Source organism: Astyanax mexicanus, chromosome 9 (genome assembly GCF_023375975.1).
Source record: "Astyanax mexicanus isolate ESR-SI-001 chromosome 9, AstMex3_surface, whole genome shotgun sequence".
NCBI classification, from domain to species: Eukaryota; Metazoa; Chordata; class Actinopteri; order Characiformes; family Acestrorhamphidae; genus Astyanax; species Astyanax mexicanus.
This window is the reverse complement of record NC_064416.1, coordinates 44,224,676-44,296,764: the sequence shown is the minus strand read 5'-3', so window position 1 is coordinate 44,296,764 and position 72,089 is coordinate 44,224,676. Positions and strand designations below refer to the sequence as shown.

The 72,089-nt window shown below is 39.5% G+C and overlaps 1 protein-coding gene across 2 annotated transcripts; it reads right to left on the bottom strand.

The window, feature by feature from the left end:
- Nucleotides 1-28,930: 28,930 nt before the first annotated feature.
- Nucleotides 28,931-65,382, bottom strand: fgf7 (fibroblast growth factor 7). 2 transcript variants are annotated; one of them, XM_022687004.2, is made up of 5 exons: nucleotides 65,090-65,382; nucleotides 64,252-64,421; nucleotides 61,718-62,211; nucleotides 35,510-35,616; nucleotides 28,931-33,549 (listed from the first exon to the last, which is right to left on the bottom strand). In XM_022687004.2, the coding sequence occupies exons 3-5, from the start codon at nucleotides 61,992-61,994 to the stop codon at nucleotides 33,334-33,336; spliced, it is 600 nt and encodes a 199-aa protein (XP_022542725.1). In that variant the 5' UTR covers nucleotides 61,995-62,211; nucleotides 64,252-64,421; nucleotides 65,090-65,382; the 3' UTR covers nucleotides 28,931-33,333. The 2 variants fall into 2 exon arrangements, with proteins under 2 accessions (XP_022542725.1, XP_022542726.1); XM_022687005.2 differs by lacking the exon at nucleotides 64,252-64,421.
- Between the last annotated feature and the right edge of the window lie 6,707 nt (nucleotides 65,383-72,089).

The window sequence follows — 72,089 nt, the reverse complement described above, 5'->3', positions numbered from 1 at the left end:
AGCTCTATATTCTGCTATTAGAAGTTTTAAAATCACCATGTAAAATTATAAACTGCTCCCTAGATATGATAGAGATCTGAACCTGGGATGGTCCTTTCTTTCTGAAAAGGACTGGAAACTTTAGAAGAATAAAAACAAAGCAATAAAGAAGGTCTCTCAGCCTGTTCTCTCCCTATAGAATAGACCTGCTGGAGCAGATTTTCCAGAGGGAGGGGGGAGCGCTCTCAGAGTGTCCGGTTTCAGAGCGGGCTTCACCTCTGTCCCACATAACTCGCCACCTGATTGGCTGACAGAATGTAGGGGGGCAGAGGGGGGCTCTCAGTCTGCCCAACTACCATGGTAACACGCATGCGCAGTTTGATCGCTCCAGAACAAAGGGAAAGTCTCAGAACACAGCGCTGGAGTTTCCAATAGTTTTAATCTGCGTCGGATTTATAAGAGCGCTTCTCAGACATAAATGGGGATTATTGGGGACTGGATTGATGGATTTTCTGATGGTTGGGTGGATTCTGAAGCCAGTGCTCTCAGGTAGGTGCTGATTCGCTCTGTTTGTGGGGGGTGTTCTGCAGGTACCCCGGGCGGATCAAAAAGCGTGTTTTTATCACAAACCGGACCGTCTAGCGCACGCTTTCAGCTCTAAAACGAAATACAGCTAAATGTGACTGAAAATTAGAGATTCTTAGCTTTAAAATGGCATATTGGGTGTCTATATGAGCCTATACTTACTCAAACACAGCCAGATATGAATTATGATATTTTTCTGGCCCGCCGGCGGGACAGGGCGTGTTAATACTAGAGACCTGCGCATTTCCAGTCCTGCTCCCGCAAAAAAATATAATTTTCAGTCCCACTCCCGCCCGCAATTCCCGCATGATTCCGACGTTCGCGTTACTGCTCAAGGCAGTTCTTGTCATTGGCTTGAGGAATTAAAAGTGATGTACTTAGCTGAACACATCACTAAGCTAGCTGCAATGACAAAATATTCAAATAAACAGAAATATTTAACCAAAATAACAAATAAATTCTTACACAAAACAAACTAAAAAGTTAACAATTAGAACTAAAAAAAAGAAGTAACTAAACAAAACCCACCTACAGACCCAAACAAATAAACGCCACAATAAAGCAAACACAACTGAAAGCAAACACAACTGAAAGCAAACAGGGCCTGCAGGCCAAGACACAAGACACAGGCCAAGGCCCTCTCTTTAAGGAAAATAAATGAATAATAAATCGCAAAAACAAATAAAATTAGAAAACAAACAAACTAAACTAAACCCAAAATACTAACGAAACTATAATCTAACGAATTGCAAAAGATGAAAAATAAAAACGTCACACAAAAGTAGGAAAACAATAAATAAGTAAATAATAAAGTAAATAAACTGCGTCTGGACGACGACACCAAATACAATAAATCACCCAGAAACAAAGAAATAAACAAACAACAATGTAACGACTGGCAAAGCACCAGCTTAACCAGAACCAGCACAACGAAAGGAAGAGCAGCTAAGGTTAGCTTTCCGAGACTTTCCGTCTGCCTCACCCGCCCGCAATGAGCTTTCAAAATTTGCCCTGCGCTGCACTACTATGCATTGGGTCCAGCGGGTGCAGGTCTCTACTTTATACACAACGCACTCTGAGTTTAGTTAATCAGTTGTTTTTACTTACATTATGTATATGTATAAATATATAAATAACAGCCTTAAAATACCATGCAGTTTATTAATTTTTGGCGATTAAAAAAAAAACAAAAAAAAACTCGATATTACAAAATTACACATCGTCAAATCAACATTCACGATAATTTCGCAAACGATACATATCGCCCACGACTATACTGAACTCGTTTATTTTTTTTTTTGTTTGGTGGTTAAGGATAGAAAAACACTTCCTTTACATATGGGATCTAAAATGAAAATGCTGGGGTTAAAATATATGGTGTGCAGACTTGAACCTTGAACTTAAAGCAACAAAACCAGTGTCTGCCAGCATTGGGTTGCACTGCTGTGACCTCAGTTTAGAGAAATGCACTAAATCAGGGCTGTAAGAGCAGATCTGCCGTGCCTCTGGCTGGCAGGGCTTTATGCACATCAGATACAGGAAATGATTTGATGCTTTTCTGCATTTGTGTTAAAGCCCCGTGTCCCAGCAGTAGTAAAAGGTACTCACGCAAGGCTGGTCTCCACCTCTCACAAAATAACTTGGAATTTGAATACGTAATGATTTCTGTGTGTACCTGAAAACTAAATGCTGATTAAAACAAGGCATCTGAGTGCTGTGTAGAGCCAATTTTCAGACTTTTTTCAGACAATTTTCATCACCTTTTCAATTTGATAAATTAGTACCTGTTTCTACATTAGCCGTATCTCTCCATTATCCATTATGTGCCCATCACCTTTTTACATTCCTAAATTAAAATAATGTTACATTAGCTATAGCTCCACATTATCTCTCTGTACTGTTAATTTGTTCTATTATTTTTTGTTGTTTTTTTGTTTTGTTTGTACAGAGTGGGTCGACCCGAGTAGGATGGGTTCCTCCTAAGAGTCCTGGGGCCTCATGTACTAAAGGTACATACACACAAAAACATGAAAAAGTGAAAATGAACGTGAGAAAGTGTGTTCCCCTACGGCACTTTCGTTTCGGCCGTACGCATGTTTTTTTGTGCGTATGTTTTGTGTTTGTGTCATTTGGCGACACTTAAGAGGCGATTCATTGAAATTACAACTATTAAGATATCCTTTATGCACACATTGTAGTTAAGCATTATTGGGTAAAATAAAGTAAATTAATCAGACAATTTCATTGGCTTACAGAAATAATCGTTCAACGTGTTTCCACTTAGATTAGCCTAGATTATATAAACATGCATAAATTATTGCACTGGAGTTGTTGGAGATGCAGCGTTGGCATTATTAGAAAATATTGCTAATGACCGAATTCATTGAGAGCGCATTTTCCGTGACCATTATGTTTTTTTGGCTCATGATGATGACTGACTTATAAACCGTTTTAGATTTCCAAGAGCATAAGAGGATAAGAAAACAAGCTGAGTGTGTGACGGGTGGCTTCTTGGTAAGCAACTCATTTAAAGCATTTAAATGAAAGCATTTATTATCCATCTTAGAATAATACAATTTAAACATGGGTAATTATTAGTTATTGCTCTATGCGTATATAATATTAATAATAATAATTATTATTATTATAACATTATACTCTGTGAAATTGAGGGAGGAGACATGGCAGGTGTGCTTACAGAACTTTTCAGGTCTGAGCGTACAAAACATTTTAGTAGGAAGTCCACGCAATCTTAGTACATGAGGCCCCTGATTCCTCCCAATATTTCTTTCTCTTGTATATATAACATTTTATTAAATTGAATTGAAATTAATTTTCGTTCTTTTAAACATAAGCATAAAGTTGGTTCATTAAGTTGACATATTTCTACAAAATTGTTCCGACCAAAAGAGGTTGTCTCATTCTAGAATTACTGAACCACAGTGTGAAAAGACTTTTATAGAAGGTTTCTAACTTTCAGACCTCAGCCTCAAAGGGGCACTAAGCCCCATGATTTTTTGCTGACTCCACCCTTAGCTCAAATTTGAAAAATGCTAAAAATATATAGAAGGGGTAGTTTGGGATGGGCACTGGGTGATGTATGGGTTTAGAGGCGGGGCAGAAGGGAGAGCTAATTGAGCTGAGCAGTGTGCTTCTGAGAGTGTTGAGATGCAGATGGTTGGACGTCTGCAGGGGGGGCGGTATTTTTGATTGACTGATTTACATATTGTGATGTTTCTATGTACCAAAGTACACTGACACATCATCCTCAACTATAGCACAGTTTAACCTGAGAGGTGCTGTAGAGGTGGAAATTACCACAATAAAAGCGTTTTTTAAAGGTTGGAAAAGGTTTATACAATTTAAGCAGCACTGGTATGTTTCATTACTTCTATAACACATTTCAGATATTAATGAAAAAAATATGCTTTAGGGTTTAGTGCATTTTTTTAAAAATCAGAGGAAAAATTCATTGGTGTTGTGCTTACGCTGGAGATTCATGTATCTACTGTAACTCTAGTTTAACCTTTATTTATACACAGTTATAAAGGAAACTGAAAGGAATCGGTTACACTGTGTGATACACTTGTCCATGGTAGGGACTCGGGAGCATGGTGACAGCATTTCACAAACCAGGCCAGATATAGCACTGGCTCTGGTACAGATCTGTGCAACCGAAATATCCTGGTATCTTTAGGCACAATGGCTTAATATCAGAACTAATCTGCACCACAACTGATTCAAAACTGTTCCATATTTGCAAAATTCATTACATTTGGGCCTGCTCAGGATCAGTGCTAAATCTGCCCCAATCCAGTGCAGTGTACACTGTAAAATTTAATAAATTATTTTTTCTTAATAGAATTTGGAAAAACAATTGAAATAGTACTACATACTAATTATTTTTAATACAGAGTATGATTATAGGCCTGCATACTTTCTGACATTCTCCCATTTTTGGGAGAGAATGACAGTTTGGGCAAGTTTGGGCACCCCTGATCATTTTCATGATTTTCTTTATAAACCATTGGTTGTTCAGATCAATAATTTCAGTTAAATATATCATACAGCAGAAAAACACAGTGATATTTGAGAAGTGAAATAAAGTTTATAGGATTTACAGAAAGTGTGCAATAATTCTTTAAAGTAAAACCCTAACAAAACAATTACATTAATATTTAATAAACTCTTCCTATAGGTTCCAATGAGAGTCTGGCTTCTGGTTGAAGCTTCTGGTTGAAGGTATTTTGGTTAATTCTTCTTTAAAAATAATCTTCAGTTCAGTCAGGTTTGATGGTTTCTGATCATGAACAGCCCGCTTTATTATTATTATATTATTATTTTTATTAATTTTGATTAAAAAAAAAACACAAATACATACACACAGACAAGTGGACAGACATTCCTAATTCCCTAAACCCTCCGTAGAACTATCCCAGCATGTAATGCATTTTCCCATTAACGAAAGCAGAGAAGAGAGAGAAATGTGCTTTAGCTTTAGCATACCTCAAATGACTCTGTTTGTGGCGTGTGCTCAGAAAAGTCTTCTTCTGTATTTCTCTCCCATACAGACTCTCCTTGTGTAAAGTGAGCTGAATAGTGAATAGTGAATGATGCACAGTGACTCCATCTGCAGTAAGATGATGATGTAGGTGTTTGGAGCTGGTCTGGAGGTCTGTGGGTTCACTATGACTGTTCTCATCATCCTTCTCCTCTGATTATCTGAGATTTTTCTTGTTCTGTCACTTCAGGTCTTAACTAGAACTGTATCTGTGGTTCTTTTATTTCCTCACTCTGTTCCTCACAGTGGAAACTGCAGCTGAAATCTCTGAGATTATTGAGATTTTTATATCCTTCCTCTAAACCATGATGTTGAACAATCTTTGTTTTCGGGTCATTTGAGAGTTTTGTTTCAGAGATGATGAAAAGAGAAGAAAAACTTGCAGTTGGCTCCTGTGTTACAGTGTGCATTTACTGTCTGTGGAGGGGTCTTACAAACTCTGAACATGCCTCATCTTCTTAGAGCTCTGTTGGCCATTCTATTTGCAGTGTCTCTGTAGACGTGTTTAATGGCTCTTTCTTGTTTTTTCTGCCCTGATTTAAGGTAGCGTGGATCAGACAGTGCTGTAACTGATATAAAGGAGAGAAGCAGTATTATGTGCTTTAAAACAACAGCTGTTCTGAGTTACAGTAAGAAGTCCTAATATAACTCATTTTATTTCTCTTTTAGTCTGAAAGTTCTTAGCCAGGTCATCTAGATGATATGCCAAAAAAATGATGAAGGCAAAAATAATGTTCAAAAATATGTTACATTTCAGATAATCTGCCAAAAATCAGCACAACACAGTGCCGAGTGGTCCAGCGGTCTAAAGCGCTGCCACTATGAGTGGGAGGTCGCAGGTTTGAACCTCCACTCATGCAGCTTTGCCATCAAGCTGTTGGCGCTCAGAGGGAGCACAATTGGTCCTGCTCCCTCCGGGTGGGTAGATGGCGCTCTTTCCCCACATCACTCCTAGGGTGATGTCTGCAGCACAGGGCGTCTGTGAGCTGATGTATCAGAACTGAGTCGCTGCGCTGCCAGGTTCACACTACACGATTTTGGGCCAGTTTTTGAATGGCTGACAATTTATCTTTGATCGCCGACAAAAACTCTGCTCGGTGGGAAATCTAGGATCACTTGGCGCTCACTCCTTTGTGTAGTGTAAACTACTGAAAGACTCTTGCCGAGCCTTCATGGACTGATCACAAACTAGTCGCAGACGCCCGTTAAATATTCATCATGCTTAATATCTGACTCAGTCAGCGACTAGAAGTCAGCAGCGGCTACATACAGCCAATGAGATCACAGAAAGAGAGAAACATCCAAAACACATCTCCTGCTTTACCAGAGCTGTTTATAGAGAGTCTAACCACTTTCTGTCCCTCTGTTTTATGTTGCTTTATATTAACTCATTCATTTTGGACTCACTTTAAGTGCGTATTTTCTTCTATAGAGAATTTCTGGCATGATATCACTAGTTCTCATGTCTCGTGTTCTCGTGATAAACATGAGGTCAGTCGCCGATTTGCCATAATGAGAAATATTGTAATTTGTGACCCCGTGTCACTGATCAGTCGTGTGGTATAAAAGTCTCAACAACTGAAGGACTCAGAATTACAGCACAACCAAGTTTGTAGTGTGAACAACTGACCACTCAAAAAGTTGTGTAGTTTGAACCTGGCATAAGCTGCATGAGGGACTGGCACTGGAACTGGAAGTTGCCCAAAGGTACTTGGAACTGCATGAGCCACTATGTGTCATATACAGCTACAGACTTGTAGGCCACTTTGTAACTGTCACCAAATAAAACAACTTCTTTTTATCCTTGCTTTTGATTAACTGCCCTTTTTACTGTGTCACGTTATTTGCAGCAAAGACGGATGATTTACAGAACTGCTGCTTTATTTAATAACCTAACATGCAAGTTCCAGCTTGATCTTATCAGCTAGTTGGCGCTCAGCACTACATCCGCTGTGGTTTTAGCCATAAACAGCTCTTTCCTTTCTGTTTCACATTGCATTGTAAGTCAGTAGCGTCCATCCACATCATTATTCAAATATACGTGGCAGATTCACCTCGTGCATGATTTCAGTTTTATGAGCAGTCTCATCTTTGGCACTGGTGAATATGCTAACATACAGTACATGCTATAATAATCAGACCCAATTAAAATAGGTGTTTGGAGTGCAAAAGAACACAGCATCAGTTTCAATCATTCAGTATTGTAAGGGTAAAGCAATTGACACATGTGAAATGACTTTGCAGTTTTTGCAGAGTGTCTGGTGCTGGTGGTGTTTGCAGTGTTCTGGGAATGTTTTGTGTGATGGGTTTAAAAAAAAGCACTGGAGGAAAGATCAGTGGTGTCAATGTTAACATGTTAGAAAATTATATTTATTTGGAAACTTTGATCATTTCATGTATTTTGTGATGTGGTGTGGTGCAGTGGATAACACCACTACCTGCCAGTGAGATAACACATCATATGGGAAACTGGGGTTCAATTCCTGCTCTGGGTGACTATGATGGGCTGCACCAATTAGAGTCCTTGGGCAAGACTCCTAACATTACATTTACCCACTTCTATTATAGGGATAATAACCAATCTGAAAATGGTCCATTCTGATGAATTCTGAAATGTACATATATGAGATTGTCATCAATGAAATATATGGCCATATAAAGTTAACACATACTGTATATTTGTACAATATATATAAAATCTGAAGTATTCTGAAGTATTGGGACTGTGAGACAAATCCCTTTATTTCTGCTGTAGACTGAAAACCTTTGGGTTTGTCATTAAAATATGAATATCATCACAGTGCAGAAGATTCAGCACCTTCTGTCTGAACCCACCCATTTTTCTAATGAGAAAAAATATCGGAGCATATACTTTAAAATAAAAATACGACTTAATATTTAGTTGCAGATCCTTTGCAACAGCTGCATCCTTATCTGCCATATATCTTTCCTAGAAAACCTGCCATCATTTTTAGTTATATTTTATATAATGGTTGACTACCTGACCACAGTGAAAAAAAGTTAGAAACTATTGTTGTAGAAAAGAAATGAAAGGTGGGTTTACACCCACCCCTCATCCGGGGTACAACTCCCCTACGTGTTCGTTTGATAGAGAGTCGCAGACAGGTGGAGTGAAGTTGAAAGCAAACCAAGTATTTATTACAAAGTACTGAATATTCAGGAGAACCCACACATGAAAGACCGTCTAACAGCCGTCCCAGTATAAGTTCTGACCCCCTCTGATCTGACTCCATGTTTTATACCCCAAATGACGTGAAACCTGCTGATGAGGCGTTGCTAACGATTAGCTCATGTTAATATGCATAATTTCATGTGTTAGTACTCAAGTTTCACGTGTCTGACCGGACCACTAGTGTCTGACCTTGACTGTGTTCTTCCAGAATGGAACAACGTGGCACTATCTGTGTGAGTGTGCATCACCCCCCGCTTTGAAGCAGCGTTTTTTAGGGAGGCACTCACTCACCAAAAGGCCGCTTTGATCTAAGAGCCTCTTCTGTAGCAATTTAGCCCCGTACCGAGCGTACCAGTCGAAATCACACAGAGTGTACCAGCCGATGATTGATGGCCGTTAGTTAGGGTCATGCAGTGAACGAAATGCTTCAAGCATGAGCTACGCAAGTCACACAAAAGATTTCATATGTTATATGTTAATGTGTTAGTAACGCGTGGTTAGTCCGCCATACAATAAATCCTATGTGTTAGTAAATGCCTTCAAATGTATCATGTGGCTTAATTTGTCATAATAAAGTCTGTGTTAGTCACATGCCTGATCAAACAATGTTTTACTATATATGTAAAGAATATATTGTGATTATTGGTTAATCTTTTATATAAATGCGTGTAAAATACTCTGTGAGTAATAAAAATGATCAAATACAATGTGAGTATTGGTTAATGCATATAAAATACAAGGTTTCACACAATGATTATGTAATTATAGATACTAAGTTAAGTAATCATAACTGAAAGATATTTGTCAATACACCCAAGGTATAATAAACAGTTACTCTTCACTATGTAGAGCCCCTTCAGTAAAAGTAAAATATCATTTTACCTGAAAAAGCAACAGTTAGTCATATACAGTACTGGAAAAAACTCTTACTCTTACTTCTGTGTGGCCCTTATTGACAGGAATACACACTGATTGAGAGTTAGTAGTGTGGAGACACACCCAATATGCAAATAAATGGTTTTTATATTAACTATATTTTTATATTAAATGCTATGCTATTTAAAGTACATTTAAAGAAGATTAAATTGGGGGATCCTCTCTGGGTGGGTAGATGGTGCTTCTTCCCCCCTCATCACTTCTAGGGTGATGTTGATCAGCAAAGGGCATCTGTGAGCTGATGTATTAGAACCGAGTCACTGTGTTTTCCTCTGAGAAAGAGGCGCAGTCTGACTTCACATGTATCGGACACCCTCCTGGTGTTGGGGCTTCACCAGTGAGGAGGGAGTTCTAATAAGATAAGATACTTGTTTTTTACTTTTTTTTATTGTCATTGCACAGTGTACAACGAAATTTAGCAGCAAAATAAAATAATAACACCTCTATGTACAAATACACAAATTTACACACATTTACAGTGGATGTATGAAAATATAAACAATATAGTAACAAATTTACCCAATAATAAATAAAGTGCACAGTGCGTTGTAAGTCCGGTTATTAAGGTTGTTAGTTTTTCTTTTTTTAGTTCCTTGGTAGTGGTCTGAGAGTGTGTGTGCGTTTTGCAGTGTTAAGTTCTCGTACAGTACTGGGGTAAAAACTGTTTTTCAGTCTGTTTGTCCTGGAAGTAATTGACCTGAAGCATTTTCCAGAGGGAAGCTGTTGGAAAAGATGATGTCCAGGGTGGGAGGAGTCTTTCAGGATGTTGATCAGCGAGAGCTGAACAGGTCCTCCAGACTGGGTAGCGGGCAGCCGGTGATCTTCTGGGCCATGTTGATCACTCTCTGTAGTGCTCTCCTTTCTACCACTGTGCAGCTACTGTACCAGGTTGAGATGCAGTAGGTTAGCACACTCTCAATGGCACAAGCTTCCCTTGAATGTTGTTTTTCTTGAGAATTCTCAGGAAATAGACTCTCTGCTGTGCCTTCTTGACTGCAGCTGTGGTGTTTGTGGTCCAGGAGAGATCTTCAGAGTGTAGGTACCCAGGAATCTGAAGAAGGGGACTCTTTCCACACAGTTCCCGTTAATGAAGAGTGGTGTGGGGTCTGTGGGTTTCCTCCGGAAATCTATAATTAGTTCTTTTGTTTTGGAAGAGTTCAGAGAGAGATTGTTCTCTACACACCACTTGGCCAGTCCCTGAACTTCATCCCTATATGCAGTCTCGTCTCCACCAGATATGAGTCCCACCACGGTTGTGTCATCCGCGAACTTGATGATGGTGTTGATGGAGTAGGTAGGGGTACAGTCGTGTGTGCAGAGCGCATAGAGGAGAGGACTCAGCACGCAACCCCATGGAGCTCCAGTGTTGACTGTAACGCTGGAGGAATGGTGGCAGCCTAACTTAACAGACTGGGTGCGGTTTGTTGAGAAGTCCCTAATCCAGATGCAGGTGGATTGGGAAAGTCCAAGGTCTGCGAGTTTGGTCACCAGTCTGCTGGGGATGACCGTGTTAAATGCAGAGCTAAAGTCTATAAACAGCATCCTCACATAGTTCCCCTGGTGTTCCAGGTGTGTGAGTGCTGTGTGAAGGGCAGTTGTGATGGCATCTTCAGTGGACCTGTTTGCTTTGTAGGCAAACTGAAGTGGATCGAAGCTGGGTGGGAGAATGGCTCTGATGTGCTGTAGAACCAGTCTCTCAAAGCACTTCATTATGACCGGTGTGAGTGCAACTGGGCGGTAGTCGTTGAGGTCGCTGATGGTGTTCTTTTTTGGCAGCGGAATGATGGTGACTTCAGACTTGGTGGTATGATGGATTTTGACAGGGACAGGTTGAAGATTTTGGTGAAAATGCAACTGAGTTGGTCTGCGCATATTTTCAGCACTTTTCCTGTCACACCATCCGGACCCACAGCTTTCCTGGGGTTTACTGCCTTGAGTATGCGTCTCACATCATGTTCTTGCACTGTGAGAATGTGGTTATTGGAGACTGTTGGATGGCTTTTGTTTGTCTCCACTGCACCCACTTCGTAGCAAGCAAAGAAAAAGTTCAGTTCCTCTGCCAGTGAGGCATCAACCTCAACGGTGTTCAATGCTCTGCCACACCTGACGTAGGTCGTTCTTGGTGAAGTGGTCCTCAATTTTCCTCTTGTAGGCAGTCTTGGCCTCCTTGATGCCTCTCCTCAGATTTGCTCTTGCCATGCTGTATAAAGCTTTGTCCCCGGACCTGAAGGCAGTATTACGTTTTTTGAGGAGAATTCGTACCTCTCTTGTCATCCAGAGTTTTTGGTTTGGGTAAACCCTGATTTTTTTTTCCACTGTAACATTGTCCACACAGTTCTTAATGTAGCAGAGTACAGTTGATGTGTACTCTTCCAAGGTCCTGATCCTCAAAGATGTCCCAGTTGGTCCTTTCAAAGCAGTCCTGCAGCTGTGAGGAAGCTCCTTTAGGCCATGTCTGGACAGTCTTTGTGATAGGTTGAGATCTTCTTTTGAGGGGGGTGTAGGCTGGGGTTAGAAATATAGAACAGTGGTCTGATTGACCCACGTAGCAGAGTAGTTTTAAAACTGTTCTTTACATTTGAGTACACCTTTGATGTGCTGATGAAATTTGGGGAGGACTGATTTTAAATCAGCATGATTAAAATCCCCAGCTATTATGTGGGCCGCTTCAGGGTAGCTGTTTTGCTGAGAGTCGATAGCTTTGAGCAGACAACTTAGCGCTGTGTTAGCATTAGCATCTGGGGGAATGTAAACAGCAGTTACTATGGCAACGGTAAACTCGCGGGGAAGATAGAATGGCCTGCATTTCACAGTCATGTACTCCAAATCAGAAGAGCAGTGTCTATCAGTGATTTTGGCATTAGTACACCAGGTGTTGTGTGTGTAGATGCATAGCCCCCCTCCTTTTGTTTTACCGGAGTCCTTGTTTCTGTCCCAGCGGAATGCGGTGCGGCCTGCTAGCTCGATGGCTACATCCGGGACGAGCGGGTGCAGCCACGTCTCCGTGATTACCATAATGCAGCAGTCCTCGATTTGTCTGTTTGTGGAAATTAGCACCCTCAGATTATCCTTCTTGTTGGTGATTGCTCTGGCGTTGGTGAGAAAGACGCTGGGTAGCGCTGGCTTGTGTGGATGTTTCTTTAGCCTAGCCGCTAGGCCGGACCGGTAGCCCCGCTTTTGCTTCCTGTGTCTTCTCCGCCGGAGCCGATTACCATCCACGGAGCGCGCGGTGATCTGGCTAACTCCTCCGGTATACTTTGTGAGTGCAGAAATTCCATCATAACGGCCTGATTTTGCTGTAATCCGATACTCAGGAGATCCTGCCGGCTGTATGTAGGATTCACGGTGCTAAACGTAACTTTTACGAGCAGATATACAAACAAAAACACAAAAAAAAAAAAACGGGTCGGAGAGCGTTGAGCCGCTGCGTCTATGCGCGCCGCCATCTTGCCTCATTTAATAAATGGGTTGGGTAATTGGCCTTGTAAAAAATTTGAAATACTTTAACTTTATTAAAGTACACAGCATTTTTAAGGTATTTTTTTTTTATAGAATGGAAAAACAGTAACAAGGCAGTCAAGCATTACAGGATACACAGATTAACACCAAAGGGAAGGTAGCCCTGGTGGGCCAGACTCCACACTGAAGGTGTTTGAGGGTTACAGGTATGGCGTCACATCAATGTCAAAAGTAGAGGGCTCAAAAATACCAGGTGAAAAAACTTAACCAGCGTGTTTTAACATTTTACGTGTGTAAATTAACTTCTCGTAAGCACAAATGTGAAACTAGCAAGCAAACAAAAAGTGAATCGTGTGCTTTTTTTTCTCGCGCTCTGTGTGAATTACCTGCAACAGCAGTTTGTGCTCGAGTTTTTTGCACTCGAGTTTTGAAGGGGGTGGTTTTGACAGTTTCGGGGCAGGGTCAGGGTCGCCTCCCTCAGCGAACGCTATTGGCTAAAATCTCCAGGGTTCGTGACGGACCGCCTACCTCCACCAGCCGGAGGAGGGTGGGAAAAGGGAGACGGCAGGAGAGTTAGCTAGCTGGCTATGCTAACATCCAAACAACCCGCTCTCCGGCGCAGGAGCGACTCGTCTGCCCGGGTTCAGTGCCCGGAGCGGGTTGTTTGGATGTTAGCATAGTCAGCTAGCTAACTCTCCTGCCGTCCTTCTGTCCCCGCCCTCCTCCGGCTCATGGAGGTAGGCGTTCCAATACGAACCCTGGAGATATCAGCAAATAGCATTCGCTAAGGAAGGCGACCCCGGCCTCATCCCCAGACTGTCAAAACCACCCCTTTCAAAACTTAAGCGCCAAAAACTCAGTCGAGCACAAACTGCTGTTGCAGGTAATTCACACAGCGCACGAGGGGAAAAAAGCAACCGAGAGGAGAAAAATTAAGCTTGAGAGCAGCATTTTCTTCAGCGGGCACACAATTCAGTTTTTTATGCTCTCTAGTTTCACATTTGTGCTCACGAGAAGTTTATTTATACAGGCAAAATGCTAAAACACCTGGTATTTTTGCGCCCTCGACTTTTCAACATTGCTGTGATGCCATATAGAGGGACATGCCCATTATGCAACTATTAACTATTGTTAATACTTAATAAAATTGGAGATATTGTTTACAGTTAGTTAAACACAATTAGACATTACACACCATCACATCTTATATGCGTCTATTACACTTTACTCAACTTTTGATTTTGCCTATAAATTCTAAAGGCTCGTGATATAACGTAAAAAACTGAAGTATTAATAAAAGCTTTGTAAGTACACAGGTACAAAGCAATAGTATGCCAGGTCAAACATGAAACTTTCTAAGTACAGTTTTGTTCTTTAAAGTACAGAATTTGTTCCATCCTGCACCTTTATTTCTGAGAGTGTAGATACTCCTCTCTTCTCTGTGATAGACTGGTGGAAAAGTGAAAGTGTTCACTGTTAAAAACACTCGTAAACCCATCTGAGGAACTGAGTTATTGCTCACCTCTGCCGATAAGCGCTCTACATTTCTACCCAGCGAACTTTATCGGAAAATAGCGGAAAATAGGCAGAAGTTTGGCATTCCAGGAGAGCAAAACACAACACAAATCAGCTCTCTGGCCTCAGAGTCTCACGCTGGAATGTCTTTTGTTTAGTTCTGAATTCTCAGAGCATTTTTTTGGGTTTCATGTTTGTCTTAAATATTTGTTTGGGTTTTTTTTTTTAATCCAGATTCATTCAAATCAAACCCAAACACCAGTTCCCTGAAACATGACGCTCGCTGGTACCAGGTAACTCTGCCAGTGTACCCCGTGGCCTCCACTTTGTACTTTGGGCTGAAATGTACCCTCCGCATGCTATGTGGTGGAGCCTCTCGACCACAGGCCACGCAAACAAATAAACAACATGAGCTCAGAGAGAGAAAGAGAGAGTGGGGAAATGGTAGAAGATAGCAAAAGAGACAGAGAGAGAGAGAGACAGGGAAAGAGAGACAGAGAGAGGGAGACATTGAATTGAGTTTAGACACAATGATAATGGCCAGAGTTTTGATACACATGACAAACTGTAGGCTGACTAAGACGAAGATTAAAGGGACTATATCATTGCTTTTCCTGAAAAACCCTCATCTCCATTTTTGTCGATTTTTAGTTTACTACATAATTTGAATTGACAAATTCTTGATGAACGGACCAATAGAAACTTTTCAAAATGACTTGAAATAAACTCTTTTTACATTAACTTGCTGTGGGAGAAATAGGCAGGACCAATCAGCTGTAGGCAGATAATAATGTTCACTAACATCTAGGTGGGTGGGGCTAAACTGCCAATCTTCCTATAAGCTTGGTTAAACTGTTGATGGCTAAATGAATTGGGCTGAACTGCTGTAAACTGAAACTTTAATGGTTTAAACGATGGTAGGCTTCATCCCTTTCTTTTCTGTTTTAAATGACGGTAGAGTATTAATTTCTCCACTGGTTTAAAAGATAAGGAAAGGAAACCTACCTAATCTTTTAAACCAGTGGAGAAATTAATACTCTATCGTCGTTTAAAACAGAAAAGAAAGGGATGAAGCCTACCATCGTTTAAAACATTAAAGAAACAGATACAGAAATGCATAGAGTCTATCCTTCTTTAAAACAAAAAAAGGTGATGCTTTACAATAAAGGTGCATTAATTAACAGTACTTGCAACAGAAATAAACATTTGTTAAATGGCTATGTAATATCTCAACTGAGACATTATTAAACAGTGTAACATTTTAATGTGTAGGAATATTGTAAATAATAATGAATTAGGACAATAGTTAAGACATTTGTCTTAAAACGGTCTTAACTAGTGTCAGTTAATGATTAGTTGAGACATTGTCTAGGAAGTAATGTTAATTAATGTACCCTTATGGTAAAGTGTTACCCCTAAAAACTGAAAGCCTATCCTTCTTTAAAACAGAAAAAAACAGAAAGTAAATTTCCCTTTAAAACAGAAAAGAAATGGATAAAAAAATAAATGCTGTCTACCATCCTTCAAAATGGTAAAGCAACAGATGGAGTCTAGCATCATTGAATCTGGTAAAGAAATGGTTAGAGTCTACCACCTATAAACTGTTCAAGAAAGGATAAAAACATTTTCTTTCAAAGTCAAACGAGTGCTGGATGTTAAACTACACAGATTTCTCTACTGAAAACTGTTTATTTGGGTGAGTAATGAGCTTCCATTTATTTACACTAAGCTTAGATTTCCAATATTTTTTCTAAGGGTGAGTTTTCAGTAAAATTTCTCCAGGACTAAGGCTGGGTGCCGCATCATTAGCATTAGCTGCTAACCACAGCACTAGCAGGATGTAAATGCTGCCCAACAACGCTACACTAAGGAACCCTGAGAGTTACTGTATCTAAGAGCATTATTAGCTAGTTTTATTATTAGCATACTTAGCTTTTTTATCATGCCAAACACACTACTAGTCTACTGTGCAATACAGTTGCAAGAAAAAGTATGTAAATCCTTTGGAATTACTTGGATTTCTGCATAAATTAATAATTAAATGTGTTCTGATCTTCATCTAAGTCACAACAATAGACAAACACAGTCTGCTTAAACTAAAACCACACAAAAATATATGTTTGCATGATTTTATTGAACACAAAATGTTAACATTCACAGTGAGGAGGGAAAAGTATATGAATCTTTGGATTTAATAACTGGTTGTTCTCCTTTAGCAGCAAAAACCTCAACCAATCGTTTCCTGTAGCTGCAGATCAGACCTGAACAACAGTCAGGAGGAATTCTGGCTCATTCCTCTTCACTAAACTGTTTCAGTTCAGCTATAATATTCTTGGGATATCTGGTGTGAATCTCTCTCTTGAGGTCATGATGCCACAGCATCTCCAATTGGGTTCAGGAGGTCAGGACTCTCCAGAAGGCTTATGTTCGGTTGTTGATTTACTTCTATGTTTTGGGTCGATGTTCGGTTGCATCATCCATCCTCTGTTGAGCTTCAGTTGGTGAACAGATGGTCTAAAGTTTTCCTTGGGAATTCATTTTTCCGTTGATGACTGCAATCCATCCAAGCCCTGAGGCAGCAAAGCAAACTCAATCCTTGATGCCCCCTCCACCATGTTTCAAACATATCTTTTTTTGTGTGGTATTGGTTTAAGCAGACTGTGTTTGTCTATTGTTGTGACCTAGATGAAGATCAGAACACATTTAATGACCAATTTATGCAGAAATCCAAGTAATCCCAAAGAGTTCACATACTTTTTCTTGCAACTGTATACTTTCCTCTAAATGGCAAAAGAGCTAGCACTTACCGAAGTTAGCGGCTAATACTAATGCTTCTGCACCCAGCCTTAGTGTTGGAGAAACTTTACGATTTTATTGGTAAATTAAAGGATTTAAAGTTTATATTGTTTTAAATACAGTACTATGCTTTAATTTCATGATCCTTTATTAGCAATGTTTTTGCTGTTAACTAAATAAGAAACATTTTACAGTGTAAATAGGTGCACATGTGTGTAAGAAGTGTTAAGTAGTGGCGGTGTTTGCAGAGCTGCAATTCTGTTTTATTTCACACAGTTTTCTCGGATCGGACCCCCCACCCCCTTCAGTTCTGGCCACGCAGCCTTGAGTGAAAATGTGTTTACATATGAAACATGTTACAAATTATCTGCTAAGACTAACTTTGCGTGACTTGGCAGAAGGCTTCACCTTGCTGAGGCTTTGTTTGGGTCAGAGTTATTCCCAGCTTCTCACTCTCTCTCGCTCCATATCATCGTCTCGGTGCCTCTCAGGGCCAGATATGAACCCAAACAGAAGGTAAGGATCAACAAGCCAACAAGCACACACATACACTCACACACATGCACACACACTCATTTTGCAACAGGGAAAGCCACATGCATGCATGCTTTTACATCACTTGTTACAGTATGCATTATCACATGCATGCATATTTTTACATTACTTGCTACAATATGCATTATCACAGGCATGCATTCATGCATGCTTTTACATTACTTGTTTCAATATGCATTATAACATGCATGCATGCTTTCACATTGTTTGTTATAATATGCATTACCACATGCATGCTTGCTTTTACATTACTTTTTACAATATGCATTATCACATGCATGAATACTTCCTTTATATCACGTGTTACAAAATGCATTATCACATGCATGCATGCTTTTACATTACTTTTTAAAATATGCATTATTACATGCACACATGCTTTTACATTACTTGTTACAATATGCATTATCACATGCATGCATGCTTTTACATTACGTTTTACAATATGCATTATCACATGCATGCATGCTTTTACATTACTTTTTACAATATGCATTATCGCATGCATGCTTTTATATTACTTTTTACAGTATGCATTATCACATGCATGCATGCTTTTACATTACTTTTTACGATATGCATTATCGCATGCATGCTTTTATATTACTTTTTACAATATGCATTTTCACATGCATGCATGCTCTCTTTATTTCACTTGTTCAGTATGCATTATCACATGCATGCATGCTTTTACATCACTTGTTACAACATGCATTATCACATGCATGCATGCATGCATGCTTTTACATCACTTGTTACAATATGCATTATCACATGCATGCATGCTTCCTTTATTTCACTTTTTTACAGTATGCATTATCACATGCATGCTTGCTTTTACATCACTTGTTACAGTATGCATTATCACAGGCATGCATGCTTTTACATCACTTGTTACAACATGCATTATCTCATGCATACATGCTAATACATTACTTTTTACAATATTATTATTGCATGCATGGTTCCTTTAGAGTTTATTTCAGGCATTTTGGAGAATTTCTTTTGGTCCATTCATGATAAAATGTTGACACAGTGTCGGGGACAGTTTGTGTTCAAATTAAGCTGTAAAACAAAAAATGTAAAAAATGGAGATGCTTGTTTTTTTATTGGACAGTTATTTACACAGGAGACAATGTGTGTGTTCACACAGTCCATGGTGATTTTAAGATGCTCTTGATCATTACACTGTTGTTGAACACATCCTCTTTCCAGCTTTAGACTTTTTTATCAGATAGTCTGAAGTCTGCATACAGTATTACCTAAATGTCACTAGCTGCAACACAACCCTGAAGAATGAAAGAACCACCACCATGTTTCACAGTTGGCAAAGTATTAGTTTTTTTTTTAAAATCTCATTTCTTATTTCTCCAAATGTACATTTTCTAATTGTGGCCAAACAATTCATTTTTGACTTTTCAATCCGCAGCACTTGTTTCCTTGTTTGATCTGTACACTATTAACTCACAATTTTGAGTTTGGTGAACATTTGTGGCCACATATACATTTAAACAGAGATTTCCACTGGTTTCTGGCACCATCTGGTTGCATACTGGATGTTTCCTCTAGATTCTGACACTCACCCTCAGTGTGTAGACATTTCCCCCAGGATACCTTAGATCAGGGGTCTCAAACTCATTTTTGCCGAGGGCCACATTGGCATATTGGCTGTCCTCTGAGGGCCAGATGTAACTTATAAATATAAGAAAATGTAACCAGATGTAATACAAAATGAATGTAATTACTCCTTAATGTTAAATAACTCTCAATATACTATTTATTCAATCAAATATTACAGTTGCATGGAAAAATGGTTGCTTGTTGCTCTATTAACATAAATCCTTTTAATTTATAAGTTATATTAACTTTGATCAAAACGTTTGATACTGAAATAAGGCTTAATAAATATAAAATCAAAAATTGTGAGCTGTGACAGATTTAGCATTTCCTCAGATTTAGCAGTTCCTCATCCAACCACTAGTCGGAGCTGCAGCTGCAGCACCACAAGCCCGCAGTCTTTGCTTAGTCAGAGCTGCAGCCCAGCCACGGGCTACAGGACTCAGCTGAGCCAGTCTGGAGCGTTTTTAAAAAAATTTAAGTTCTTCTGTGTATGAAATAAAATAACCCCACTAACCGGATAATACAGCTCTCTACAGTTCATCTTTCAGCCCAAGCAGCTAACAGCAGCAGTTTAGAGCAGCGTCACGGAGGCACTGCTCGGATTACATTATAAACAGGTCAGTTAGCGCGCTGCTAACCTCAGGATGTTTATAACTACGGAGTTTAGTGGACACAGCACGGCTGCAAGGTTAGACTGTTGAAGGCTACTGAAGACTACTAAAGCAGGCAACGCAGCGTAAGCAAAAAAAACACACACACACACACACCAAAATACAAGTTAAGATAAAATATGAAAACGAACATAATAAAGCATAAATAATTAAATTGAATTGCGGGCCAGATGTATGTTTATTTTGTTAACCCGTGAGGGGCCGTATGAAACCGCGTCGCGGGCCGCATGTGGCCCGCGGGCCGCTACTTTGAGACCCCTGCCTTAGATATACTAGTCGTTAAATTGTACATTTTTCAAGATGAAATAAAAAAATGTGATTAACCACAAATCGGTTTTGTTTACCTACGGAGTAAAAAAAAGTAGTTATATTTAATTAAGAAGGTTTTTTTGAATGTAAAATTAATAATAGTAACTGTAACTTAACGATAACTATTCAATTAATCTTAAAGAACATATAGAACATTTGTTTAACTTCCAAAATTAACTTAAAAAGTAAATTCTCATTTTGACCTCCACATTTCCCATGAACTGACAGTTCCTAACAACAGTCAATACTGTCTTTTTATAACCAACCAAATATATATATATATATATTTAGTCTTTGAAGAGCCACTAAACCCTAAACAATATTTTTTCATTAGCAGCTGAAATGTGTTCCTTTTAAAGTAATGAAACATACTGCTCCTGCTTAAAATTTTTATATATTTTTTCTCACCTTTAAAAATGCTTTTATTGTGGTAATTTCCGCCTCTTAAGTTCAACTGAGCTGTAGGCATGCATACTCCTCCCCTTGCTGACGTTCAACCATCTGGATCTCACGTCTATCAGAGGCACACTCCTGCTGCTGCAGCTCAGCCAATCAGCTCTCCCTCCTGCCCCGCCTCTAAACCCATACATCACCCAGTACACTTACCCTTTTTTTTATTTGAGCTGAGTGTGGAGTCAGATAAATTAAGGGAGTTTAGTGCCCCTTTAAAACATTGCTTCGAGGATCAGCGGTTGTCTGATTGTCTAGAGATGCTGGTTTGATCTCCAGTGAGGCAGAAGTGAAGTGGTCCACCTTTAATAAAGAAACCTTGAATAATCCTTTTTATTTGTGTATATTTAGACCTTTTTACAGAGGTAGCCAGAGTTTGAAAAGTTCAGTACATTTACTGCAGTCAGGCAAGCAAGTAAATTCTCTTTCAAGCGTTCAGTAATTTAGTATTTAATGAAGACGAGACAAAATGAGACTGATGCAAAATAAATCTATTAAATACAAAAAAAAAAAAAAAAAAATTAATAAAACATTGAAAGGCAGTTCTCCAGACTTGGATTAGGCCTGTCTACACTAATACACTTTCCAGTTATGATTCATTGTGGAATCTCAGTCTTGGGAATGCATTATTAATATATTAAATTACAATAATACTAAATATTGAATTATTACTAAATGAAAATATATGAGCAGAGTCAGTGCAGATAATACAGGTCTGTTCCTCCTCCTACATGTCAGCACTGGAGTGAACCCCAGCCTGAGCTCTACCATACACTTTCATTTATCCTCAGAGGAAATGAGATTATTGTAGTTTATGTGTCTGACTAAGAGTGTGTGTGTGTGTGTGTGTGTGTGTGATACTGCAGTAACACAGCTGATCTTATCTGGTTTAATAGGATGATGTCAGATAAAATACTGGAATCTCCTGGTTAAAGACTCTGGGGGTTATGTGTTGGATACAGTTTCACTCTGTATTTATTACATTATTATTATCAGACGAATACAAGCAATGGATGATTTAATCCAGTGGTTTTCGGCCCATCACGAACATAATTGTCAGATTGTAATCATATTGTATATTTCCGAGTAAAATTAGCCTATTATAAAATACACACCCTATAAAAAGTACCATCACTACATGAGACTAAACATTGATGGTGAGTAAATGCTGTAGGCCACGCCCATTATGCAAATAAATGATGCCAGGAACCAATAAGGAAGATGCGTCAGTTAATATGGTGCTACACATTATTTAAGTAAGATCTTTAAAGGGTTTAGTTTAGTTTACTCAACTGAGTTTAGTCATAAACATGTGATACTCATATCATTAAGATTTTATGAAATTAAATAAAGATGAAACTCATTCATATTATCTGAGAAAGTAGTAATATTACCATGTTACAGTGTATAAAAAGACTTCTATAAATAAACACATTTGAGTATATACTACTCTTTGCATGTGTAAAGGATAAGTGTGGTAGATTTGTTTCACACATTGAATTTCACTTTAAATTTAGGAACATTTTTAGGAAGGTTTTGCCCGCCCACACTAAAAACTGATTGGCTGACTTATAGACTCTTTGTACAGAACAGGCCAATCAGAACCCTCTCTGTTTTGCATGTGTAGCCCTGTTTAATTTTCAAGTTATGTAAATTAAGGGAATTCTAAAAACAAGTTCATTTTTATTTGTATAAAAGTTTTTTTTTGTGCTCACTCACGGTAGTTAATAAATAATTGTGCTTAAAAAAAACTTAAAAAACTTCTGTTAAAATATTTTTTTTTTGGAGCAAGATAATTGGTTATTCTTCCTGTCAGTCAGAATCTTGAGAAGTGGGTGGGAGCTAGCAGCAGCGCTGTGAGCAGTCAGCCATGCAGCACAGGAGCTGTTTCTGCTCAAAATAAGTCCAAAATATGGCTAACGGACAGTTTAAACCACTTGTGTGACTTTTTGTGGCATCTTTGATGAGGTAAATTTGGATATGTTCACATGTATATAAGCTTTGTCAATTTAGTAACTCTTTACACTCTATTGTTTGTAAGCTAGTCAAAATGTTTGCTAACTCAGTAACACTGAATATGATCTGTAGCTGCTTTTGTGCTTGAAATATGGTTAAACCTGGCTTAGCTAAGCTTAATTATGTGAATACAGGACACGGACAGTGTTTCTGACGAGCCCAGTGAGCTACATGGAGCTTGAGTGCTGACGAGGGAGCTGTTTCATGACTTCTTGGTAGAGCTTAGATTCTCTGCCCGAACCCGACCTGACCCGGGGTCGGGCCGAGATTTCCCACCACATTCCTCGGGTCGGGTCGGGTCGGGCTCCAGAAAATAGTCTTAGATGTAGGCATCTGTTTTTTAATTATATATTTATTTTTAAATAAAATAACAAAAACCTAAAGTGAAACTAAACTAATTTATTTATAAGCGCTGTTTTCACTCCCAGTTGTACAGCGGGGGGTGTTGTGCCGATTCTGTCCACGAAGCGGGAGTCGGATTCAGCCGCGGATTCGGCACAAGCGCTGCAGCACCTCGCGGTCCGCGGTGTTAGTTGTAAGCGCTCGCGCTAGTACGGAGCCCCTAAAGGGACGTGGTGTATTTATTTATTTTTTTTACATAGACAGTGGTGAGCACCACTTACTAAGTCATGAGCACCACATACTAAGTCGTGAGCACCACATACTAAGTCGTGAGCACCACATACTAAGTCGTGAGCACCACTTACTAAGTCGTGAGCACGACTTACTAAGTCGTGAGCACCACATACTAAGTCGTGAGCACCACATACTAAGTCGTGAGCACCACATACTAAGTCGTGAGCACCACATACTAAGTCGTGAGCACGACTTACTAAGTCGTGAGCACCACTTACTAAGTCGTGAGCACCACATACTAAGTTGTGAGCACGACTTACTAAGTCGTGAGCACCACATACTAAGTCGTGAGCACCAGATAATGGTAGTTAGCAAGCTATAGTTTAAACTGGCATATGTTCCTACTTGTAACTACTTTATTTCAGTGGGGAATGTATTAGCTTACGTTAGCTAGGTTAGCTAATGGTAACTACTTTATTTCAGTGGGGAATGTATTAGCTAACGTTAGCTAGGTTAGCTAATGGTAACTACTTTATTTCGGTGGGGAATGTATTAGCTAACGCTAGCTAGGTTAGCTAATGGTAACTACTTTATTTCACTGGGGAATGTATTAGCTTACGTTAGCTAGGTTAGCTAATGGTAACTAAATTATTTTAGTGGGGAATGTATTAGCTAACGTTAGCTAGGTTAGCTAATGGTAACTACTTTATTTCAGTGGGGAATGTTTTAGCTAACATTAGCTAGGTTAGCTAATGGTAACTACTTTATTTCATTGGGGAATGTTTTAGCTAACATTAGCTAGGTTAGCTAATGGTAACTACTTTATTTCAGTGGGGAATGTATTAGCTAACATTAGCTAGGTTAGCTAATGGTAACTACTTTATTTCAGTGGGGAATGTTTTAGCTAACATTAGCTAGGTTAGCTAATATTAACTACTTTATTTCAATGTGAAATGTTTTAGCTAACATTAGCTAGGTTAGCTAATATTAACTACTTTATTTCAGTGGGAAATGTTTTAGCTAACGTTAGCTAGTTTAGCTAATGGTAACTACTTTATTTCAGTGGGGAATGTTTTAGCTAATGTTAGCTAGTTTAGCTAATGGTAACTACTTTATTTCAGTGGGGAATGTTTTAGCTAATGTTAGCTAGGTTAGCTAATGGTAACTACTTTTTTTTCAGTGGGAAATGTTAACTAATGTTAGCCAGCTTACTCTTATTAGATGTGCACAGAAAAGCTTTTGGGCACACACACACACACCAAACACAGTGGCTACTTTAACCCAAGCCTACCATATATTGTACAGAGAGCAATGAAACCCTTAAAGCTAAGCTAACTTAGCTAGCATTAGGTTAGCAAGCTAGATCTTTGTAAAAGCAGCCTACATTTGATCACACATGGCAGCTAAATAAATATGATTTTGATAACTGGATTGTGTGTGTGTGTGTCCGCGTGTCCACGTGCCCGTGCCCAAAAGCTCTTTCTGTGCACATCTAGCTGGCTATCGTTAGCTAAAACATTTTACAATGAAATATAGATAACATTAGCTAACCTAGCTAGTTAATCACATTACACTGCTCACGACTTAGTAAGTCGTGCTCACGACTTAGTATGTGGTGCTCACGACATAGTAAGTCGTGCTCACGACTTAGTAAGTCGTGCTCACGACTTAGTAAGTGGTGCTCACCACTTTCTATGTAAAAAAAATATATACACCACGTCCCTTTAGGGGCTCCGTACGCTAGCCTCAAAATACGACAGAAAACACTGAGGGAGCTGCAGAGTTATGTATGGGACTAGAATATGAGCATGAGGAGATAAAAGAGAACCTTTACCTGTGAGTAGCTCACACCAGAACAAGCAAATCTCTCTTTCTCTCTCTCTCTGTGTCTCTCTCTCTTTCTCTCTCTGTGTCTCTCTCTCTCTCTCTCTGTCTCTGTGTATCTCTCTCTCACACGTGAACTCCTCCGCGTTTGACTTGCAGCACTGTGTTTAGCTGTTTTTAAAAATGCATGGGGCTGGGTCGGGTCGGAATTTTTGGGCCCGATCTAACCTCTACTTCTTGGCTGTTCCACCATTCCATGAGCCTCACTCTCTCCCTAAACTTACAGTCTAAAACTACTGGACTGCCTAAACTACTGCCAGACTGCCTAAACTACAACTTCGCTGATTCTATGTCGTCCTGCTTTCACCAGACACCCAGAACATTCTCTAGAGAGGTCGTGAGTACTGAGTGTGCACAAACAAATATTTTTTTTTGCTTACTTTAAGTAAGTGAAGCGGCTATTAAAGTTTTGAGCCTCACCGTACCCAAGCCACGACTCTTGCTGGTGTGTTTTGGATCATTGTCCTGCTGCAGAACCCAAGTTCGTTTCAGCTTGAGGTCACGAACAGATGGTCGTACATTCTCCTTCAGGATCTTTTGGTAGACAGAAGAATTCATAGTTCCATTTATCACAGCAAGTCTTTCAGACCCTGATGCAGCAAAACAGCCCCAGACTATCATCACACTACCACCACCATGCTTTACTGTTGGTATACTGTTCTTTTTCTGGAATGCAGTGTTTATTTTATGCCAAATGTACTGGGACACACACCTTCCAAAGAGTTCAACTTTTGTCTCATCGGTCCACAGAATGTTGTCCCAAAAGTCTTGGGGATCATCAAGATGTGTTCTAGAAAAATTGAGACGAGCTTTAATGTTCTTTTTGCTCAGCAGTGGTTTTTCGTCCATTTTTGCCCAGTCTGTTTCTGATGGTGGAGGCATGAACTCTGACCTTAACTGATGCAAGTGAGGCCTGCAGTTCTTTGGATGTTGTTGTGGGGTCTTTTGTGACCTCTTGGATGAGTTGTTGCTGCGCTCTTGCAGTAATTTTGGGCGGCAGGCCACTCCTGGGAAGATTCACCACTGTTTCATGTCTTCGCCATTTGTGGACAATGGCTCGCACTGTGGTTCGCTGGATTCCCAAAGCTTTAAAAATGGCTTTATAACCCTTTCCAGACTGATAGATCTCAATTACCTTCTTTCTCAATTGTTTCTGAATTTCTTTGGATCTCGGTATGATGTCTAGCTTTTAAGGATCTTTTGGTGGACTTCACTTTGTCAGGCAGGTCCTTTTTAAGTGATGTCTTGATTGAGAACAGGTGTGGTAATAATCAGGCCTGGGTGTGGTTAGAGACAGTGTACTCAGGTATCAGAAACCACAGTGACGGTAAGTTTTAACAAGGGGGCGATCACTTTTTCACACAGGGTCGTGTAGGTTTGGATTTTTTTTCTCCCTTAATAATGAACACCATCATTTAAAAATAGCATTTTGTGTTTACCTGTGTTGTCTGGTACACTAAAAAAGTATCATGGAAAGAATGATACTACAATAAAAAGAACTCTGAGCTGGATGATTTTTCCATATAAGAAAAAGATACAGACACATTTTTATTTGCTATTAAGACATAAAAGCACAAGAGAACTTTTTTGAATTAACAGTAATTACTCATCCTAAAAGGGCTAATATAAATATACCAGCAGTCCTCTTACAAATTGAAACCCATAGGTTGTATTAACTAAACTTTAATGTTAGTATGCTATTTAAAGTCAGTAAACTCAGCTTAATGATACAGAGAGTAAATAAAACTGTGTTTTTTAGTAAACAGTGTGTAAACATAATTTGAAAATAATTCTTATTGAATTGTACAGTGCATGTTACCATATTCTTCACTATAGAATGTGAATTCAAGCTCTGCAGCAATGCTGGCAGCAATTGTGCATCTATTTTTGAGAAGAAAAAAAAATGAGGAACCTGCCCTGGAAAACTGCTATATGATCTTGACCATCATGCTGTATCTCAGTTTTCGAGTGTGAGCAATATTTTTATATATTAGGCCATCTTTATGAAGAGTAACAATTCTGTTTCTCACATCCTCAGAGAGTTCTTTGCCATGAAATGTCATGTGGAATATCCAGTAGCCAGCTGAGACCTTGAACTTTTTAGTCACATGACAGCGTGGGAGGGACCACAACACACTTTCACTGTGAGATGTACTTACCTGTGTAGTCATCTATTTAGACATTAATGGCTGTGTGTTGTGTTGAGTTGAGTTATTTAGTAGAAATGTTTGACGTCGACCCTGAAGAGATCTGTTCTGAGAGGAACCTGCCATGGAAAACTGCTGTATGACTTTCCTTGGCCATCATGCTGTATCTCAGTTTTAGAGTGTTTGCAATTTTCTTATAGTCTAGGTCATCTTTGTGAAGAGCAGTTTGGTTTCTCAAATCCTCAGAGAGTTCTTTGCCATGAGGTGCCATGTTAAATATCCAATAGCCAGTATGAGCAAAATTGTACCCAAAACACCAAATTTAACACACCTGCTCCCCATTCACACCTAAAACCTGATTGTTGAATCAGTCACATGACACGGGGGAGGAACAACAACACTTGTTTACTGTGATGTTAACTCACTTGTGTAGCCATCTATTTAGGCAATAGTGGCTGTGTCTTGAGTTATTTTGATATAAATTCTCTGCAGAAATGTATGGGTTGTGCTCACTTTTGTTGGATAGTGTATTTAACAAGGCTTTTTACAAGAAGTGCAAAACGCTGCGTACAGTTGCAAGAAAAAGTATGTAAACTCTTTGGGATTACTTGGATTTCTGCATAAATTGGTCATTAAATGTGTTCTGATCTTCATCGAATTCACAACAATAGACAAACACAGTGATACCACATAAAAAAAGAAGAGAAAAAGTATGTAAATCCCTAGACTAAGGACTTTTCTAAGAGCTAATTGGAGCCAGGAGTCAATCAACCTGGAGTCCAATCAGTGTGATGAAATTGGATGTGTCTGTTAAAGCTTCCCTGCCCTTGAGTTTACTGATGTGAAGCATGTTCGCATAAAATAGCTCTCAGAAGCTTGCATGAAGCTGAAAAGGGTTACAAAAGTATCTCAAAGTCTTGAGGTTCATGTGTACACGGTAAGACAGACGCTCTACAAATGGAGAAAGTTCAGCACTGTTGCTTATCTCTCTAGGCGTGGTAAAGTCCTGTAAAGATGACTGCAAGAGCACAGCCCAGAATGATCAATGAGGTGAGGAAGAATCCTAGAGTGTCAGCTGAAGACTTACAGAAATCTCTGGCACATGCTAACATTTTTGTTGATAAATCTACTATAAGGAAAATATTGCTGAACTGAAACAGTTTAGTGAAGAGGAATGATCCAGAATTCCTCCTGACTGTTGTTCAGGTCTGATCTGCAGCTACAGGAAACGATTGGTTGAGGTTTTTGCTGCTAAAGGAGGGTCACCCAAAGATTCACATACTTTTTCCCCACACTGTGAATGTTAACATGTTGTGTTCAAGAAAACCATGCATACATATATTTAGTGTGGTATTAGTTTAAACAGATCAGAACACATTTAATTTAATGACCAATTTATGCAGAAATCAAAGTAATCCCAAAGAGTTCACATACTTTTTCTTGCAACTGTAACCTAAATCAACCTCTAATATTTCTCCATCTTAACAATAGACATGATTGTTACACTCCCACAACAAATCCCAGATGCAAATTGTATCAAATTCTAGTATAACACTCCTTTCACTGGTATGTAGGTGTATGAATAAGGCCAAATAATCCAGACGAGGCTCTGATTGGGCAGGTATACTGTGTGTAAATATAAGACAGTGTGATGCACAATGACTCTCAGAACACTTGGTATGAAATATTTGTGTATTTATTTGTGTTTTTAGCTTTTAATATCTAAAATATAAAACACCATTTACGGTTTATGACGTCGCAGATAGCAGCAAAAAAACACACACACTTTAACTTCAGCCCTCACACACTCCTCACACTGTGTCTGCAGACTAGTGGTTAAAGCTTTTAGTTATTCAGATGGTGGGTGAGTATTGGACTTTGTTTAAAGTGATAGTTTGGTGAAAAATTATATTAATATAATTTCTAACTTACCAAAAAGATAAATTATGGTTAGTATTTTTTCAGTTTGACATTAAAACTACCAAAACACTCGAAACAAAAGGCCAAAGTGGCGTTTCAAAAAGAGATTTTAAATCGCTGATGCAATCTGTAGCATTTGCCTCCATTATCGTTGGCAAATTGGCAATTAGCCAATTATCAATTAGCCACATAAAACCAAATTGAGTGCAACTTCTCTGCTCTTTTTGTTACAATTTTGCGCATTTTACACTTATCATAACATCTGGTGTGATCTAGACTCTATATATTTAGTGTTATATATTAACTGTTAAATATCCAGACGCCCCAAGTCTCCCGGAAGTTGCGGTAGTCTACCGCATATCAATAACGGCTCCCTGTTGCCCACAAGTCAGATAAAATCTCCTGGAATCTAGAACGAGTGGACACAGAGTGAACACAAACGTGCACTCAGGGTGTATGGGTGTGGGGGTAGGGGGGGGAGTTTTATGGGTTTCCAGGTCCAGGGGTACCTCTCTGAAATGATTTTTTTGCAACTTGGGATGTCTGTATATGTGCATTTATTTAATCACCAAATTATCACCTTTAACCTAAACTACTAGTCTAATACTACACTCACTCATCTGGATTGTCCGCAAATATTATAAATAACAATACTGAAAAACAGATTTTACAATCAGGAGAGCTTTAAGGCACACTAGGAAATGTAAATGTGGTGGAGAGTCCAGTGAGATGGTCAGAAAAGTGAGTATTGTAATGGATATGGTGATGATCTTTCAGTAAATAACCAGAAAAAAAATGGGTGTGAACAGAATGTATGGTGCTGACAGAGAAACATAAGACCTGGAGAATTATAAGGGCCCATATCTTCATTTTGAGTTTGTATAACTTTTTCTCATTCATAACTAATTACAAAAGGATTATATTTTGTTCTCCCTTTATCTGTTTGTATTTATTAAGATTAATAACTGACAGTAACTGTGACTTTAAAGAGCCACTAAACCCTAATCCAATTTTTTTTTTATAAGTAGATAAAATGTGTTCCTCTAAAGTAGTGTCCTGCTTAAAAAATGTATAAACATTTCCACCTCTGCAGCTCAGCCAATCAGCTCTCCCTCCTGCCCTGACTCTAAAATCATAGGTCACTCAGTGCCCTCCCAAACTACTAGTCACATATTTATTTTATTTTATTTTATTTTCTTAGCATTTTTCAAATTTGAGCTGAGGGTGGAGTCAGCAAAAATCAGGTGGTTTAGTACCCCTGTTGTGATTGGCTGCCCAGTGTTGTAGAATGAATGGGTCGGGTTAGACTGTAATTGAGGAAAAGGAAGGGACTAAACCGTGGAAGAATATTTGGGCTAAACAGAAATATGAAGAATAGGTGTAGCTAGACTGCTATTGGCAGGATGGGCAGAACTAAATTGCTGTCATTGGGTGAAAGTAAAGTGCTGTTGGGAGAGGTGACGGGTATTTTGCACTTTTTATATTAGATTTATATTGTTACCTTTACCTTTTTGTTACACTATTAATGTATTTATTATTTCATACAAAATTACGTTCTTGGTTACTTTTTACACTGTACTTTTTACACTGTAAAATTTGATATTGATTTTACTTGAGAGAAACACGATTGCTCTGAAAACGTAATAAAACAAATATATAAATATATATTTTTAATTGGTTTATTTAATATCTACTATTTAAATGTACTTAAAACCGTTTTATTTACTCAATTTAATTGAGTTGTGCTGACTTTAAATAGCATTGCAATCTCTTCATTTATAGATAATATAACTGCTGGTTCCTGGCAACATTTATTTGCATAATGAGTGTGACCCACCAGCACTAATTTACCATCAGTGTGTAGTCATTCCAACTGTATATAGTCATGTTACTGTACCTTCCCTTGGCCATTTAGTTAATAATTAAAAAACAGGGAATGGGAAAGTTGGTCAGAGTTGATGGGAAGATGGCTGGAGCTAAATACAGGGTAATCCTGGAAGACTTGTGACTGGGAAGAAGACTGACCTTCCAGCAAGACAATGACCCTAAACATACAGCCAGAGCTATAGTTGAATGATTTAGATTAAAGAATATTCATTTGTTAGAATGATGATCCAGTCTTAAATCGCATTGAACTTCTCTGGCAAGACATGAAAACTGCTGTTAACAGAAGCTCTCCATCTAACTTGGCTGAGCTTCAGCTGTTTTATAAAGAAGAATGAGCAAAAATCTCAGTCTCTAGATGCACAAAGCTGGTAGAGACACACTGTAAAAGGCTTGCAGTGGAAGTGAAAGGTGGCTTTACTAAGTATTGATTTCGGGGGTAAATACTTTTGCACATCACACATTTCAGATTTTTTTATTTGATTAAAATTGTAAAAACCATGTAACATTTTCACTCCACTTCAGTATGTGCCACATTTATGTGCTACTTTGTTGTTAGTCTATCAATGAAAATCACATTTAAACATATTTGATTTTGCAAATGTAAAGTAACAACTTTATGTGCAAAAGTTTAGGGAGTATGAACACTTTTGCAAGCCACTGTAACAATAAACCAAAGAGGGGACAAGACTGCACACTGATGGTAAATTAGTGTTGAGGGACACCCATTATACAAATAAATAATGCCAGGAACCAATAGGGAAGATGTATGGGTTAATATGGTGCTACATTATTTAAAGAGCCACTAAATCCTAAACCATATTTTTTCTATTAATACCTGAAATGTGTAAACATTTCCTAACTTAAAAAAAAATACTTTTTATTGTGGTAATTTCTGCCTCTACAGCGCCCTCTCAGGTTTAGCTGTGCTATAGGCGTGGATGATGTGTCCGTGGTACTTTAGTATGCAGACACATGACAATATGTAGATCAGTCTATCAATAATACCTCCCCCTGCTAACGTCCAATCATCATGCTGTTGCAGCTTAGCCAATCGGCTTTCTCTCCTGCCCCATCTCTAAACCCATACATCACCCAGTGTTGACCCTTTTTCAAATTTGAGCTGAGGGTAAAGTCAGATGAAATAAGGGGGTTTAGTGCCCCTTTAAGTAAGAATTTTAAATATTTTATATTATCCTAATTATTTAAGTAAAATTTACTAATGTTATTTGAGAAATAATTCATACCATATCTTGTACAGTGTGTGAAACAGACAAATGTTTTTAGATTTTTTTTGTTTCTACTGAATGTATGAAACTCTGATTTATATGGAATAAAATGGTAATATTTGGTTTGTTGCATTAGTATATTCATAATGTAATATCGGCAAGAAAATCTTATAAAAAATATACCCAGAAATATCGTCATATTGATTCATGGTTATAATTAATAATATCATTCATGGTTATGATATTATACGTTTAGCTTCTTTTGGCAGTTTTATTTACTATATCAAACTCTACTATTTAGTACAAGCAAATGTAAGTTTTTAAGGATATGGGCCCTTTAAACGAGAGCACTGTGCTCCAGAACAAGTTGAAGATGATTTTCAGTATGAGAAGAGACTCCGGTTACAGTGTAAAGTGGTCCGTGCTCTCAGGACTCCAGCACACAACAAAAATAACTGAGAATAGAGCTTTAATGTGCTGTGGGTTGCTGTGATTCCACTGTTTATACTGCTGACCTCATGGTAATATTTGTGGTTATAGCCTTACTCAGCAATGTCATATAAAGCCATCTCCTGCTCTGGAAGATCTCAGGCACTGGCACTGTCACAGTACTAATGGCCACTTTACTGCTGATTTTAAAGCAGCGATGGCGTCCTGCTGTTGCTCTCATGTCCGTTTGTCCCCAGTTTAGTGGGATACAGTAGAATCCAGCTTATGCTCACATTTCACCTTTTTATTAGGAGTCCTCAATATCCCATTTGGCTTTTTACTGACCCTTTAACTGTCACTGATCAGTCGACCAGTAGAGAACTTTATTTAATAAAGTTTTTAGAACTTTTTTGTAGCTGTTTTTCCATTTTTGTCCGACTTCCTGCAGATCAGAGCTTCAGTCAAAGTCCAGTAAGTCTCCAAATAACACAGAATCAGGAAATGGCATGTCCTGCACTCAGTCCGGAGACGTTAACACAGCAGAAAAAGGGACAGTGGTCTGTTGTGAAACTGCTTATAGTCTTTGCACGGTTTGTGGAATAACGTCGGTGCTCGTGCATCAGGCCAGTGTCTTGCCGTCTTGTGTGCACTTGCGTGGGATGAAGTGTGAGGCTCCGTTCTCCCTGCGTGCTTTCTTGGGCTTCAGGGGCTGGCCCTTCTTTGACAGAGAGATAAATATCTCCTTCCCGTCTTTTTTCCACGTGTTAGACGAATATCCTGTGTAGTAGTTTTCTAAGAACACCTCCTTAAAGACGCAGCTGTTGGTGTATTCTTTCTGTAGAACAGAGGAAAGAAGTTTAACGCACAACACACCTTCTATATATAGAATAATTCACGCTATATACTTAGTAATACTTATACTTAGTCATAGTAGAAATGAAATACACACGTGCATCTCAAAAAATGATACAATTGAAAAGTTAATACATTTGTTGAGTGAAACTAATATATTGCGCCCGATTTTAGCAATATATGGATGTGCCGCCAACTGTGCACCATGTAGCTTAATTTGGAACGTCTCAGTGTGTCTTTGCTATCATAATGATGGGAAAAGTACACCTTGTGCGTCTCAAAATGCGCAAAAGGCAGGTACCAGTTCACAGGTTGTGTAACAAGCAGGGGCGTTGCCAAGATAGCAATGGACATCAGACTTGTGGCGCACCTGTGTTTTCTGCTGCATCTCATTTTCAGACCACCGCGCCCATCGGTGTAGATATAGTTATATAAGCGTCTTTGGGCAGATGCAAGGCGTAAAAATGGACTGTAAATGAGGTGTAAGTTAGAAAAAATCGCATGGTGACTTGCCCAGTGTGTAACATAGGTCCCTTACACAGGATTATATAGATTTATTACACACAGAGTGATCTATTTTAAGAGTTTATTTCTTTTATTGTTGATTATGACTTACAGCCAATGAAAACCCAAAAGTCAGTGTCTCAGAAAATAAGTATATTATATAAGACCCATTGGTACTTTTGGCAGTGTGGGCAGTGTGCCAAATCCTGCTGGAAAATAAAATCCAGCATCTCCATAAAAGTTGTCAGTAGCAGAGAGAAGCTTGAAGTGCTGTAAGATTTTGTGGGAAAACAAAATAATAATAAAACACAGTGGATCAACACCAGCAGATGACATGTCTCTCCAAACCATCACTGATTGGTGGAAACTTCCCACTAGACCTCAAGCAGTTTGGACTGTGTGTCTCTCCACTCTTCCTCCAGACTCTGCTCCCTTGATTTACAAATGAAATGTAAAATTTACTGATGATCAGTGATGGTTTGGAGAGACATGTCATCTGCTGGTGTTGATCCACTGTGTTTTATCAAGTTCAAAATCAGATGTGTTTCAGCAGAGTTTAAGCTTAATTACTGAAAAAAAAAATTCTGGATGATATACTTTTTATATATTTTTTGAGATACACCTGTAATTAAGAGTTGTTACTTATTAATTCATGTGAACAATAAAAATTAGACACTGAATAAACTGTTGTGGATACTAAACTATTTATCAATAGTTAAGACACACCTTGAATTCATTATTTATTTATTTTAAAATGTTCTGCGTTGTAGATTAATACTCAAGTCATCCAAACTATGAAGAAAACATATGGAATTATTTATAAAACAACAAAACGTAGAGTCACCTGGAATTCAGGCTTTCAGTTAACAGCTGTGCTGAACTTATCAAGAGTTATTTACTTGAATTTCTTGTCTCTTAATGTGTTTGAGAGCATCAGTTAAAGTAAAGCAGTGAAGAGGTAGAGTTACAGGTATACAGTGAATAGTGAATATTTGAGTAATGTTCAGTGTTGAGTAAAGGTCAGCCAATGCAAAACATATTAAGAATTTTGAAAGTATCCTCAAGTGCAATCGCATTGACCATCAAAAAAGGTGATAAAAGTGGCACTCATCAGGACCACTCCAGGAAAGGGCAGATAACAGCACATAAAAGCTTCTTCACAGAGTATTTTGTGTGTTTAACACTTAAGTTACAACATGATTCCTTATGTGTTCCTTCATAGTCTAGATCACTTCAGTATTAATTTACAAAAAAATAAAATAAAACTGTAAAACTTAAAAAAATATATATTAGATTTATATTCATATCAACATTGTTAACTACAAAAATATGCCTGTAATTTTTTCCCATTTCTGAGCTATTAGAAGATCTAATAAAACGTGATTTATTATGTAGATGTAAGTGGTGTGTGTGGTTTGAGTGAAAAGAGATCAGGTTACCATTCCATACAGCATCCCGTTGTTTCTCATACAAATATAATACTGACTCTTCACCCCTTTAATGGCCAGAACTCCTCCCTCTGACACTGACCGAATCTCCAGAATACCTGCACACACACACACACACACACACACACACACACACACACAGCAGGGGTTAACAAATGGAGACAAAACCATCAGAGAGACAGAGAGAGAGAAAAAGCACTGTAAAAACAAAAACGTGGACTAATAACTAACTTACTTAAGTATCTTATTAAAAGTTAATGTAACTAAATAATATGTGTTGCAAAATGTACACATCTTAGTTGAACCCTAGTTGGCCAAGCCAACGACTCTGCCCTGCTGCACATGCTCAGTTTGACTCTTTAGTTAAACGGGGTCTACTGAGCAAGTCTGCAGGGGTTTTCACCTGATGTTAGTGATGAAATTGCTTTTATGTGCACTCCAGCCAATTTGAGGAAAACTTAGACCTTTACCATTTGGCTTCTGGCTTCTTGATTTTTACCAAATTAAAAACTTCTGGAATATAATCAATAGGAAGAGGAATGATCACAAGCCATCAAACCAAACTGAACTGTTAGAATTTTTGCACCAGGAGTAAAGGCATAAAGTTACCCAAAAGCAGTGTGTAAGACTGGTGGAGGAAAACATGATGCCAAGATGCATGAAAAACCATCAGGGCTATTCCACTAGTGTTTTTAAGAATTACCAAAATTTTGGGATATGAACCACGCCTCAAGTTCCCAAGCTCCTCTCCCTGGTCCTATATATATATACCTCCCAGGTGCTCCTCACCTTCGTGACTTTTGACCTTGCACCTGCCTCCACCCCATCACCACCCTCATCTTTATCACTCACCTAGCTGAGGGGGCGGGACCTGGCTTGAGAACCGTCTCAAGCTGTTCCGAACTGTACCCCAAGTAACATCACAGTTCCCCTCCCCGCATCGTGTAGACGGGGTTCATTATAGCAAAAATATTGATTTCTGAACTCTTAAAACTTTATGAATATAAACTTGTTTTATTTTCATTATTTGAGGTCTAAAAGCTCTGCATTTTTTTTTATCATTTTAGCCCTTTCTCTTTTTCTGTAAATAAATGCTTTAAATTATGATATTTGTATTTGTAATTTGGGAGAAATGTTGTCTGTAGTTTATAGAATAAAACAACAATGTTCATTTTACTCAAACATAAACCTATAAATAGCAAAATCTACGGTGGCCGAGAAAGCCCAACGCAGTGCAAATTGAAAAGCGCTGCAAAAGCACAAAACACATCCATCAAAATTACAACACAGGCGCAGCAACTAGAAAAACGCGCTGCAAAAAGAAAAACGCGCTGCAAATACAATCACAACACAACGGAAGTGAGTCACAACACAACGGAATTTTCCCGGGGACCTTAAAAGATGCTGTACCAGCTAAGCTGCGTCTTCAGTAACGTCTCGGACTTCACTATGTGTACAAAGGACAATAAGTGGCAAACAAGGCGTTTTGTGAAGCAGAACTTTTAATAATATGCACACAACCGTGGTAATCACAGGTAATAAACATAACTTACTTTTCAGAAGCTTGTTTGCCACTTATTGTCCTTTGTATACAGCTGGTACAGCATCTTTTAAGGTCCCCCGGGAAAATTCCGTTGTGTTGTGACTCACTTCCGTTGTGTTGTGGTTGTATTTGCAGCGCGTTTTTCTATTTGCTGTGTTGTAATTTTGATGGATGTGTTTTGTGCTTTTGCAGCGCTTTTCAATTTGCACTGCGTTGGGCTTTCTCGGCCACCGTAAAAATCATAGAAACTGATTCAGAAACTGAAGTAGTCTCTTATTTTTTTCAAGAGCTGTATTTACATATTGGGCACGTTGCACCTCTTACTCATTATCAGTGTGTATTCATTCTCCATAGGCTGCTGCTTTCTCTTGGGATTTATATATGTGTTATATAATAGTTAACTCTCTATCCCCAGTGTTGGAGGCTGTAAGAACAAGTTGTTTTTTGTTGGCTGCTCACAACTGCATTACTGCAAGGTTTTATGACTCATAAGAAGACAAACATAATGGTCATAAATTCCCAGTTACTTTTCTTTTTTTAATTGATGCAGCAGAATAAGACCAAATAAATATATATTTTTTTATATTTATATTTGAAAATAGATTATCCGAACTAAAGCTTTCAAATAGCCTTGAATTTTTTTTTATTTTTACAGTGCGTGTGTGTTATAGAGAAGTATAGAATATCTACTAAATACTTTCCTTTTCTTTAAGAATAACACAATGCCTTACCAAAGCTTTTAAATTTATGTAATGGTCTATGAGCCCTATTTTAGCGATCTATAGCATACTGTTCAATTGTGCATCACGCAGCTGGATTTAGGGCGTGTCTGTGTGTCTTTAGTATCGTGAGGGCACAAAAAATACGCCTTGAGCGCAAAAGCCATGTACTAATTCTCTTAATTAATCAGGAGTGCATTTTAGGCATGATGTAAAATAAATCAATCAGTGTGCCAGTAGTCATTTGCTTTAAAAGGCAGGTGAGCTCTGACTTTGGCGCGTTCGTATCTTAACAGTGCAGTGTTTTTTGAGCGTCCCAGTAGAGAATACTGACCTGCATATTCACTCTGTGAAGGTATGCCAGCAGCTCAAAGTTTTTTTTTAAGCTTTATTCTGTTTATTTTTGAGGTCAAGGTAAAGTTATACGAGGGTTTGGTGTATGTACAGGAAGGATGCGCACAGCGTTCCTGCATGGCTAAGATAGGATTGGGGTTCTGAGTGTTGACTGTTATCAGGGTTTTAATCAGTCAGTGACGCATTTTCCAACGCCAAGATAGAAACATGCCAGAATCATACCTGAACACACCTCACTTCCAGACCACCACGCCCATCATTTTAAATATATTCCTAAACTCTGACGCTATTTTAACTCTCAGATCCTGCGTCCATTACAGTGGATATTTTATTTTTTTTATGTTTTGTTGCACATAACAGTTAATAAGGCCTGTTGTCCATCAGAATAGACCATAAACCACCCAATGAAAAAGTTTACCAAACAATGAAGTAGTAGCTTAGCTCCGCCCACTGCACTAGAAAACACAGCAACTCAAGACATTAGGGCATGGCAGCACTAGAGCCGACGAGGCAAAGTAAAAGCACATTTTTACTCGTTTTATTTGATTTTAATGTTTAGGGATGGTTTGTGAGCTTAAAAAGGCAATATAAAATACAAAATAAAAATGGCAAACAATGCAATGGACATTAAAAAACAATTAAATATTTTAGTTATATTTAAGTTTTATTATATGTAGTTAATGTAAAAATATTACAGTCCTATTTTTTGTCCCATACAGACAAAAACAGCATTCTTATATTCTATTTATTATTATATATACTTTTACAGTCATATGAAAAAGTTAAGGACAATCCACAGACCACCTCCAAAGAGCTGCAGCATCATCTTGCTGCAGATGGTGTCACTGTGTATCGGTCAACAATAAAGTGCACTTTGAACAAGGAGAAGCTGTATGGGAGAGTGATGTGAAAGAAGCCATTTCTGCAAGCACGCCACAAACAGAGTCGCCTGAGGTGTGCTTTTGCATACGACTTTGTGGCGTGCTTATAATTCACCCAAATATTTAGAACTAAAAATGATTAAGATTAATAGGGGTGCCCAAACCTTTTCATATGACTGTATTTTCCCATCACTGGAATATAATTCAGCTCTGAAAGGGTTATTGGCGCAGGCATAAGGTGTGAAAATAGACTATTGACTGGGTGTAAGATAGCAATGAGCATTGTGTCGCACCTGTAAATAATAGGGCTCTATGTCTCAAATGAGTGTAGTGTGTGTAGTGGTTTTCTAAGAAAACCCCTTTTAAGACGCAGACGTACTCGTTCTGTAGACCAAAGGAAAGTTTTAAGCACATTTCATCTTTTACATACTGGAACTGAGTAGAACTGAGTAAAATTTAACACAGAACTGAAATCAAATCAAATTACATCCTGAATCAGATGCCATGTCAAATCTGAACATATGAATATCATTATATATCTGTGTGTGTGTGTGTGTGTGTGTGTCTGTGTGAGAGACAGGGAGAGAGTGCATGAGGAGGGTAAGAGTGCAGGGTAACAGTAAGCTGTGTGATTGAGAAAATTATTTCCCAATGTGCGTCTGTGTGATCTGTGTGATCTGTGTGTGTGTGTGTAGGGTGAGGGTGGGCTGTGTGATTGAGAAGAAACTATTTCCCTGTGTGTGTGTGTGTGTGTGTGTGTGTGTGTAAGGTGGTTTGGGTGGTCATTATTCTGAGTGAGATTAAAGCTGAGCCTGAGGGTTCGGAGGGGGCTGTCAGAGCTGCTTTGCACGCTACACTATAGCCAATAAACCACAGCATCCCTGCAACACACACACACACACACACACACACACACACACACACACAGGCCTGACAGATATAAACACTTATGGTTGACACAATTTTAAGTTTACATTTATGAATGTCCAGTTACTGATTGCACTTTCGCACTTACCAGCATAAAAAAATCATTATTTTAATCAAGACTAAATTACAAAATGTTTTAAATCAATCATTATTAACCGCTTATCCAAGATCGGGTTGTGAAACTTCTCTGTCTCTGGATACATCGTCCAGCTCTGGGGACTGGGGAATCTCTAGGAGTTCAAAAGTCCAAAGTAGAGATACAGTATAATCTCAGAATAATTCACCGAGTCCTTGTTCTGCCCTGAGGACTCAGTCTACCACTGGTATCCATGTAAATACTAGTTGTTAAAAGCTATCTTATACCCTGGGCATAGCAAGTCCACAATGCTCATTGCTATCTTAGATAGATAGATATTTTCCATTCAGAAAATACATTCAAATCCTCCTTCAAGCTACAGTATTAATATATTTAAAAGGGCTGTAGTTACTGTCCTATTTTACTGGAATAAAAACACTCCTACAGAGGAAACAGCAGCAGGAGCTGTTCTTATTTCTCTGCAGAACAGAGCTAGACTAGTGTTGCCAACTCCTCAGTAAGGACAGTAGCTATTGGCTGTCCTAAAAGTCACTAGAAGTCACTAAATGTCGTCATTGCCTAATTTTCATAATACATGTTTTTAGAGCTGTAAAGGATTAACTTTGTGGGAGAGAAAAAAGTAAAAAGCACCCTAAATATGTCAGAAATGTTACAAATGAACTCTAACTCTGCTTTTTAAAGAGGCAGTCACTTCTCAAAATAACCATAAGAGCAGCAGTTTGTTTTTTCTTCAGGTTTTTTTTTTTTTTAAGATTTCTTTATTTTCAAGCCTATTATAGACAAATTGTTCACTGATGAGCTAGCTGGCTAGATGTTTAGCTTTTTACAAAGAGGCAGACACGAAGGTGGCAGGACGAAGGGAGTGACAGGCTGCGTGGTGAATGAGGTGAGACTGTGGACTGAGACTGTGTGAGTTAAATTCAGTGATTTCTTTTCGTGTCACACTAAAGACGCGTTTATATTTACATCCTGCTCTGTAAATTGTGTTCGAGGAGCGAGCACACTGGGGGAAGTTAAGCGTGCTAGCACACTCTCATAACATTAAGAACAGCCAGATAGCACACGAGGATGATATATCGGAGAGCGCGCGCAGATACATACAAGAGGAGAGTTAATCTGAGAGAGAGAGAATGGTAAATTTGTGAGAGCACACCTATATTTTACACGTGAGCAAAAAAAATCCGTGAGCGCTGCATGAAACAGGCTCTTGCATTTAAAAACTTCGTTCTTGACTTTTGGCAGCAAAATGACGCCATAGAAGAGCATGTGTGTTCATCTCACTTTCCCCAAAAGTCTCCAACAACACCACAAAAACTCGCTAGATTTGTCACTAGTCACATTTTTTTACCAAAAAAAGTCGCTAGGGGGTCTAAAAAGTCGCTAAATATAGTGACAAAGTCACTATAGCTAGACCAGCATTTGATTCCATAGGGCTGTGTGTGCTTCTGACGGTTCTGTTTCGCACGGCGCTCCGCTGCGCCCTCTAGCGGTATGGCGGTATGAAAGAAACGCATACCGGCTCTATTCCCATTGACTTCTGTTACAAATCTGATAAAATTCTTGTATTTTTTAATATCTCAGTTAGGGGTGTACAATATCGCATTGAATGCAAAAATAAAATAAAAATTTTGTTTTTTTATATATTCAGTGTTTTGTCATATCTCCAAAAGTATCGTTATTGTGAAAATACCATTAAATATTGTTATTATTTTAGGGCCATATGTCCCACCCCTAATTGAAACCACAGCTTTCTTCTAATATGATGGTCAGCTCTTTACGGAATTATCCCACATTCTTAAAACTAGTTAGAAAGGCCTTCCTTTAGACCTGACCTCAACCCAATCAAAATCAGTGCAGTGTTTAATACTTCACACTAAGATTAGAATAGTTTAGAGAGTCCCTCAGTGTGTTTAGATCAGAGACAGTGTGTGTGTTTAATTGTCTCACAGAGAATCCTGCACACACTCGCCCAACACTCACTCTGCACTCGCTTCAGAACCTGACCTTTAATGAGCATCGCCGAGTTCATTTCCATTTACAATCCCTGCAACCGATACAGAGCACCCAGAGACACTGCAGCACCAAGAGCCTTAGAGACAAGAACCCCAACACAGCCTTAACACAGCCCTAACACAGCCCTTACCCAGAGACACTGCAGCACCAAGAGCCTTAGAGACAAGAACCCCAACACAGCCTTAACACAGCCCTAACACAGCCCTTACCCAGAGACACTGCAGCACCAAGAGCCTTAGAGACAAGAACCCCAACACAGCCTTAACACAGCCCTAACACAGCCCTTACCCAGAGACACTGCAGCACCAAGAGCCTTAGAGACAAGAACCCCAACACAGCCTTAACACAGCCCTAACACAGCCCTTACCCAGAGACACTGCAGCACCAAGAGCCTTAGAGACAAGAACCCCAACACAGCCTTAACACAGCCCTAACACAGCCCTTACCCAGAGACACTGCAGCAACAAGAGCCTTAGAGACAAGAACTACCAACACAGCCCTTACCCAGAGACACTGCAGCACCAAGAGCCTTAGAGACAAGAACTACCAACACAGCCCTTACCCAGAGACACTGCAGCACCAAGAGCCTTAGAGACAAGAACCCCAACACAGCCCTAACACAACCCTTACCCAGAGACACTGCAGCACCAAGAGCCTTAGAGACAAGAACCCCAACACAGCCCTAACACAACCCTTACCCAGAGACACTGCAGCACCAAGAGCCTTAGAGACAAGAACTACCAACACAGCCCTAACACAACCCTTACCCAGAGACACTGCAGCATGAAGAGCCTAAGAGACAAGAACCCCAACACAGCCCTAACACAACCCTTACCCAGAGACACTGCAGCACCAAGAGCCTTAGAGACAAGAACCCCAACACAGCCCTAACACAACCCTTACCCAGAGACACTGCAGCACCAAGAGCCTTAGAGACAAGAACTACCAACACAGCCCTAACACAACCCTTACCCAGAGACACTGCAGCATGAAGAGCCTAAGAGACAAGAACCCCAACACAGCCCTAACACAACCCTTACCCAGAGACACTGCAGCACCAAGAGCCTTAGAGACAAGAACCCCAACACAGCCTTAACACAACCCTTACCCAGAGACACTGCAGCACCAAGAGCCTTAGAGAAAAGAACCCTAACACAATCCTTACCCAGAGACACTGCAGCACCAAGAGCCTTAGAGACAAGAACCCCAACACAGCCCTAACACAACCCTAACATAACCCTTACCCAGAGACACTGCAGCACCAAGAGCCTTAGAGAAAAGAACCCTAACATAACCCTTACCCAGAGACACTGCAGCACCAAGAGCCTTAGAGACAAGAATCCCAACATAGCCCTAACACAGCCCTTACCCAGACACACTGCAGCACCAAGAGCCTTAGACAAGAACCCCAATACAGCTCTAACACAACCCTTACCCAGAGACACTGCAGCACCAAGAGCTTTAGAGACAAGAACCCCAACACAGCCCTAACATATCCCTAACACAACCCTTACCCAGAGACACTGCAGCACCAAGAGCCTTAGAGACAAGAATCCCAACACAGCCCTAACACAACCCTTACCCAGAGACACTGCAGCACCAAGAGCCTTAGAGAAAAGAACCCTAACACAGCCCTAACACAACCCTTACCCAGAGACACTGCAGCACCAAGAGCCTTAGAGACAAGAATCCCAACATAGCCCTAACACAGCCCTTACCCAGACACACTGCAGCACCAAGAGCCTTAGAGACAAGAACCCCAACACAGCCCTAACATATCCCTAACACAACCCTTACCCAGAGACACTGCAGCACCAAGAGCCTTAGACAAGAACTACCAACACAGCCCTAACACAACCCTTACACAACACAATGGAAGACAGAGATGGGGAGAGAGAGAGAGATGGTGAAAGAAAAAGAGGGAGATTGAGAGAGTGAGAGAAAGAGAGGGAGATTAGGAGGAAAAAAGAAAGAGAGAGAAAGGGAGAGATTGAATAAGAGAGAGAGGGAGAGGAAGAGGGAGTCCTCCTCAGCTGTTGCCTGTGATCAGTTTCTCCCATAAATGGCTGACTGCTGGAGTGTGTTGATGGATGCTTTAGTTGTGACTCTCTCTGAGCTTTTTATGTGTCTGTCGTTCTGTCTGTTTTTGAAGCAGAAAAATGAGTCACAAGTGCAGCGTTCCTGAGTCCAGCGTCTGTGGCTGATTACCCAAAACATCTTAAGTGAATTTTGGCCTGAAACTTTCTCTTGCTCCTCTCTTAATCTCCAGTGAGCTGCGTAAAAGAGAAAGCTTCAGGGAAAACCTTGTGATTAAAATGACATTTACGTCTGCAAATTGATCCGTTAAAGCATTAAAGCGCTAGTTAAGGTATTTATGTTTGTGTTCACTTACGCTTGTGTGCACTTTACGCTTTCAGTCAAAAAGTGCACACCAATGAAATCTCAGACTGCAGAGAGTCAGCATCCTGTTTAACTTCGAAATGACACTGCATGACCTTAAAACAATTAGTTACCTCAGCTCCACTGAGTTGCAGTCACTGTCATCCACCTACATACTGTATCTCTGTAGAAAAACACCGACCAATAGAACAAGATGGAGCAGCTATGAGCAAATGAGCCACAGAGGGGAACTGTATGGAACTATGTTCTCTGGAGTGATGGAGCTCCATCTGTTACCTCTCGAATAAATTGGAGTCGCAGAACAAATCATCCAACATCAGCACCAGGCCATCACTAATGCTTTTGCTAGTCATGCACAATATTTGAAAATCTTTTATAACTTATTGCAATATTTTTTTAGATACAAAACAAAAATCTATACTATAGACACGTTTACTGTCCTCTGAAAATACTCTACAGCCATTAATATCTAAACATCTGGCAACACAAGTGAGTGAACATGTCCAACCTGAACATGTCCAATGTGTCAACCTTTTATGTGACTAACATTATTTTCCAGCATTGCTACTGGAATCCTCCTCTATGATGACGTCACAGAGCTGGTAGATGTTAGACACCTTGTGCTCCTCCACCTTCCAGTTGAGGATGCCCCACAGGTGCTTAATATGCTTAAGGTCTAAAGACAAGCTTTACCTGAAGCTTGCTCAGCAAGACAGTGGTCATCATGGAGGAGTGTTTGGGGTCGTTATTAAGTTGGAAAGCAGCTGTGCGGCCCAATTTCTGAAGGTAGGGGGTTCATGTTGGATGTCAAGCACTAGTACCATGATGCCTGTAGGCACGGGACAATAGTCACACACATGCTGGAAACCATCTGAGTTCAAACAAGGTTATCTAGATCTCCTTAGACCACAGGACATGGTTCCAGTAAACCATACTCCAGGTCTGCTAGTCTTCAGCAAACTGTTTCAGGCAGACAATCTAAGCTCTAGTACATGGAGCTCTGTTTTGCCAAATTCCTCACCCCTTCCAGAAAGATGTCACTTGAATCGAAAGCTGAGGTAATCCGCTGACATTAGTTTCTTCATTTTGACCAAATAAACTAAAAAAGAAATATGTTATCTGCACCCCCTCCCCCAAAAGAGAGGGTGCTTTTCATGGCGGGGGTGCTGATTTTGGCACAGCAGGCTACCGTACTCGGGAACCTTGGGAAGAAATACTTACTGTGCTTCAACATGAGAGTCTCGGAGCATTACGGCTACCATAATCAGGAGCCTTGTGGAGGCGCTTAATGTGCTTTATAATCCGGTGCGCCTTATGTAATAAAAAATAGACTAAAAATAGACTGATAGAGCTCCTTACAGCTCCGGTGAAAAAAGACCACTTATGGATAAAAGTTCCCTCTATTACACAGGATAAATTAAGTTCATCAGAGTTACCAGCCTCAGAAACCACAAGTTAACCGCACCCCAGATAGGAGTGTTTTTATTTCCATATGTGTCTTTTGACTGGTACTGTATATACATTTATTAAACAAACAGTTAAAATGTTAAACTATTAAAATGCTTATTGTTTTAGAGAAGTAGTTGGTGTTTAAAAGAGTTAATAAGTTGTCTAATATGCACAAGCAGTCCATATATGCTCCCAGGAAGTGCTTCTACTGGTTTTCCAGTGCAGTACGTTTTATATTTGCCCACGTTTAGATTTAGCAGATATAAACTGAATTTGGTTGTTGAAAGACAGTTTCTACCAGTTAAACAGAGAAATGAATAAGATCAGCTCAGATGAGTCACTGCAGCTGCTTTACTTCACAGCACACTCCAGTAAACGCCAGAGTTGCGTTATAAGGCAAGACACTGTTTACAAGAAATGTGACGTACTCAATCAGCTTCCAGCGGAATCAGTTCTTCAGTGTGACGTTTGAACCTTTTCCACATATTTGGCCTAGATAGATGCACGGTGGTCTGCTGAAGTTCTTTGTATCTTACTGATTTTACTGAAATGTAATTTATCTTAAAAAAAAAAAAAATAACAACGTTTTTACTTTCTGGACCTGGACTACCCACCTCTGTATGAGTAACTATAGGTTTACATAGGATCTCCGGTGGATTTTGTGTTTTACAGAGACTCTTAAGCCTAGCAGGGCATTATTACACATGTTGTAAAGTAACATATGACATTGCAAAAATGTTTTTAGTGTACAAATGTATTTATTTTAAAACATTTCTAACTGTTGTCCATTTCGCTGGTGTTGCAGTGCTGTTAGCCAATCAGAGGTGATATGTTTTTATGTATGAATATCTGTAAGGGCTGGTGGCCGACGGGGGCGTCCTCCGGGGCATCGGAGGGCGCGCCAGGCCAGCGCCGAGGGTTGATTGGCTAATTACCAACACCTGCTTTGAGCTCTTTAAAAGCAACGCCAACCAGCCACTCGGCGCTGGATCTTTGAAGCTCGTGAGAGCGAATCTATGCCCGTTTTTTCGAGTGAGCCTCGGCTCTTTTCTCTTTCTCTTCCTGCTATCCCTTTGGAGAGAGTATGATCCAGCACCGCTGGCATACTCCTCCCGCAAAAGTATCTTCCTCTGTCCCTTTCTTCTCTCTCGAGTCTGCTGGAGATAGAGCTGTGTGCTCTCTCCTGTGTCTCTGTGTCTGTGTGTGTTTCTCACCGCGAGGCACGCGGTTGTTTACCTTCTCTCTCCCGCGCTGTTCCTCCCCTCTCTGGTGGAGCAGCGTTTAAATCCACAAACACCTCAGTTCAGTTTTGTTTTCTTTGGAAGCCCCTTTTGTTCAGTTACTCCTTCACCTCGTTTTATAAGAGGTAGCCGTAGCTTCCACGGCGAGTCTTGTTTACAATTCTCCCCCTTTCTCTCACTCACGCTCGGCGTGAATTTTGTTTTCCACCCGTTTTCGTCCTCCGCCCGTTTTCGTTGCTCCGCCCCTTTCGGCGGAGGCTCTTAAGAGCGATTAAAGCGGCGGTGTCCCAATCCACTCGCTGGTGTAGTGGTTAGGGCATTGGGCCGCGACCGTGACAGCCCGGGTTCGATCCCCGCGTGGAGCGGGGTTTAATAATAAATATATATACATAATATTATTATATAATATTATTATATATCCTATTTACATATATATATATATATATATATATATATATATATATATATATATATATATATATATATAGATAGATATATAGATATATTTATTATTATTGTTCTTATTATTATTATTATTATTATTATTACTGTCCTTTTTTCTTGGGTTTACCTGCTTTGAGATCTACTGCTCTGCACTTGGATTCTACAACCTTCTGGGCTGGAGAGCTACCGCTCCCCACCCATTACAATATTCATAAGCAAGAGCCAAAATTCTCTCGTTTCTCCTCGCCCACTAAAGCAGCATTATACCGGATCACTTGAGCACTTTTTTTTTCTTCACCAAAACAGCTCACATGACATTCATTTATACTAAAGACACAACTAGACATTTTAACGATGGAATGAGAGCTTTAAAATTAAAATTTGAGTTGTTATAATGGTTGGAACAAAGCTGTGACAGAAAAAAACACACTTTAATAAGGAGCTAGTTTTATCTCCAGCACTCCTACTTTATGTAAATAAACACTGGACAGTGGCTAATTGTCAGTCTGCAGCATCAGCTTACTAAATTAAAAAAGTATCAGATAATAACAGTATAAAGAGTGCTGTTTGATTGTGTATGTGAGTGTGTGTGTGTGTGTGTGTGTGTGTGTGTGTGTGCAGTCAGTTCGTGGCAGCGTAAAGGGGAATTTGGATTGCACTAGGGATGCACATTTTCTTTCACTTTTGAGGTCCTTAAACAAGTTTTAGAAATAATTGTGCCCCCTTTTTTATTTATTAAATTTTTTCCCCATTTTCTCCCAATTTAGCTTGGCCAATTATGCAACGCATTCAGCTGCTACTCAAAGCACAGCGACTCAGTCATGATACATCAGCCCACAGACGCCCCGTGCTGATGGACATCACCCTAGGAGTGATTTCACAGGATTTCCATTTTGAAAATGGAAATTACTGGTGATGCCACAACACCAGGAGGGTGAAGACTAACACATGCCTCCTCCAATACATGTGACGTCAGACTCCGCCTCTTTTTGAGCTGCTGCTGATGCAGCATTGCTGAGTAGCATCACATCGCTCTCGGAGGAAAGCGCAGTGACTCGGTTCTAATACATCAGCTCACAGATGCAACTGTGCTGATCCACATCACCCTAGGAGTGATGAGGGGAAAATGCACCATCTACTGTACCCACCCAGAGAACACGAGGCCAATTGAGCTTTCTCCGTGCTCTGACAGCTGATGGTAAGCTGCATGACCGGGATTTAAACCATCGATTTCACTCTGTCTGGTAAAAACGAAAATAAACCTATTTCCACTACGACTGACAGTTTTCACAGTTGACTGTGGTTCGCACTGCTGTGGGTGAGAGAACTGAAGTGTCTGAACTGCTCAGTCAGGTCTTAAGGAAGTAACTGCGCTGCTGTGAGTGACTAGAGAAACATATTAAATACTTTACTGAATTAAACGCCTGTTAGAGGCAACTGCACATTTCATAAATCTTCAGCCTGTAGTGCCTTTAAGTGCTTTACTGGGAGGCAGTACTTGTTGTGTCAGCTGGAAGCAATAGTGAAATAGCTGGTGCAGAATTTGCACAGGGACATTAATTTATGCTGAACGTCACTTGCTCTGTTGCTCTTCCAAACACAATATGGTGCACTATTTGAAGCAGTAATTTGCAATTTTTGGAATTTCGAATATGTCATATGACATTAAAATTCCCCAAAATGAAACTATCACTGCATCTGTTGTTCTGTGTTTCTGTTGTATTTATTGTTGCTGTGGTATCCAGTGTTTCTGTTGTATTTATTGTTGCTGTGGTATCCAGTGTTTCTATCGTATTTGGTGTTGCTGTGGTATCTAGTGTATCTATTGTATTTGGTGTTGCTGTGGTATCTAGTGTATCTATTGTATTTGGTGTTACTGTGGTATCCAGTGTATCTATTGTATTTGGTGTTGCTGTGGTATCCAGTGTATCTATTGTATTTAGTGTTGCTGTGGTATCTAGTGTATCTATTTTATTCTGTGTTGCCATGGTTTCCAGTGTTTCTGTTTTATTCTGTGTTGCTGTGGTATCAAGTGTTTCTATTGATGTTGCTGTGGTATCCAGTGTTTGTCGTATTGTGTTGCTGTGGTATCCAGTGTTTCTATTGTATTTGGTGTTGCTGTGGTATCCAGTGTTTCTATTATATTTAGTGTTACTATGGTATCTAGTGTATCTATTGTGTTTGGTGTTGCTGTGGTATCTAGGGTATCTATTTTATTCTGTGTTGCTGTGGTATCCAGTGTATCTATTGTATTTGGTGTTGCTGTGGTATCCAGTGTATCTGTTATATTCTGTGTTGCTTTGGTTTCCAGTGTTTCTGTTTTATTCTGTGTTGCTGTGGTATCAAGTGTTTCCATTGATGTTGCTGTGGTATCCAGTGTTTCTATTGTATTTGGTGTTGCTGTGGTATCCACTGTATCTGTTGTATTTTGTGTTGCTGTGGTATCCAGTGTTTCTGTTTTGCTGTGGTATCCAGTGTTTCTATTGCATTCTATGTTGCTGTGGTATCCAATGTTTCTATTGTATTCTATGTTGCTGTGGTATCCAGTGATGCTGTTGTATTCTGTGTTGCTTTAGTGTCCAGGGTTTTATTGGTGTTGCTGTGGTATCCAGTGTATCCGTTGTATTTGGTGTTGCTGTGGTGTCCAGTGTTTAAATTGTGTTTGGTGTTGCTGTGGTATTCAGTGTATATATTGTATTCGGTGTTGCTGTGGTATCCAATGTTTCTGTGGTATCCAGTGTTTCTGTTTTATTCTGTGTTACTGTGGTATCCAGTGTTTTGATTGTATTTTGTGTTGCTGTGGTATCCACTGTATCTGTTGTATTCTATGTTTCTGTGGTATCCAGTGTTTCTATTGTATTAAGTGTTTGTGTTATCCAGTTTTGCTGTAGGATTCAGTGTTGCTGTGGTATCCAGTGTATCTATCGTATTCAGTGTTTTTATTGTATTTGGTGTTGCTGAGATATCCAGTGTTGCTGTGACATTATAACACTGATGTTACAGATGGTACAAACCAGTTTTTTTCATTTCTGATACTAATTGTAAAGACTTGAAGTTGGAGGATATTTGTGATGAATCAGGGGTACCACAGATAAACTGAATACCACGGAAACACCTGGTTCCACAGGAACACAGGCAGATATAATGAAAAGTGTTTGGTGCTGTAATGCCGAGTAAACTCTAGTACAGAATGAACTGGGTTTATGAGTTGCTCCTCATGTTCCAGCTGATGCAACAACTACAGCAGCAGCAGTATTAACAACAGAGACTGGAACATCTGGAACTTTACATTTATCACACAGTAAATATTTAAAGGTAAGGCTGTCTCAGGGTTTCATTATTAACTTTACCATTTGTTGGTTAAATATCTCTCTTAGTGTTGGTACAAAATCCTATTGAGTATCCTAAACATGCAATAGTAACTGTTTACTGTTATTGTGAGGTAAATTTGATTTGTTCTCTATGCAACAGCTGGTTGTTGATATTACAGGCTCTCTGTGACTGGTCTAAATCTGTCTTGATTACCCATGCAGGTGTTCAGTGTGCAGTTCTGACCCACACCCATCCTGCACTCATGATCTAATTTATTAAAATAGCATGTGGTCATATCAACCAGCCAGAGCTTATATTAATAAACTGCCAAAACCGCTCTAAATATGATCAAAAACAGAGCAGTAAATATGAATGAGAACCTTGCTAAGAACTTGATCGCCGTTAATATTTTATGTCAGTTTAACAGCTGCTTTAAAAAGGCAATGCTGTGTGTGTGTGTGTTACTGTGACCTGCAGTCGTCTGGTTCAACCCCTTAGCCGTTAAATATGATTGGATGATTTATTCGATATGTGCGTGCACTGGCCTGGTTGGCCTTAATATGTGAGTGTGTGTGTTGTGTGTGTGTGTGTGCGCGCGCGCTCTGATGTGCGTGTGTTCTCCGCGGACAGTCAGCAGGCACATCTGGGTGTATCAATTTTTCTGCTTTTCAGCGCCAATTGTTACGCAATCTTCTATTCCCTCTTGTCTGGAGACGCTCGCTGCCTGTCACGCGAGCAAACACACATACACACACACACTCACGCACTGAAAACACCCCACTTACACAGCCTGTGTAACACAGAGTATACACAGTTCATATACAGAACGTCTGTGTTTGTATATGTTCAGTTTACAGCTTCCTCACAGCTTTCCCACAGCAAAAATGATCACTTAGCAAGTGAAAACAACACAGATTGAGTCTAAATATCTAATATTTCTTTTTTTTGAGGCTGTTGTAAGAATGTTATTACATTATTGAACTTGTTTCTGGCATATTTTAACTGAATATAAGCACATGAGATCATAATGAGAGAGAAAGAGAACTTCCCCAATACAAACCAGGCCTACAGCTGTTACACTGGAGGCCTCATCCTGCTGAGAACAGTGATGCATATAGAGTGAGGTAGTGTGATATAAGGTCAAGAGATGGCGTGAGATCTGTCTGTCTGTCTGTGTTTATATATTGTGGCAATGCAGCTCAGGCCAGCCCAAAAAAGGACTGTGTTTACAAGGTAGGTGTGCTGCTCTCAGGAGCCTCTCAGGAGAGACTCATGGGCAGGGATGGAGTGGACATAGGGAGGATCGAGATTTTCCTCGAATTCCCGGTGGGCTGCTTTGTGTGTGGGCCACTGAAAGAGCTAAAAATGAAGAAATCATAGAAAAAGCACGAAGGTGCAAGACAAGCCTTAATAATGAATATTGCAGATTTATAAAATGTAATTCATACATAAAAGTTTATTGATGCCAGTGTGCAGTAAAGACACTCTGTAATATGGCGCACTATCAATACACATCTATTTTCTATTTTCTGGTCTATTTTCATACGTAAGATGCACCATATTATAGGGGGCATTAGGCGACACTAGTAAGGAACAGGGGTGTTACCATGTTACCAAGTCAAGTAAAAAAAAAAAAATAAATTAAAGTCAAAAGAGCGCGAGATTTTAATCTACAGCAGGGGTCTGAAACTCGCGACCTGCGGAATGATATTTTGTGGCCCGCTGCTTAAAATAAAATTTTAGTGTTAGTGTGGCCCACCCGCAAGAAAGACGCACCCTCTCTCCATTCATAGGTCAACAAATCCTATTCTTTTAAATGGAGAGAGCCGCTGCATGCCACAGTGCATGCTGGGTTGGGTTGCGTTGAGTGCAGTTAAGCACTGTTTCCAGTAGAAGTTCATGTACTATATTTGAATAGCCTAAATCACTGTATGAGGGTAAATTTATGGTAGTAAGAGTTTATAATAATCTGTTTTTGTATTTTTTTTTTGATAATATTATTATTATTATTATTATTATTATTATTATTAATTTCCATTACACCATGACAGTGTAATGACAGTGAGTCCAGGTTTTAAATGCACAAAAAATACTAGAAAAACAGAATTATTATTAAATACATGAGAAATAATTATAATAATAAAAATGTAGGTTATCGCACGCACAGTGTCTTTAGGAAGCACGTATTAATGGATTAACTTGACAGAACACACGGCTTGGAAGAATGCGTTGAAGAAAATGCGTGTCCTCGTCCAGATGCGGCCCACCCTCACCCAGATTCTGACTCCAGCGACCCCCAGATAAAATGAGTTTGAGACCACTGTTCTACAGATTTCTCTCCTTAAAACTGTTTATTTGGGTGAGGAAAGTGCTTCTATTTATTTACAGTTAGCTTAGATTTCCAGACTTTTTTAATAACCCTGCGTTCACACTGGAATGCGACGGGTCGCTTGTGTCGCCCAGCATTTGTCGCTTGTGGGCGTGTCAAGCTCAACGCCCGCGTTTTTCATGGTCCAGCCTCCGACAAGAAAAAAGGCACAAAAAAGGAATCGCTTGGCCACTTTCTTCTCCAGCTATAACTCCAAAACTTGCTGGACTCTTGGGCGTTTCTGTGATTTAACTGCGCTGGAAACGCAGCCGTTCCCACAGATTGATGTGGATCCACCCCGTTCAACAGAGTGAACTGGGAAAGAAACTAGCTGCCTTGTTTGTGATTGGTCCAAAGAAAAGCTAGGAGCCAATCGGGTTAGAATGTCGCTTCACCGCGTCATTCATTTGCATAAAGTTAAGAAAAATTAATCTCCGTGTCGCTTGTCGACTCTCGCGTGTCGCGGCGACAAATCGCGCCCTGCCATAGGAAATGAATGGTCGCCTGTCGCTTTGTCGCTTTCCAGTGTGAATGCAGTATTAGCATTAGCAACTAACTGCTAGTGCTAGCCACGGTTAGCGCTACACTGAGGAACCCTGAGTGTTCCGGTACGCCAGGGTGATGTTAGCTAGTGGTTCGTCCCATGTAGCTTGTTTTAACACTGTAAACATGCCGGATACATGCTAGTCATTAGTGTGGTTAGCGGATAATGCTAATGCTGCTCCAGCAGTGCTAGCCGAAGTTAGGAGCAGTCGACAGTAGGATAATACTCTCCTCTGAATGGCAAAAGAGCTAGCACTTATCATGGTTAGCGGCTAATGCTAATACTGCTGGAGAACTAAACTGAAACTCCTTTATAATGCTGTACTTCAGTGGAGTGGCTTTACTGCTCCATAATTCCGGACTGGTAGAATTCATACATAAGGTGCACTGAATTTTGCGGTGCACTAAAAGTCTTCTACTTTGTAGAATGCACTTGTTTACTAAAGAGCTCAAAATGAGCTTAGAGATCTCAGTGGGACTCTTCCATTTTGCCTCAATATACAAAATATTCCAACTTTTTAATTTTTTTTGTCCAGAAGTTTGACTACTTTTTAAAGTCACTGTATGTGTGATCTGACATCTAGTGTGTCTGTCTTTAGATGACAAATATCTCTTTTTACATTAATTCACGCTGTGTCACTCTCTCACACCATTGTATATCACTCTGTATGATTTAATACTGTCTATAATCTCACTATTTAACTCTTTATTACATTATTCTATCTCACTGTAAATCACTCTCCCTCTCTCTGCCTGCAATCACTCTCAATCACAAACACACAAACACAGAGGCTCTTTACTGTCTATTAAAAGTGTGTGTGTGTAGTGTGTTATACTGGATGGGTAAGGCTGTGTCTATATATTTATTGCTCTTATGTATAAAACTGGGTTATAAGGTGTTTCTCTCTCTTACTGCCTCTCTGTCTCTCTCTCTCTCTCTGTCTGTTTGTCTCTCTCTTTCCATCTTTCTGTCTCTCTTACTGCCTATCTCTCTGTCTGTCTGTCTCTATATCGTTCTGTCCTTCCCTCTCTCTCTGCCTCTCTACCTCTTTCTCTGTATCTCTCTATATCCTTCTATGTCTGTCTGTCTCTCTCTCCCTCCCTCTCTCTACCTATCTTAATGTATCTCTCTCTCTTTCCATCTCTCTGCCTCTTTTACTGCCTCTCTCTCTTTCCATCCTCTTAAATTGTCTGTCTCTCTACCTCTTTCTCTCTCTCTCTCTCTCTCTCTCGTCTCTATCTCCCTCCCTTTCTCACTCTTTCTTTACCTCTCTCTGTATCTTTCTCTCTCTTTCTGTCTATATCTTTTTCTGTCTCTATTTTTGTCTATCTCTTTATCTATCTCCCTCCCTTTCATGCTCTCTTTTCTATCTCTCTCAATATTTCTCTCTCTCTCTCTCTCTCTCTCTCTCTCTTTCTCTCTCTCATCTGTCTATCTCTCTGCCTCTCAGTCTATCTGTCTGTCTCTCTTACTTTCTCTATTTCTGTCTGCCTCTCTCTCTCTCTCTCTCTCCCTCTCTCTCTCTCTCTCTGACAGATGTGGAAAACACAGGACATTTGTTTCCATCATTAAGATTCCTTCTGTCGCGGCTGTTGAGAAACTTTTATCCAAGAACAGCACCTGTTTCATTTTAGCGCTGTCATTTCTCTGCCCGCACGCTAACACGGCCGACACACTAACCCAGCTGCACACTGATCCCGGGTCTCCAGGTGAGCTACAGCCATCTGAACACAAAGCTGTGGAGCTCAGACCCAGATCTCCACAAAATCCACACAAACCAGTATAAGCACTGAACATGCTGTTAAAACCCACACTTTCTGGACCCGTACCAGCAGTCTGCAGCTACAGACCTCCAACCAGCTTCTGCTCAAATCATGAGCTATAGGTGTGTGAAAAGATTAGGACACCCCACTTTAAGCTTCATTTGAACAGTGTTGGGAAGGTTACTTTTAAAATGTAATCCCTTACAGATTACTGATTACATCACTCAAAATGTAATTTGTAACGTAATCAGTTACATTACTTCAAGTGAGTAACGTAATCTGATTACTTTGGATTACTTTTTCGTTTTTTTAAGCCTGAATGAATGTAGCAACCACATATTGCATATTATTATTTTCTTTTTCTTTCCAGTTAACAAATAGATAAACAAATAAAACAGCCTTTTCAATCACTCTATAAAAATACTTATGAAACCATTTCATCAAACAATTTTATGAAACACTTCTATAAATTGATAAAACCATTTAAAACCAAACAATGTAACAACAACTGTAAGCTATCTATTTGCAGGTTTGCCACCAGTGTTAATTTTGACAACAAATTTTCATTTAGTCTTAGTCATAGTTTTGTGATGAAAATAGCATTTAGTTTTAGTCACAATTTAGTCATCTGAAATGTTTTTAGTTTTAGTCGACTTAATGTCATAAGAATATAGTCAACTAAAATTACAGTAAATTTATTCGACAAAAGTGTAAAGGGTGTAAATGTAAATGCTTTTTCATCAGTTCCCTTGAATTATTAACTATACACTTATACATTTAAAAATTTGTTTTAGAAATCAGGTCATAAAACATCTGAATAGTTAAATTATAGTTTGAACAGAGCTGTGGAAGCAAAAACAGCTTTTAAATGATCTAGATCTCCAGCACTAACCCAGCACACCTACTGTAGCTACAGTCTATAAATGAGATCAGAAACTCACATTCACACACTGTCCTGTAGAGATGCTCTCAGGATGTACTGAGAGACTTCATGAGTTAAAGTGAGAAACTTATGAGAAAGTGCTGTAAGGAACTTTACACAGACTTTTGGGTTCATAGATTCACTTATTTTATTGTTTTATTTTGGATATATTATTGAGTTCCTTTCTGAGCTGTTCCTGCTTTAACACTAGCTATATCTTTCCCACTGTGAGACTAAACAGATGATCTGATCTTAATGAGTGGGTTCTGTATCAGTTCTGTGTTTTAGTGCACTGCCGAGTTAAACACCCCATCAGCTCATGAAACATCAGTATTAAAACGCGGATCTCTGCATGGAGATCTGTGTGACTCTGCTCTGCAGAAGCTGAAAGATTAGTGGTGTTTTTACTGGAGATGGAGTCGCTCCACACGGTTTACACGTTATCTTGTTTTTCGCGACGTCAAAGGAGAAATATATCGCCTCTCCCCTCTCTCTCTCTCTCTCTCTCTCTCCCTACTGAACACTGTCGAGTTAACTTCCAGTCGAGCTCCGTAACGACAGGTTAATTCCCGGGTTTGTAACTGAGCGCGCGGCACTACTGCAGGAGAGGCGGGTACTGATTGGATGAGTACCCCGCTTATCCCGCCTCTCCACCTTCGCTAAAGTAGCAGTGATTGGATCTCTTCCTAACTGGTCCCTACCTTTCAGAACTAACTCAGTTCTGATTGGATTTCGTCCCTGCCAAACATTTTCGTCTCGTTTTTATTCGTCTACGAAAATGTCAGTTAATTTCGTCTCGTTGTGTGTGCGGAGCCGCTGTCTGCCCCTCCTACCGTCTCGCTGCCTGCACGCACACAGACACCGCTGCACACACAAATAGGGAGGAGTGATTGCGTTTTGTCAGTGTTGGATTGGAAGACCAAAAATAGGAAAGTACCGCAATGTAATCAATTTATTTTAGCAGAGTAACTGTAATCTGATTACCACTTACTGAAGCAGTAACTGTAACGGATTACAGTTACTCATAAATTGTAATCTGATTACGTAACGCCGTTACATGTAATCCGTTACTTCCCAACACTGCATTTGAACAGTATTAAGAGATAAAGCTAATGTAAATACTGTATATAATCATATAACTTAAAACATCTAAAATTGGATCCAGGTGCAGCACATCAGCTGCAAATGACAAACATTGGTCTTATTTAAACCTCAGACATTCATTTGCTTTGGTTTTAATGTGCTTTGATTGTTGGAGTAAGTGGATCGCAATCGCCAAGTCCAAAGGGCTCTCTGAGGCCTTCAGAACAGTGGGAGAACTGTATCAGAATTTTGAGACTATCCATACAAACACTAAAGATAAAGAGCATGAGAGAACTGAAAGAATTCTGCATGGAGGAGTGGGACAACCTTACTGCTAGTCAATTAGTCAGAGACTATTGGTCATAGGAAACACCTAATTGAGGTTATTTTGTCTAACTATTGCCAGCTATTAGGGCACACAACAACGTAAGTTTTTATTGACCAGAAATGTAATATTTTATTCAATACATTTTACATCTCTTAGTATTCTCCCAGTCAGCTTCATGAGGTTGTCAACTATAAGTTGTCACCTGAGTAGCCTGAGTTGAAGAGTTGAAGGACTTCCCAGAGGTGCTGAGTTTGGGTTATTGCAGTGATAAAACTAATTTGTTTTTACTCCATAATTGTTTTCATAGGTTTGATGTTTAATATATTTTTTTCTGTGTTCATAAGGCTCTTTGAAACCTACATAGATCTTTCATAAACCTACATAGACATTAACGCACACAGAATATACAGAGATATTCTATAGATTCATGAGTTAATTTAGTCATGCATTTACTATCATGCTAATTGGTAGGATATAAACTTTAAATATTTGTTAGCTATGCCAGTGTACATGATTCTTTTACTTGTCATCCATAACAGCATCAAAGCAAACATTTGTGGCCGCCGAGTGTTCTAGTGCACTAGTGTTCTAGATGGCGCTCTTTCCCCTCATCACTCCTAGAGTGATGTTGTTCAGCACAAGGCATCTGTGAGCTGATGTATCAGAACCGAGTCAATACGCTTTCCTCCAAGCACGTTGACTACTCAGGAAGGATGCATGAGCATAGAGACATAGGATTGCATAAGACATGTCATGAGGCTCATTGCTATCTTTTCACTGTATGTCTTGCACATGCATCGTTTAAATAGCAACAGTGCTTGTGAATATATCTACTCCGATGGGCGTGGTGGTCTGGAAGTGAGGTGTGTTCAGGTAAATGTCTAGTGTATTGCTATCTTGGAAACGGAAAACACAGATACACCACATACTGATTAAAACCCTGACACTAGTTAACAGTCAGATGTTCGTTGCTGTCTTGGCAGTGAAATGTCAACACAGGTGCGTACCCACAGTACAACACAGCAGTGCACAAACCCATAGCCTGTGCCTGTTTACAGCTAGGCAAACTTTTTCATCAACAATAAACAGAATGAACGAGCTTGAACAAGCCGGTAAGTTTCCGTTTACCCTGCTGAGAAGCTGCACCATTAGAATAGCAATCAGCCAAAGTCAGAGCTCACCTGGATCTTAAAGGGAATGGCAAGTGACATGCTAATGGTTTAATTTCATGTTTCTCCCAAAACAAACCCATGATTAATTAAGATAATTAGTAGACACCTTTTGCCTTTTGTTTCAAGGTGTACTTTTCCCGTCGTTATGATAGCAAAGAAGTTGCACAGTGCACAGTTGACGGCTTGCCTATAGATAGCTAAAATAGTGCTTTTTACTTATATTTTTACTTCTATTGCTTATTTGTTGTATTAGGCCTACTAGTATCCAAACTTGTGCTAGTAGGCCTATCACAATAATTACATTATCGACTCATCGAACAATAAATGGACATAATCTCAATAATATTTGATAGTGGTGATATCGTCTATTGTGTTCATTTGAATGTTTGTTCGCATATATATCTATGAACAGTATTTTAGCTAGTCATGCTAAATGATCAATGCTTTAACAACTGAGACTCCATACAAACAGTGTGGACTGCAGTAGGTGAAGTAAAAAAGCTGTATTTTCCCAAACTATGATTATTTAAAATATTGTATTTAAAAGAGTATAATTGCTTTGATATGCTATACTATCATTTTTTTCATTGGAAATTTAAATGGTTTTAAAATGATAATAATTTAATATATGATATATGGTCCACAAAAAACTAAATAATCGTGACAGGCCTATAAAGAAGCAATCTTCACACATCAGGCATGCTTTGTTTGATAGAGTAGATTTATGGAAAGGGAGGAATCTGTGAAGCAGATACATGTATTTATCTCTGAAGTATCAGTTTACTGTAAGTGGGTCATTCTCCATTTGGAGTGGGAAACCATGTCACAAAGGATGGAGGGTTAAAAAAAAGCCTAAAAGATTAGGGACAATTCCCAGACATTTTCACAGTTACCCTTAGATTAAAACCACATTTTCCTTATGATTTCTTTGGTTTTCCTATTTTAAATAATATTTTAAAGTGGCTTAACATATGTAAAGTAGCTCATCACAAAACTAATTTTCAACACTTGAGCAAAGTGAGATTTTTAGTGTAAAAAAATATCTTAAAAGGTTTACCTTTGAGATTTCATAAAACAGATCCAGATGTACTATATGCATGATTAACATCATACTACATTAAAAAAAATATATGTATTTTATTTTTTTTTTATGTTTTTGTCAAAAACATTTTGGTCACTGGTGTTATCAGGACTCATATATTATATTTTATCATAGATATTGTTAAACATAGCTCTGTTAAACTGTTCCCTGGGTCACAGGTCATCAAAGAATGAGCATCTCAAGGCATGAGAAGGTGAGTTCATATTTGCTCATTTTATTTTGTTAATTTGACGATAATTCTCTTTTTCAGGTAGCACGTAACATCTTTTTCATCTTTGGTGTTATGTGCTTTTTTTATCAAATAAATTGCCATATGTCTTTTATATAATTGATTTTAACTTGTTACACATGGTCTCTTAACTGCCAATGAGGCAGTCTGTTCACAAATAGCTCATTTTAAAGCTCACCTTCCGCGAAAATCCGATTTTTCTTGTTTTTTGTGGAATACAGTAGGTCTCTCCGAGTTGAATGTGTACACCTGCACATTAAACTGTTTTGCAGCCCCCATTGTCTGCAGGAGCTAAGCAAAGAAATCCCCCCTCCCCCCCTCCGAAAAACGGGTGAATTTTGAATTATCTTTCTGCCTACGTAGGCAGAAACTCACAGACCAGCCCACCTTGGCTCGAGAAACTCCCAGAGGCGGAGCTGAAGCGACGCAACATCACCGCTCATCAGTTAGGAGTTGGGAGGCAGTGAGCGGCAGAGCGGCGGAGGGGCGTCGCAGTGCTCCTAGCCAATCAGAGGAGAGATATTTGCATGCTGTTTGCATGTATGAATATTCATGAGCAAAGCTGGAATCCGGTCATTTTGGACACACCCCTAAAACAGTCCATTAAAAAAGAGCTATACAGAGACACCTGAGCACTTTTTTTTTACAAAAACGGCTCACATGTCATTCATTCATACTAGAGACCACAACTAGACATTTTAAAATGAAAGAAAAAACGACGGAAGGTGAGCTTTAAATAAAATGTCACTGGTGTTACAGATGTGTTACCAGGTGGTGTTTGTCCTTTTTCATGATTTTTGTCCTGCATGAAATGTTAGAAACGAAACATCCATTCTTATATATAGTTAAATGTTCATGTTTATTTAAATAGTATAGGAAGATGCCTTTAAGTATAAAGGAACATACTTTGGTAACATGTTAATTTACATGGAATTTCTTTATCACATTAAGCCACATTGTAATTTTAACTAAAAATAAATAAATAAATAAATGACAAAATAAATTATTTAAGATGGGATAAAACCAGTGATAAATTGACCAAAACTTTGCATTTTATATTATAAAATATATTAAAATCTATTTGGAATTAAGCTCTCCATTTTGCATATTTGATAAGTGGAGTTGTTAATAGACATTTTAAGGTTGTTTGTTTCTGGGACAAATTAAATAGATTTTTAAAAATGTATCCACTTGAATTCCTACTTCAAACGGAGAATGACCCAAGTGTATATGCTTCCACATGACTGTGCCAAGGCTCGGTGTGTGTGTGTAATGTGTGTGTGTGTGTGTGTGATGCTCAGTGCTCACTGTAGCAGTTGTTGGGGTCCCGCGTGCCGCTGATGTTTCCATGCTGATCCACGATGAGGAACCACTGAGTGCTGCTGAAGAGCCGGCGGGTGCGCACGTCCCCCCCCTCCATGTAGTCGTAGTTGCTGGTGTGGTGCTCGTGCCTGGAGCAGTTGCACAGGTTTGCGTGGTCAGCTAGAGCCACGTCCAGCCCACAAATCCACAGCAGCGCTCGCAGGCAGAGTACAAACAGCAGCAGGTCTGGCCTTTTCCTCTCCACCATCCATCTCTGCATCATAAGGCACTGCTGGAGGGGGCCACGGGCACCATACTGAGAGACAGGAAGTCCAATAACTGCCAGCTGCAGGCGCCGGGAGGTCCAAACACACTCTGGGGGTCCAAACACACTCCGACAAACTCTGTACCGTCTCAAGCAGCACTTCAGCCTTGGCTCGTAACGTCCCCGTTTACAGGTACGGTCAGCGCAGGCAGGGATTCAGAGATTTTTAGGGATCCTGAGTAAAAAAAACAAATTTAAATAAGAATTCACACCAACTTTAATAGTATCAGAATCACTAACATATGTAAGGAGCGAGTCTTGAAGGAATTAGTGACTATGCAATTACTGTGACATACTTAATGAGGTTTTTTATTGATTCTGTCAAATTGAAAACCTCTGGAATATAATCAAGAGGAAGATGGATGATCACAAACCATCAAACCACCAAACTGAACTGCTTGAATTTTTGCACCAGGAGTAAAGCAGCATAAAGTTATCCAAAAGCAGTGTGTAAGACTGGTGGAGGAGAACATGATGCCAAGATGCATGAAAAAACTGTGATTAAAAACCAGGGATATTCTACCAAATATTGATTTCTGAACTTTTTGCATTATGTGAGGTCTGAAAGTTCTTCATCTTTTTTGTTATTTTAGCCAATTCACATTTTCTGCAAATACATGCTCTAAATGACAATTTAGGAGAAATGTCCGTAGTTTATCTAATAGAACAACAATGTTCATTTTATATATTCAAACATATACCTATAAATTGCAAAATCAGAGAATCTGATTCAGAAACTGAAGTGGTCTCTTAATTTTTCTCAGAGCTGTATATTAGTAAAGTTAGTGAAACATTTGACCCATAAAACATTAAAACACTGACCCTTTGCCTGTACCATCTAGTGGTCACATTCAACATTACACTCCAATAATTGAAAATAAGATGAAGGGAATCCCAGTCAATAGTTTCTACAGCTAGTCCAGACAGAAACATGGGCTGTGTCAAAATCCACTTTATTTACTTACTGTAGAAAGCTAATTTTTTGTTTTTGGACTAATTGGGTCCTTCTGATCCAAAATGTCAAGAATAATTTTGAAATGGTAACTGCCCCCAGATGAGGACTTGTAAGACCTGTTTAATCAGAATATACTATAAATGAACCAAAAACAAAATGTTTATAAGCCAATAAAACAAAATCTTGCTTCCTGCCTACTGCACTGGAAAAAAAAACAGCACTAGAGCTAAAGCGATAAAGAGGCAAATTAAAAGAGCTAATTTGTACTAATTGTATGTAATTTAGAACACGTTTTTAAGTGTTACAACACATTTAAGTGTTTATTTTAGGACTGGATTGTGAACAAAAAGGTCAATATTAAATGTATAACACAAAAAATGATAAGCAGAGGCTTCCAGTTCAATAACCTAAATAGTTGATTATTTTATTTTATTGGATTTAATGTTAAAATAGATTTTATATTATAATGTATGATATTAGAGTCTTCCTTTGTGTGCATTTTTATTATTAATCTTTTTTCAACACGTGCACATAACTCAGGTCTGAAAGGGTTAATTGTGAGTAATGTTTTCACTCAATACTATCTTACTTTTATAAGTGATAACCTACTTTTTAAGTAATAATTTAAATGACCACATTTATGTCTATTTGAGTAAATATTATTTTAAAGCTCTAACAAACTAATTAAGGTACTAATCTCTTATCAGTGCTCCAATCTCTTTTGATGCACAAACCATACAGTCAGATGTATCCAGCTAACATGCATCTATTACTGTCACAGACACATAACATGACATAACTACCTGCACAATTACACACTAAGAAAAGTAGGTACAGATTTGTACTTAAAAGAGTACAAAGCTTGTCGCTGGGGCTGTACCTTATATTGAGGTACAAAAAAGTACCTTTCAGTGAAAGTCCTTTTTTGTACCCATGTTTTTTGTGCCAGTAAAGATTATAAAGGTTATAAACATTATCATCAACTGAATATGTGTCAAGAACTGGATGATCGAAAATTATCTGGCTTTCAAATGAAAAAAATGTGCAGTTAAAATATATATAGTTTATATAGACAGTGATACAGAATACTGAATGTACATTTTGGCTGCTTAAATGGTACAAATCTGTACTTATTGCTGTTAGAAATGACTTTGTACTTCAGAGGGAACAAATCTGACCCTGTAAAGACCAATATTGTACTTTTGAGGGTAACATTATGAAGGGTGTACCTTTGAGTACAAAAAAGTACTCATATCTTACCTCTGTTTTTTAGAGTGCACCACAGGAAAGCATTACCAAAACAGTAGGATACTCTGCAGCAGTCAGACATGAGTCTAAAATCACCATGCCCAGCAGCAGCTGGTAGATAGAGGGATGTGAAGCCCTTAGGGATGAGTCTCAGTGCCTGTATGCCATCAAACCCCCTGTTACTGCAGCAGAAGGAAACATACTCCCTATTAATAATGTTGATTTTAAAAGCAAGTCTTGAGCAGCAGATGTTGCTTTGTTATGACTACACATAAACACACACACACATAGACTGAGACAGACAGACAGACAGATAGACAGACAGATAGATGGCAGGTGTTATAAGAGACACGGTATGCCATATAAAACCATGTATTATTTATTAAGGCATTATTTGACATGATATCAAATAATCTTGCAATAATGTTTTCTTGTTAATGTTAATCTTTTAACAAGAACTAAATGGGAATTTTACAAATATTAGATTAGCATTAAATCAGTTTAATATTTGACTAGTATATCAGTCATTCTAAAACTTATATCAATCAATACAGAAATACAGTGCAGTACAACATTATTTACTGTGCAGGACCTCCTGCCTCAGAGTCAACTGAGGACACCTCTCTCTCTCATACTCTCCTACTCTCCCTCTCTGTTTTATTCTTTAAATCCCTCTCTCCTTCTTGTATCTCTTTTTCTACCTATGTCTTGTTTTCCTCTACCATTCATTTACCACTCTTTCCCCTCTCTCTCTCTCCTGTTTCTATCCTTCTCCAACTGTTCCTCTCTTCTCCTGTTCTCTGTGTCCTGCTGTCTCTCTGGATCTGTCTGATATAAGACAGTAACTCACCTGAGCTCCGCAGCTGTAGACAGTTATATTCCTCCACACTGTGTTCTCTGAGTGTGTTGCACGTGTGCAGCAAGTCCCGTCTGGATGTGAGCGGTGTGTGTGTGTGTGTGTGTGTGTGTGTGTGTGAGTGTGAGGGGTGTGTGAGTGTGTGTAACAGGCTGCTCACTGTGTGCATCTTCTCCTGTCAGTGTGCTCTGAGGGAAACTCTGATAAACACACTGCTGCTGACCTCACACTACTGCAATTACACTCCAACCACTCACAGCACAGAGAGAGAGAGAGAGAGAGAGAGAGAGAGAGAGAACAGAGCGAGAGAAATAACAGAGAGAGAACAGAGAGAACATAGAGAGAAAGAGAAACAGAGAGAGAGAATGGAGAGAGGGAGAAAGAGAGAAACAGAGAGAGAGAGAACAGAGAGAGAAAAAGCAGAGAGAGAGAGAGAACAGAGAAAGACCAATATAGAAAGAACAGTAAGAGAGAGAGAACAGGGGGAGAGAGAGAGAGATAACAAGAAAAGGGAGAGAGAAGGAAAGAGAGAGAGAAATTAAGGCGAGAGAAAGGAAGAGAGAGAGAGAACAGAGGGACAGACAGACAGAAAGAAAGTGAGAGAAAGGAAGAGGGAGAGAGAGAACAGAGGGACAGACAGAAAGAAAGTGAGAGAAAGGAAGAGAGAGAGAGAGAACAGAGGGACAGACCGAACGAAAGTGAGAGAAAGGAAGAGAGAGATCAGAGGGACACAGAAAGAAAGCAAGAGAAAGAGATGGTGAGAAAAAGAAAGTGAGAAAAAGAGAGAGAAAGAACAAAGGGAGAAATAACAGAAGGAAAGAGAGAAAGAGAACAGAGAAAGAACAGAGAGAGAACAAAAGGAGAGAGAGAAAGAACAGAGAGAAAGAGAGAGAACAGAAGGAGAGAGAGAGAGAGAGAACTGTGAGTGGGAAAGAGGAAACGGAGAAAGAGTGAGAGCGTGACAGAGCGAGAGAGGAAATGGTAAAAGATAATAAGAGAGTGAGAGAGGTGGAGAGAGGATGAGTTTAACTGAACTGATAATGATGAGGGTTTGACATTTACAGTACCTGTCAAAAGTTTGGACACACCTCTTCTCATTCAGTGCATTCTCTTTCTTTTTTATGATTTTTTTTTACATTGTAAATTTAATATTAAAGACTATATTAAATCTATACTAAAACATATGTAGAATTATTCTGTAAAAACATGTTAATCACATTTATCTTTGAGGACAGATCTGCACTTTAATCTCAGTGTCTTCATAAGGTAGAAGTATTATAACATGTTAGATATTACAGAGTTATTTGTAAGGGACTCATTATCCAGGGACTCACTCAACTAAATAATATTTCTCCTTTAATAAAAGCTGCAGATCCACAGGGAAGTACGATAAGCCGAGATGCTGTTGCCCTGCGTGGACTGGTGGCCGGTTCAGGGTGTATACTGCCTGCTGCCCTTCCAGCCCACAACCCCCCTTCCCCCCATTGGATGCCAGTGTTTCAGGGTGATCTCATATCTGTGTTACCTTCTGGCTATTTCCTTTTCTTAAGGACTTTATAATAAGGGCAGTTTCAGCAATAAGGGCCCCATGCAAAATGGGCCACTCTGTTGACCCCTCCTGGAGCTAAAAACCCAAAACTTTCTCCAGCACATCCCAAATATTCTTAGTGGGGTTAACGTCTGGACTAGTGTCCTGAAGACAGAGCTCTTCAAAGAGCACTTACTCTCCTAACACCTCTAACACACTAACTACTTCTAACCCCATTTCCTTCCACCCCTCCTTCACTTCTCTATCCCTTTATTTCCCTTCGACCTCCTTTAAGCCCTATCTAACAATGGGTTATCTTAATTCCTATTACTTTTGTACTTCTTTATTGTAAGTCGCTTTGGACAAAAGCGTCTGCCAAATGAAATGTAATGTAATGTAATGGTTGATTATAATCAGTTCTGCCATCAATGCTGTGGATATATTAGCACACCTGAACAGAAGAACAGATGTATGTGTTGGTACAGTGTATTTTTATCAGTATTTTATAATTAGTCCAAAGACCAAAGAAAGATGTATCCCCATTCTGAGTCTTGATTCGTCTCCATTGTTGATTTATTGTTCTGGATGGCTGGATTTCTGTAAACTTGCTTTGTGACAATGTGATTTGTAAAAAGCGCTATGCAAATAAATTTGGCTTGACAGCTCAATTAGTGTCTTGGCTGGTGAAGAGCATTTATGGAACGTCAGGAATTCTCTGTATAGCTCAACACTTCAGATGTGACAAAGTTATTTACAGGGGGTTTACTGTGAAATGCTGAAATGAAAAAGACACAATTAGAAAGTTCCAAGTGGTGGTGAATAAAAACAGATTATGATAGAGATTTACATTTTTTGAAAAACTGCTTTGTTTTTGCAAAACTTGTTTGGCCATAAATTATTTAGTCTACCTATAATATTAGTGGCAAACGTTAAATAGCTAAAATGCATTTATTAACCCTTTCAGAACCTGCGTCTATTACAATGGACATCATGCAGTTCTTTTTTCAAATGTTTTGTTGCACAGAAAACTAATAGAGACATGTTGTCCATCAGAATAGATCATAAACCAGCCAATGAAACAGTAGCTTAGCCCCGCCCACTTTACTAGACGAAACAAAACTCAGACATTAAGGCATGTCAGCACTACAGAACAAATGAGGCAAAGTAATACAAGCTCAGTTTTATATTTTTTTGTGATTTTAATCATTTTAGTTCATAGGATTTATTTTTAAATAGATTTTATATTATGATAGTATTCTGAGTGGATTACAGACAGAAAACAGCATTCTTACATTTTTCCATCACTGGAACATAATTCAGGTCTAAAAGAGTTAAAAGGAGTGTCCATAAGCATTTGGACATAAACTGTATAATCTTTAGTCTAGGAGTTTAAGGAGGTCAAAAGTTTGGACACACAAAAAGCAGCAACTATTTTTCAGCACCCCAGAAACTCCTTCCTTCAAGACGCTGAGAAAACTATTCCAGGTGACTCTCCCTCATGAAGACCCTGAGATTAAAATTAAAACCAAGAGTCTGCAGATCTGTCCTCAAAGATAAATGTGATACAGATTCTGGTTTGTTTAACACTTTTTATTTACAGAATAATTCAGCATGTGTTCCCGTATAGCTTTAATATAGTCTTTAATATTAAATTTACAACGTTGAATGTTGAATTGAATGATGTGTATCCAAGCATTTGACTGGTACTATACTTTCCAATAATTTAAAGCATTTCTATTGGTCCATTCAGCAAAAATGTGCACTATTTTAAGAACAGCTGGAGTGTTTAAATTATTTTTCTCAATTATTAAAGAAAGACACTCTGCATTTCCACTCTGAGCAAATATCAAAGCCTTGCTGAAGTAAGTGTGTGTGTGTGTTGCAGTAAATCCTGCAGTCAGAGTTAAGCAGAGGGCTCTGCAGCAGCGAGGGCTGATCTGTAATCGCAGGGTCAGGGTCTTTTTACTTTCCGTGTTTGTATTTAGCAGCACAATTTACAGTGGGACACACCTGGGACTCGCACTTCAAACAAAGCAGAGCGAAAAGCCAGTGTCCAAAACTCTCATTCCCAGATACCTTCCACAAGCAAGTGATAGTTTAACAAAAATAAAATGTTTTCCCTTTAAAATGTAGTCTAGGATTGCAGAGAGCTCAGGACACACCCCTGTGGAGATCCAGAGTTTAGAGTGATGGAGAACAATGTCCTTAAATGTGTCTTTAAATGTGTTCTGAACTTCATCTAAATCACAACAATAGACAAACACAGTCTGCTTAAACTAAAACCACACAAAAAATATATGTTTGCATGGTTTTATTGAACACAACATGTTAACATTCACAGTGAGGGTGGAAAAAGTATGTGAACCCCTAGACTAATGACTTTTCTAAGAGCTAATTGGAGCCAGGAGTCAGCCAACCTGAAGTCTAATCAGTCTGATGAGATTGGATGTGTTGGTTAAAGCTGCCCTGCCCTATAAAAACACACACCAGTTTTGAGTTTGCTGTTCTTAAGAAGCATTGCTTGATGTGAATCATGCCTCACACAAAAGATCAAGCTCTCAGAAGACCTACGTTCAAGAATTGTTGACTTGCATGAAGCTGGAAAGGGTTACAAAAGTATCTCTAAAAGTCTTGGTGTTCAGACGATCTACAAATGTAGAAAGCTCAGCACTGTTGATATTCTCTCTAGGCGTGGTAAGGTCCTGTAAAGATGACTGCAAGAGCACAGCGCAGAATGATCAATGAGGTGAGGAAGAATCCTAGAGTGTCAGCTGAAGACCTACAGAATCTCTGGCACATGCTAACATTTTTGTTGACAAATCTACTATAAGGAAAACATTAAACAAGAATGGAGTTCATGGGAGAACACCACGGAGGAAGCCACTGCTGTCCAAAAAAAGCATTGTTGCACGTTTGAAGTTTACAAAATAGCACCTGGATGTTCCACAGCAGTACTGGCTAAATATACTGTGGAAAGATAAAACCAAAATTGAGTTGTGTGAAAGGAACACACACAACACTATGTGTGGAGAAAAAAGGCACAGCACACCATCATCAAATCCTCATCCCCACTGTGAAACATGGTGGAGGGAGCATCATGGTTTGGGGCTGCTTTGCTGCCTCAGGGTCTGGACGGATTGGCGTCATCAACGAAAAAATTAATTAAAGTTAACCAAGACATTTTGCAGGAAAACTTAAGGCCATCTGTCCACCAACTGAAGCTCAACAGAGGATGGATGATGCAACAGAACAACGACCCAAAACATAGTAAAATAAATGAACGACTTTAACAGAAGAAAATACTGGGCCTTCTGGAGAGTCAGGGACGTGCACAGAAATCTTGAAGGGCAGTTGCTCTAAACTTAAGAAAGGGCACAATAATTTGTTACCGGTAAAAGTAACTTTTGCCTTACTTTTGTTACTCACCCCTAAAAATAAATGTACAAAAGAAAATAAATTATGTAATTTCTATTATTATTAGAAAAATAACAATTGAAAATAAACCCAAAATGTTGACAAAAATATAATCTAACGAATTTCAAAACATAAAAACGAAAAACGTTAAATAATATAACAGTTTAACAGCTGGATCAAACAGTTATACAGATTAAGCATCAGTCATAAGGAAAGCGCGTGCGGCATTGCGGAAAAAAAAAAGTTTTAATAAATAAGGTCCTATCAAGTGTATTAAAACATATGGTATTAAAAGGTATTAAATTCACATATTTATTGATATTTAATAAAGAGAAATCAGGCAAAATGTGCCGCGCTGCTCTGCGCTCTCTCTCTCTCTCCCTCTCTCTCTTTCGCAGCGCGGAGCTGAATTCAGCGCGAGGCTTTAATAATATGGTGTGTAGATACATCTGGGGATGCACTGGGACACATCATCAGTGATGTTTCCTGAGATCCTTAGGTGTTTCGGGTCTCACAACATCAGACACCCTCCCTCAGGCGACCCAGCCAGGGCTGATCAGACCCCGACTTGTGTCCCAGCAGCTTTGGCCCACGTTTCGGACCTTTTGATCCAAATCCACCTTGAGGCTCTCTCTGCAGCCTCTGTAGTGGACTTGATAGCTCTCCTTTTTGCAGCTCCTGTGACGCCAAGGAGGGTATAGATCTTGCATAGGGAGCGGGCTGCGAAGCCTCGACATCCCACCTCTATTGGCGCACAGTGGGCTTTCCAGCCTTTCCTTCGACATTCCTCTACCAGCTCTTGGTACTTAAGTCGCTTGCCTTCGTTAGCCTCTTCCATGCGGTCCTCCCAGGGGACTGTTAACTCCAGTAAGAATACCTGCTTGGATGAGAGAGATGTAAGCACCAGGTCTGGTCTTAAAGAAGTTGATGTCACATACTCTGGGAACTTGAGCTGCCTACCCAAGTCCACCTTCATTTCCCAGTCTGATGCAGATGAAATTAGGCTGGCTGGTGATGTCTGCTGTGCTCGTGGCTTTTCTCCAGCTTTTACGAAGGATACTGACCTCTGACTGTGGGTGTGCTTGTTGTTGGCAACTGCAGTGGAAATGGTCTCAGCCACTGCCCTCAATACCTGGTCATGACGCCAGCGATAGCGGCCTCCACTGAGGGCTGCTGGGCAGCTGCTAAGGATATGTTCCAGTATGCCCCTTCCTGGGCAGAGAGGACATGTGGGTAGGTCACTCTTTCCCCAGGTGTGCAGGTTGGCTGGGCTGGGTAGCACGTCATACACAGCTTGGACCATGAACTTGATGCGCTGTGGTTCTGCCTTCCAGATTTCATTCCAGGCCAGCTTCCTTTCCAGCGCTCCTTCCCACCTTGTCGATGCTCCCTGCTGCTGCATGCTCACCATCCTGCTGGTCCTCATATCTTCAACCCCTGCCCGCATCTCCTCCAGGACAAGATGGCGTCTGTCCATTCCCTGGGCCAGGTTGCAGCGTGGTTGAGAGATAAACCCCAGTCCTGTTCGTCCAATGGCCACCGTGCCCAACAGAGCCCTGTGTCTTAGCCGGGACTCTGCCAGCTCCAGCTCCTCTTGAACCTTGAACTTCCTGCCTGTCTTTACCACTATGCCTGCTGCTGCAACTCTGGTATCACTGGAATCTTGATAGGCTAGTGCCTCTCTCATGCGAGAGACTCTGAATTCCTCCTCCAGGCTGCTGAAAGGAAGCTGTAGTTTGTTGCTTTTTCCATACAGTGCTGCACTTGTAAGACTTCGTGGTAGGCCCAGCCATCTTCGGAGATAGGAGCTGATCTTTCTTTCCATGGTCTCCACAGTGGACATGGTCACCTCATACACCAGCAAAGGCCAGAGGATACGGGGCAAAATGCCATGTTGGTATAGCCATGCCTTGAACTTTCCGGGAAGGCCGGACTTGTCCATGGTGGACAACCAGGCTTCGAGCTTCTTGATGGTGGATTGGACTGATGCTGTGTCTCTGAGGCTACAGTTAAAAACCTTGCCCAGGCTTGTGACTGGTTTTTCAGTGATAG

Excerpts from the sequence above, each read along its gene's own strand:
- fgf7 (XM_022687004.2), bottom strand. The coding sequence starts at position 61,994 with ATGATGCAGAGATGGATGGTGGAGAGGAAAAGGCCAGACCTGCTGCTG. Across the intron at positions 35,617-61,717 it reads GGACCCCAACAACTGCTACA|GTATTCTGGAGATTCGGTCA; the intron begins GTGAGCACTGAG and ends GTGTGTGTGCAG. Across the intron at positions 33,550-35,509 it reads ACGGGATGCTGTATGGAATG|AAAGAATACACCAACAGCTG; the intron begins GTAACCTGATCT and ends TCTGTTCTACAG.